This window comes from Mirounga leonina, unplaced genomic scaffold, assembly GCF_011800145.1.
Source record: "Mirounga leonina isolate KUSES-001 unplaced genomic scaffold, KU_Mleo_1.0 Mir_53, whole genome shotgun sequence".
In the NCBI taxonomy this organism is placed as follows: domain Eukaryota; kingdom Metazoa; phylum Chordata; class Mammalia; order Carnivora; family Phocidae; genus Mirounga; species Mirounga leonina.
In genome coordinates, this window is record NW_023270807.1 from 33,886,748 (window position 1) to 33,948,000 (window position 61,253).

Consider the following 61,253-nt stretch of genomic DNA (forward strand, 5'->3'; position numbering starts at 1 on the left):
GGATCGAGTCCCGCATCGGGCTCCCTGCTCGGCGGGGAGTCTGCTTCTCCCTCTGACCCTCCCCCATCTCATGCTCTCTCTCTCTCTCATTCTCTCTCTCAAATAAATAAAAATAAATAATAAAATAAAATAGATAGCACTTAAAGCATCTTTCCTTTCCTTCCCCACAGGAAATCATTGTCCTGAAGCTGGTGTGTATTATCCCATGCATGTTCTTCTACTTTTTCTAGTACATTTCTAGAGATCTTGTTTGGTAGTTGTTCTAGAATAGATAGCATATGCTGTGCAAACTATTTTGTTCTCACAATTAGCTATGGTGTGTTTGTTTTAAAAATCTTTTTAATGGAAAATTTTGATCATTTACAGAAGGCTGATAGTATTAATATCCTGAATTCCCTCATCCACGTCATCTAGGCTTCGAAGGTTATCAGATAATCTCTACAAGAGGAGATATTGACTCTAACTTCAGTGGATATTTTTATTTCTTCAATTTAATTTTAAATATATGCACACTGTAAAACAGAGGTTCTCAAGGATATAAAATAATATATGAAAGTTCTCCCTTTCAAGTATTCTCCCTCACTCTCAGTAATCTTTTCCCAATTGTATGTATTGTGAATGTCTTCTTCTAGTTTAAATGGTTTTTTTCACATTAAGGAGTCTTTTGTTAAATAAAATTTTTAATTTCAATATAGTCAAGACTTGTAAGTCTTTATAGTAAGTGCGTTCTGTGTCTTGCTTAAGAAATCCTTCTCTGGGGGCGCCTGGGTGGCTCAGTCGTTAAGCGTCTGCCTTTGGCTCAGGTCATGATCCCAGGGTCCTGGGATCAAGCCCCTTGTTGGGCTCCCTGCTCAGTGGAAAGCCTGCTCCTCCCTCTCCCACTCCCCCTGCTTGTGTTCCTGCTCTATCTCTCCCTCTCTGTCAAATAAATAAATAAAATATTAAAAAAAAGAAAGAAAGAAATCCTTCTCTGCCCTGAGGCCTAAAGACACTCCTATACTTTTTACTAAGAATTCTGAAGTTTCTAAGTATGTAAATCCTTGAACCATCTGGGGTTAATTTTTTAAACTTTGGCATAAGGGATATAATTTCATCATTTCATAAATTGATAATTTTTTCCTTCACCCATTCTCTTGAGGATGCATCCGACCTAAGGCCACTTCAAATGATCTTGAAATTTTTCAGACTCCTACATATAACATGAGTTAGCCACAAGGCTGGTTTGTAGTGATTAATTATTAGATCAAGAGAAAGGCAAGATCTAGACATGTTCCTTTGCCATTCCCATCTAGATGGCAAAGTTTATTTCTGATTTAGTTTTATTTTGGAAGTACAGCTATTAGGGGTCTTAGCTTTATGCAGAAACTCTATATTAAGTTTCGTACATCTAGCAAGCCTTGAGTTTTATTTGCTGACCTCATGCCAGCTTCAAACGGAATTTTTTGAAATTTAGCGAATCTGCCAGGATGAGTCACTCTATTACCTTCAAGGTAATTTAACTTTGACAGGGACAGGGCATGATTTGAATACTGCTCCAATATTTTCTAGCTCTGTGGCTGAGTGCAAGTTATTTAAGCTCTCTGCACCCCATAAAGTAAAAAAATACTACCCAGAAGACGTCAGCAGACCACATGCTTTTACTTTCTTTGCTTAGCCCTGGAGGAACCAGTCTGAGGAGCTTTGGGTTCAGACAATAAAGTATGTGAGTGAATTGATTCTCATTGAGAAACTTCACTCTTCATAACTTCACTTCTTGTAATCTTCAATCTTAAGAAATCTCTGTACAATGAAAAACATTACAAAGCCTAATGAAAACATAACACTGATTTTTTCCATCAAATAACATCAAAATAAGGTCACAGAGAGGAAAAATGGTTAAAATGAGGAAAATAAACTAGTAAAGAGATATTTAATAAATCACAAACAAGGAGCAATCATGCAGAAAAAGAATATAATAAAGGCCTAATAGTTCTGAATATAGGACAGTTTTCTAATGTTTAGGAGCATTTACAAACAGTAATTATACACTAGTTCCCTTGGATGGATGGATGGCTGGATAGATAAGGAGACATTATACCACACTACTAAATAATATCCAAATAAAGTAAGAAATGAAAATCATCACTGATAGGCTATTTAGAATATAAGACTAATTTACAAAGTACATTTCAAAAACATTATGGAAAATGTACATTCAGAAAAATCTAGTTTTCAATCCCCTCTTGTTAATCCTGTCTTCTCCTCCCCAACAACTTTTTTTTTTTTAAGATTTTATTTATTTATTTGACAGAGAGAGCGAGAGCGGGAACACAAGCAGGGGGAGTGGGAGAGGGAGAAGCAGGCTTCCCGCGGAGCAGGGAGCCCGATGCGGGGCTCGACCCCAGGATCCTGGGATCATGACCTGAGCCGAAGGCAGACACTTAACGACTGAGCCACCCAGGCGCCCCCCCAACAACTATTATTCATTTTTTGGATTATCCTTCCATTGCAACAAATGTAGATACAAGTATCTGGGAATTTTTGCTTTTTATTTTTTTGTAATATTACATGTATTTTATTGTACTCCTTTCCCACCAACTTTTTACTTTGAAAAAACGTATGGGAAACCTATGGGAAAGTTTTAAGAATATTAAATTTACATTCTATACTTTTCAGTTTACTAATTAACATTTTCTTTCATTTATCTTTTTTTTTTAGATTTTATTTATTTATTTGACAGACACAGCGAGAGAGGGAGCACAAGCAGGGGGAGTGGGAGAGGAGAAGCATGCTTCCCGCAGAGCAGGGAGCCTGATGCAGGACTCGATCCCAGGACCCTGGGATCATGACCTGAGCCGAAGGCAGACGCTTAACGACTGAGCCACCCAGATGCCCCCTTTCATTTTTTGTAAAGATTTTTTTTTTTTTTTTGAGAGAGCATGAGTGGGGGGAGGATCAGAGGGAGAGGGAGAAGCAGACTCCCCACTGAGCAAGGAGCCCGATGCAGGATCATGACCTGAGCCAAAGGCACTTAACCAACTGAGCCACCCAGGCACCCCATTCTCTCACTTTTGAGGGGCTGACCAGTTCAGAGAAAACTAGAGATCACTGTTTGGAAAGCCTTCCGTTGTCTTCATAATCAACTGTATTGCAAGATCTTGTTGCCTTTTTTGTTCAGGGATCATCTTGGAGATCATCTGGTGAGAGTGTGTAGAAGCACAGGACCCTTGTAGAATGTGTCAAAAGAAAATTCAGAAAACTTTACATGGGACAAATATTTTGAGTGAGAAACAAACTGTTGGAAAATAGGGAGACTTCCAAACCAAAAGTAGCTTGAAACTCGGTTTATAAAGCATGAATGAAGTACCTTGTTTTGTGTTATGATTGGCTACTAGAAACATATATTCCTTTTAGGATAGTAGTACTACATAAGCTTACCTGTTTGTACCTGATTAGCTAGGAAGCTACCAGGTTATCTGACATGAAAAAAAAGCTTAGGTTTTGTTTCAGGGAAATCAGGATAGTTTTTAAGTTTTGGTGACGTGACGATGAGTGTTTGATGTAGAGGTATATTTAAACTGTGGCCTCCTTTAACAAACACAATATATCTGCAGGGCCATTATGACAAAAACAAGAACAATTAGTGATCCCTATGAAATACTTTGGAATCAGGAATCCTAATTGTCCTACCCAGGCCAAGAGAATGGATCCTGTAGACCATGAGCTTGTCCGGATCCCTCATGCAAAATTACATGAAATGACTTTTTGCAGTTAGTGATAACCTAGGGAAGGAGGCTGTCAGGAGCTCAGCTTAGCAGGGAGCGAGAACTGAGCTGCCAGGTGACGGAGTAGCCAATTAAAGCCACAAGCCAAAAATGAAAGAGTTAAACCTTTAGTCGCTTACTGCAATTGTATGAGCAAGAGGCTAGAAGCAGAGGAAGCGCTGCCTCCCTCTGTTCCATTTTCTCTCCCGGAGTGTGGTCAGTACATAAACACGGACATAGGTGTCTCACAGTTGAGGGAAAACAAAAAGCTCTGGCAGTTTTATGGATCCCGAGGTAGTGGGGGCAGAGGAGGAGGGGAAGAAGGAAGGGCCCAGGGTGGGAAAGTACTAGCTACTGAGTCAGAGTGGGGAAAAATTTCTTCATTGTTTCCTCCTCCTTCCTCTCACTTCCCCTTCAACTCCTACTGAAAAAGATCTCTGACCAAGACCTTGGATAGAGACCTAGGAATGTAAATATTCAAAAGAGGTTGATGGGTCTGGAAGGGCCCGAGTCCTTGACTGCAACTCGCTGCAGAGACTGCAATGCATTGGCTGCACGTTCTCAGAAAGGAATCTTTTATCAGTTGACTTCTTTTGGTGGAATATATTCTCCTCTTCCTGGGAGGTAAATTTCTTGACAGTCTGCATGCCCAAAAATGTTTTAACATTCTCCATCTGTCCATAGTTTGGTTGGGTTATATTCTGAATTTTAAATAATTTTCCTTTACAATTTTTAAGGCAATTCTGCACTGTCTTCTGGCCTCTAACACTGCTAGAGAACTGAGATGCCATTTTGGTTTTCATTCCTTTTTTTAGGATTATCTTTTTGAGCAGGTTTTGGTCCACAGCAAAATTGAGCTGTGAGTTCCCATATACCACCTTCCACCTTCACACAACACAGCATCCCCACGAGCAACATCTTGCATTGTTAACATTTGTTAACCATCAGTGACCCTACAACGACGTATCACCCAAAGTCCATGGTTTACATTAGTGTTCACTCTTGTACATCCTATGGGTTTTAACAAATGTATGATATCCACCATTACAATATTACACAGAATAGGTTCCATTCTTTTTGCATGTCATTTTCTTTTCTGTCTCTGTCTATAGGTGTTTTGGACCTTTTCTTTGTCCTTTAGTGTCCTGATGAAGTGTAATATTTTCTGTGTAATTTTCTTTTATCCATTGTGTTGATCAGTCAGTGTGCCTTCTCTTTCAGTTCTGGGAAGTTTTTTGAACTTTTTTTTTTTTAAGATTTTATTTATTTGAGAGAGAGAAAGAGAGCGTGAGCAGGGGAGGCGCGGAGGGAGAGGGAGAAGCAGGCTCCCCACTGAGCAGGGAGCCCAATGCGGAGCTAAGTCCCACTACCCTGAGATCATGACCTGAGCAAAAGTCAGACACTTAACCGACTGAGCCACCCAGGCACCCCTTTTTGAACTATTTCTTTGACAATTTCCTCCTCACATTTTCTCTATTATTTCCTGAAACCTGTTAATTGATTGCTACATTTTATAATGGATCTTCTAGACTCTTCCCATATTTTTCTTACACTTTCTTTCCTATTTGACAAACCTCTTTGTCTTTGAATATTCTTTTTATAATCTGTTCTTATTTCATGAATGTAATGTCTTCTCTAATCTTTCAGATGATATTAATGCCTTTTCAAGTTTTCTTCTGTTTACTACATTGTTTCTGTTTTCAGATTTTTTTTTTTTTTAAGATTTTATTTATTTATTTGACAGAGAGAGACACAGCTAGAGAGGGAACACAAGCAAGGGGAGGAGAGGGAGAAGCAGGCTTCCCACGGAGAAGGGAGCCCGATGCGGGGCTCGATCCCAGGACCCTGGGACCATGACCCGAGCCGAAGGCAGACGCTTAATGACTGAGCCACCCAGGCGCCCCTTCAGATTTCTTTTTATCTTTTTCTCTTTCATGTTAGAGATTTTCTTGGAACATTGCTCATTATGTATGGTTGTTCCTGTTTAAAAAACCTGACTGGCAGCTTTATGATCATGGGTTTACTCAAGGGCTTCATTGTAAAATAAGCTGTCTCAATAGTTTGTAAACTTTAACTACAACAAAATCACCTAGAGGGCAAGTTAAAACACATATTACTGCCCCACCACCAACTCCTTATCTCCAGAGCGGGGTAGTTGTTCCTAAGGCTTGCTCCTCACATAGGAAACTCAGTGGGCAAGTCCTTCCTCCTCAGTATCAGGGTTTTGTGTTTGCGTTTTTTTGAACTAATCAATTTCACCTGAGAGGAGTTATCCACTTTTCTGCCTGGAAGGTGCAAACCTGTGTCCCAGGATTATGTGAGTCAAATAGGGACAGAGGAGTTGTATTAAACTCCTTATTTGCTTTTGCACCTCTTTACTCTTCTAGCATCTGTTAGAGTCCAGAACCTTTCTGGATCTATACCAATCTCAAATAGGCCTTCAATCAGTGTCGGGAACAGAATGGTAGAAGGAGGGCAATGCTTCTGCCCCTTATACAGACTTTCAACTAATTCTTCCTCCCTCATCCTCACTTTGAGAGGTACTTTGTGTCTCTCATTTCTGAGGCAGACTGAGATTCTACAGAAAAAAAACAGCCTTTTTCAAGGCTTCGTTTGAAGAAGAAGGAGGGGGAGGAATGGAGGAGGAGGAGGAAGAGGAAGAGGAAGAGGAAGGAGAAGAGAAGAAGGTTAGCTTAGTATGTGAAAGAAAGTCTGCCCTGCCAATTAGCAGGCCAAGAGGACAGGCACTGATAAAGCGAGCTGCCGAGTTAACAACAGTGTTTCTCCCAAAGACATGCTGCACACATAAATTCATAAATTGTCATAATGATCTCCCCTCCCTCCTTTGAATGACTACTGCATTCTTACTAAATCAGAAACTTTGTTTTTGGGACGCCTGGGTGGCTCGGTCACTTAGGCTTAAGCGTCTGCCTTCAGCTCAGGTCATGATCTCAGGGTCCTGGGATCGAGCCCCACATCAGGCTCCCTGCTTAGCCGGGGAGTCTGCTTCTCCCTCTGCCTGCAGCTCCCCCTGCTTGTGCTCTCTCTCTCTCTCTGACATAAATAAATAAAATCTTTAAAAAAACAAACAAAAAAGAAACTTTGTTTTCTGAGATTATAGACTATCAGAAACTTTGCCATTTGAAATCTGGTAAGTTAACAATGGAACATCCTACTCTTGCCTGGAGAAACTACTTCACTTTGACAGAGAAGCAGCCTTGATTTACAACTCAGCTGCAGAGTTTCAATCAAGGGGTTACTGGATACAACATTCTAGGTCTATCTCAATTTTGTAGTTTCCAAGGAAATAGGACTCCACAGTTAAGATCTGATGTTGACCTTACACCCACATTCCAAAGCAACGGTTTTATTTAAAGATCAGCTACACTTCATTCTTCCCCAAAATCCTACAAAAAGAAAAAAAAAATGTTTTTTTGTTGGTGAGATGCACCATGGTTTTCTGTTATGCAATGTTCCTCACAGGAATGAGTCAATAAAACTGGCTTTGTCAGACTACAGGTTTGTCCCCAACGGCCTTATACTGACTAGTATTTGGACTAGGATAATTTGGAGGGTCTGCTGAGGTTTGCCTGAGATCCTCACTGCCACAGACAGGAAACCTCCCCTCCACTCCGTAATAACGTATAACTCCAAGACCGAGGCCCTTATGTTTCACTTCCTGAGGACTCTCTTTCCCCAACTGTGTATTTGTTGTTTCTCCCTGATTCTGGACTCTTGATTATCTATTTAGCACTTCAATATCAAATTTATCTAGTGAGATTTGGGGCATCCTCCGGTGAAGTATGGCTTTCAACTTCATCTCCCTTCAATGTGCTTTACTACCATTTTGTATGTTGTCTCTCTGTATTTCTTCAGTCTTCTCTGTGCATGAGAAATTAGTTTGGGAAAGAGCTTCTGTCAGTGTTCTGCCTCCTAGAAGGATGCTGATTTCTCGGGCCAGCAGTTGGGGTGGCATACCAGAACTAAAATGAGCTATGTGAGGTGCCTAGGATGCCGAATTTAAGGAGGCAATCATCTTAGGGTCATGTAAGTGCAGTGACAATGTAGTTTTTTCCTAACTGATCAAATTTAAATTTTTCCAAGCGAGAGGAAAAGAGAGGGAGAGAAAGGAAGAGAGTAGTTTCAGATACATATGAAGTTATCATTGAAAAAGCCCAATTATCTTTTGTACTTTGTTCATCAGGAATAATCATAGTATATTTTATGATATAAATCTAAATCAAAAGGTCCTAGAGGTTTGTCAGTATCCTTTCTGTTCATAATATGTTGACTACAATCTTATAGGATTGTGTTACCATTATGATTCCGTTTCTTCCATTCTGATATCGCTGATTAACATAATGCCATTTCCCAGATGTATTTAGCCTTATTCTCATGGTAGAGATAAATCAACTACAGTCTTTTTTTTTTTTTTTAAAGGTTTTATTTATTTATTTGAGAGAGAGTGAGCAAGAGAGGAGAGAACACAAGCCAGGGGAGGGGCAGAGGGAGAGGGAGGAACAGACTCCCAGCTGAGCAAGGAGCCCAATGGGGACTGGATGGACTGGATCCCAGGACGCTGGGATCATGACCTGAGCCAAAGGCAAACACTTAACCGACTGAGCCACCCAGGTGCCCCAATCAACTACAGTCTTAAACCAACCCTGGTGGGACGTTTTAAAGACATATCCAAAGAAGTTTCTAGTGATGTCCTCCTTGCTGACAACATAATCCAGTAAAAACTGTAAAAATGAAACAGAACCTGGAGCCAAAACATCAAGACCCCTTTAAACATCTCCATATGGTTTTTACTATGCTTCCCACAGCACTAGGATTTAATGTTTAGTCATTACATGTCTATTTTTAGGACATATCAAAGCTTTTCCCAAAAAAAAAGTAGGGGTGGGTGTGTGTGTGTGTGTGTGTGTGTGTGTGTGTGTGTGTGTGTGAAGATGCTTGACTTTGTGTTTCCTGCTTAGGAAATCCTGAGTTCTATCTCCAGTGATTGAGACACTAGAATCATTATGAAGGGGCTTTGTAAGATATTACATTTTACTCATGATCTCCCTGTCCATCCCACCTTCACTCTTCAGGCATGATAGAGAAGATAAACAGAGGGGCGCCTGGGTGGCTCAGTCGTTAAGCGTCTACCTTTGGCTCAGGTCATGATCCCAGGGTCCTGGGATCGAGCCCCATATCAGGCTCCCTGCTTGGCAGGAGGCCTGCTTCTCCCTCTCCCACTCCCCCTGCTTGTGTTCCCTCTCTTGCTGTGTCTCTCTGTCAAATAAATAAATAAAAGTAAAAAAAAATACAAGTAAAAAGAAAGGATAAACAGAACCTTCAAACCTAAGCGAGGCAAACTTTCAGAAAATTCTAAATTTCTTTGGTATAAATTGTTAATGATAAGGACAACTCCCTTAGGAGCTCACTGATTTTCTCCCTATGAACTGATAACCAGGCTTTCCTTTGTGTCTGGAAAGACTGCCCCTAATCTCAGTGTTTACTGTATTTAGGCTAACATAACTAAATATTACAAGTACACATTGTGACAATAGGTACCAGAAGCATTTCTACAACATCCTCTCAAACAGCCACTTCACAATTTAAATCCTCTTCTAAAAGAGACATCAGAGATCCAAAGACCTTACCACACACCATTAACAACTACCACAACAGTAAAACTCCAGTGTTGATCCTTGAATCCATGTCTCTCAATTTAAATATATTTACCACCCTCAAATCACTGGAAGATCGGATCAGCTGGAGACATCAAACTGGGAATTCTTAGCAATCCTTCAGAAGCAGATTATGGCATATAGGTGACCCCTTTCATCTAAAAAGGCTAGATGTGGTGACACTGATTGCAATTCTTTGACACATTAGCAGTTTCTTTATGGAAACCACATGCCTGCTCATTTTATGAACATACCTGCATCCTGTGATTCAACAACTTTACTCCTAAGTCTACTACAACATGAGGAAGTTAAAGAATACTGTATGATTCCATTTATATAAAGTTCAAAAACATGCATGAGAAGGAAAGGTCCAAAGGACTCTGGTAATATTCTTTCATTTGATCTGGATGGTATTTACAGCAGTGCTACTTTGAAAATTCATTGAGCTTCAGCCTCGTGATTTATACATGTAAGTAGGTAAATTAAAGTTATTTTTTAAAAAGTTTAAGATCTAGTGATCAAGTAAAATTAGCATGTAGTCAGGGTGCTTCGGTGGCTCAGTTGTTAAGCATCTGCCTTTGGCTCAGGTCATGATCCCAGGGTCCTGGGATCGAGCCCCACATCGGGCTCCTTGCTCAGCAGGAAGCCTGCTTCTCCCTCTCCCACTCCCCCTGCTTGTGTTCCCTCTCTTGCTGTCTCTCTCTGTTAAATAAATAAATAAAATCTTTTAAAAAAATTTAAAACAGGGCACCTGGGTGGCTCAGTTGGTTAAGCGACTGCCTTCGGCTCAGGTCATGATCCTCGAGTCCCAGGATCGAGTCCCACATCAGGCTCCCTGCTCGGCAGGGAGTCTGCTTCTCCCTCTGACCCTCGCCCCTTTCATGCTCTCTCTCTCTCTCATTCTCTCTCTCAAATAAATAAATAAAATCTTTAAAAAAAAAATTTAAAACAATTAGCATGTAGTCTCAATAAATTCTGACTTATCTATAAAGTTGAAACATTATTGCACAGTTAAAACTTTATTGCACAGAGGCCACAGAACACAGAGTTAAGGGCGCCTGGGTGGCTCAGTTGGTTAAGCGACTGCCTTCCGCTCAGGTCATGATCCTGGAGTCCCTGGATTGAGTCCCGCATCGGCCTCCCTGCTCAGCAGGGAGTCTGCTTCTCCCTCTGACCCTCCCCCCTCTCATGTGCTCTCTCTCTCATTCTCTCTCTCTCAAATAAATAAATAAAATCTTAAAAAAAAAAACAACAACACAGAGTTAAGTGCCTAGAACACAAGAGATAGCAGTGATCAAAAAAAGGAGAAAAGTAGACCCAGGTTTACAAACAAGATTTGGAAATCTGCTGGATTTCAGTCTGAGTCTGAGTTCTGCCTTCAGGTATTGGACTACTTCACTCTGGGGTAAAAATAGCCTGTGGGAAGAGCTGAAGGCCAAAACCACACGTTGGCAAATCTGGCCATTGAAAATCATTAAAGAAAACGGATCTTAGGGGAGGGAGGCAAGGTTGAGAAAGTGAATTCTCACTTTGTCAAAGGGTGCAGTGGTCCAGTAAAACAGCAGAATGTACTTCGAAGAAGGCTAAGGGTGAGCATGGGCTGAGGAATTTGGGGTTGACACTGCAGACTTCTCAGTAGCCTGGGTATTCAAGGAAAGAGACAGGGCAAATAGCACCTGAGGCCAGGGAAGGTTTTGACTTTTTTAGGGGAAAAATTTTCTTTGGCCCACCACTCAAGAGATTAATGGAAAGACTTGGGTCAAGTTGATCAGAAACAGGTGGCTCGATTAGTGCTGAAGAAAACCTGGAAGGACACCTGTAATTGTGAAGTAAAAGAAACAATCTATATGAAACTATATGCCCAATACATTTCTTTTTTTTTTTTTAAGATTTTATTTATTTATTTGAGAGAGAGAGAATGAGAGAGGGGAGGGTCAGAGGGAGAAGCAGACTCCCTGCCGAGCAGGGAGCCCGATGCGGGACTCGATCCCGGGACTCCAGGATCATGACCTGAGCCGAAGGCAGTCGCTTAACCGACTGAGCCACCCAGGCGCCCAACCCCAATACATTTCTTAAGGGTGGGAATGTTAAGGGAATTGTATCAACTGCCTCTGTTTTCTTGATCAAGTAGTTTGTAAAATCACCTATGAGCTGGGGGGAGGGGCATGATCTTATTAGTGAGGAGTAAAAGTAACACAAGCTGAAGGAAGGAAGTAATAAAGATTAAGAGTGAAAAAACTATGAAATAGAAAACAGAAAAAGTCAATAAAAAGTGGGTCCCTTTGCAAAGAAAAACAAGATTGACAAAGAATAAAATTTAAATTACTAAAATCAGGTAGGGGATGGGCTAGATGGGTGATGGGTATTAAGGAGAGCACTTGTGATGAGCACTAGGTGTTGTATGTAAGTGATGATCACTGAATTCTACCCCTGAAACCAATTACACTGTATGTTAACTGGAATTTAAATAAAAATTTGAAAAGAAAAAAATATTTTTAAAAAAATTACTAAAATCAGAAATTAAAGAAGGGATGTTATCACTGACCTTACAGAAATAAAAATAATTGTAAGCGAATACTATGAACAAGTATATGCCAACAAATTAAGTGACCTGGATGAAATGGAGAAAGTCCTAGAAAACTACAAACTGCTGGGGCACCTGGCTGGCACCGTTGGTAAGAGCATGTGACTCGATCTCAGGGTCATGAGTGTGAGCCCCACATTGGGCACAGAGATTACTTAAAAATAAATAAAATACAAACTGCTGATACAGACTCAGGATAAACAAAATCTGTTTGGGTTTTTTTAAAGATTTTATTTATTTGTCAGAAAGAGAGAGAGAGAATGCACACAACCAGGGGGAGAAGCAGGCTCCCCACTGAGCAAGGAGCCCAATGCAGGACTCAAGGGATCATGACCTGAGCCAAAAGCAGACGCTCAACTGACCAACTGAGGCACCCAGGCACCCCGAAATCTGAATAAACCTATAACAAGAGACCAAATTAGTAATGGAAAAAAAATAAACTTCACACAAAGAAAAGACCACGTTTAGATTATTTTACTAGTGAATTCTACCAAATATTTAAAAGAGAATCCATACCAACTGATACTTAAGCAAACTCTTAAAAAAAAAAAAAAGATGATGAAGGAATGCTTCCCAACTCATTCTATGAGGCCAGCATTACCCTGGTACCATAATCAAAAATCTCACAAGAGGGGCGCCTAGGTGGCTCAGTCGGTTAAGCATCTGCCTTGGGCTCAGGTCATGATCCCAGGATCCTGAGATGGAGCCCCGCATCGGGCTCCCTGCTCCACAGGAGGCCTGCTTCTCCCTCTCCCACTCCCCCTGCTTGTGTTCCCTCTCTCACTGTGTCTGTCAAATAAATAAATAAAATCTTTAAAAAAAAAAAACTCACAAGAAAACTACAGACCAATATACTTCATGAATATAGATGCAAACATCTTCAACAGGAAACTAGCAAATCAAATAAATCCAGCAACACTGAAAAATTATACACCACGAGCAAGTGAGATTTACCTCAAAAGTCAATTAATGTAGGGGCAATTGGTTGACTCAGTCAGAGGAGCGTGAAGCTCCTGATCTCCAGGTCTTAAGTTCAAGCCCCACATTGGAAGTAGAGATTACTTAAATAAATAAAAACATTTTTCAAAAGTCAATTAATGTAATATACAATGTTAATAAAGAACACATGATCATCTCAACAGATGCAGAAAATGTATTTGACAAAATCCAACATCCATTCATGATAAGAATACTACTAGGAATAGAAAGGAACTTCCTCAACCTAATAAAAGCCATTATCAAAAAATCCACAGCTAGCATCATATATCATAAGTAACGGTGAAACACTGATTTTTTTTCCCCCCAAAGATCGGGAACAAGGTAATGATGGCTGCTCTGACTTTTATTTAACATTGTATTGAAAGTTCTAGCCAGTGCAATCAGGCAACAAAAAGAAAGAAAAGGGCGCCTGGGTGGCTCAGTTGGTTAAGCGACTGCCTTCGGCTCAGGTCATGATCCTGGAGTCCCGGGATCGAGTCCCGCATCGGGCTCCCTGCTCGGCAGGGAGTCTGCTTCTCCCTCTGACCCTCCTCCCTCTCATGCTCTCTGTCTCTCTCTCTGTCTCAAATAAATAAATAAATAAATAAATCTTTAAAAAAAAAAAAAGAAAGAAAGAAAAGGCATGCATACCGGAAAAGTAAGACTGTCTTTGCTCACAAACAAAAAGATTTTATATCGTAGGAAATCCTAAGGAATACACACACACACACACTACTATAAAAAATGAGTTCAATAAGGTTACAGATGCAAGATCGATATGGACGAAAGTCAATTATATTTCTATATACTAGCAACAAACCTAAAAATGAAATTAAGAAAATTCCAGTCATAAGAGCATTAAAAGATACTTAGGAATAAATTTAGTAAGTGCAGGACTTGTATACTGAAAACTACAAAACATTGCTTAAAGAAATTAAATATCTAGGGGCGCCCTGGGTGGCTCAGGTCATGATCCCAGAGTCCTGGGATCAAGCCCCATGTTGGGCTCCCTGCTTGGTGGGAAGCCTGCTTCTCCCTCTGCCTCTGCAGCTCCCCCTGCTTGTACTTGCTCTCTCTCTCTCTCTCTCAAAAAAATCTTTAAAAAAATTTAAGTATCTAAATAAATGAGGTATTTCATGCATAGATTAGAAAACTCAAAATATGAATTTAGACCCTTACCTTAACTTAAAATATACACAAAAATTAATTTGGAAAAAGCCTGCAGACTTGAATGTAAAAGCTAAAACTATAAAAACTCTTAGAAAACATAAAAGTAAACTTTCATGACATTCGTTTAGGCAAAGATTTTTTTTTTTAAGTAAGCTCTAAGCCCAACATGGGGCTCAAACTCAAAACCCTGAGATCAAGAGTTACATGCTCTACCAACTGAACCAGTCAGGCACCCCTAGGCAAAGATTTTTTTTAGACATAATACCAAAAGCAAAAGTGATAAAAAGTTGCTAAGTTGGAGTTCATCAAAATTAAACTCTGTACTTTAAAAGACACCATCAAGGGCACCTGGGTGGCTCAGTTGGTTAAGCGACGGCCTTCGGCTCAGGTCATGATCCTGGAGTCCCTGGATGGAGTCCCGCATCAGGCTCCCTGCTCGGCAGGGAGCCTGCTTCTCTCTCTGACCCTCCCCCCTCTCATGTGCTCTCTCTCTCTCATTCTCTCGGTCTCAAATAAATAAAATAACATCTTAAAAAAAAAAAAGACACCATCAACAAAGTGAAGAGACAGGCCACACATTGGGAGAAATTATTTGCAAATCATATGTTCTACAAAGGATATATACATATATATATGTATATGTGTATATATATATATATATATCTTACAACTCATTAAGACAACCAATTAGAAGTGGATACAAGAACATGGATAAACGATATTAATAGATCTTTCACCATATTAATGGTCAATAAGCACATAAAAAGATCCTCTATATCATTAGTTATTAAGGAAAAGCAAATTAAAAGCACAAAATAGCATTACAGCACCAAGAAGGTCTATAACCAAAAAGACAATTACAGTGGCACCTGGGTGGCTCAGTTAAATGTCTGCCTTACACTCAGGTCATGACTCTAGGGTCCTGGGATGGAGCCCCATGTCCTTGAGCTCCCTGCTTGGCGGGGAGCCTGCTTCTCCCTCTCCTCCGCACTCTTGCTCTCTCTCAAATAAATAAATAAAATCTTAAAAAGAAAAGACAATTACAAGTATTGAGGATGTGGAGAAACTAGAACACTCATCATACACTTCTGGTGGGAATGTCAAAAGCCATCTTGGGAACGTTTGCCTGTTTCTTCATGACCATTCCCGGATAGCCAAGAGAAATGAAAACAAAATCTTAAAAGCAAATGTTCATAGCATTTTCTCATGACATCCAAATGACAACAACCCAAATGTCCATTAATTAGTTAATGTATAAGCAAAATGTACTATATCCATATAATGAAACACTGGTTGGCAATTAAAAGGGAGGATACTGTTGAATGCCATAGCAGGGATGAACCCTGAAAACATTACACTAAATGAAAGAAGCCAGACACAGAAAGATAAGTATTATATGATATATAAAATCTTTTTTATATAAAAAATTTTTTTATATAAAATCTTTATGGAGATGGAAAAATTGCCTGTGAATAGAGCTCGGAGTGACTGCAGATGGGCAGAAAGTTTCCTTTTGGTGGTAATGGAAATGTTCTAAAATTATATTACATTATATATTTCATGAAGAACTGCAGTCCAAAATATCTGTGCTAATAAGTATGTTGGCAAAACAAGAGTTATCTTCTCACTCAGTATTAAAGAAGTGCAACTGTATTTTTGTGATTTTTTTAAAATTATTTATTTAGTTATTTATTTGACAGTACGTGTGCCAGCGTGCACAAGCAGGGGGAGCAGCAGAGGGAGAGAGAGAAGCAGACTCTCCCTACTGAGCAGGGAATCCCATGTGGGGCTGGATCCCAGGACTCTGGGATCATGACCTGAGCCAAAGGCAGAAGACACTTAACCGACTGAGCCACCCAAGCACCCCTCCCCCATTTGTGATCTTTAAAACAAGTTTCTATTAATAGCAAATGAAAGGTAACAGAATGACACCCCAAAATGACTGCAGGAGCTCAGTACGTGCCATCCCCAAATAAGCTGCTTTGATATATTTTGAGTTGTAGGTGCTTGAAAAACAGCAAATGCAGGGAGAGTCTTTCTCTGAACTCCTCTTTTCTGCCTGGAACTCAACTGGCATAAATCCCCTCTTTTCAAGGCTCCTCAACCAGGTAAGATTGATAAAAATGGACATGACACCCAGACAAACTGTCACAAATTATCGTACCTCCCATCTATTCTTCGAAGTGCCCATTCATCTTCCCTAAAAATGACTTAACTCTCCCCTAAGAGGCTTACATTCCTTCTCTTTTCCCTATTAAAATTGCACTGAACCTGAATCCTAAGGGGGGGGGCGGGGAGTGTTGCTTATTTTTCCCTGGATAGCTTTCTCTTGTTAATCTTTTATTACAGGGGTCTCAGCCAAGAACTCAGAAAGAGGAGAGGGCCAATTATCCCCACCAAAGCAGGACAGGCACATTCTGTGACAGAACTCCAAAATGATTCTAGGCCTCTTGGTGCCCACACTTGTGCACCCACACGGCCCACCCACCCTCACTTTGTGTTGAGGTGAGCATTCAGATTAAGGAAAGGCCCCGACATCCTAGAGTTTTCTCACCAGCAGCTAATATAGTGATCCTCATAGATCCCATCAGCTTCTTCTCTGCCTCTGAAAGGAAAAAAATACAACTGGATTTTCAGTAGTTCACTGGGCCGCCCACAATCCTGGAACCATCCTAAGTGGAACCAGAGGGAGCCTGCCCTGCTCTTTTTTCTTGGGGCTAAGTTGGGCATGTGTTGGGAACCCCTTGAGGTTAGGCGGGTACAGGGGATGCAGAGGGTGACACCGATTTCTCCCCCTCCATCTAACCTCGCTAAAATCTTGAGGGCCCGAAGGATTGCGATTTCTCCATAGAGTGGGCGGGACTCGGGCTCTAGAAAGCTCCCGAGGCCTTGCGGAAAGGCAAACTGCACTCCCCACCCAGGCCCGTGCCTGGATCCATCCCCACCCTGCCCTAGTACTCCGTCTCGCCCAGCCGCCCGGGACCCGCAGCGGTCCCTCCTATCCTCAGGCGACTCAAGGATGAGGAGTTGGCCTTCTTCTGCAGAGCATAATGGTTTAAACCTTTTCCTTGAGGGCGGTCGGAAGATGGAGATCCTAGCCGTAACCTTGGGGTCCAGAATTTGCGCTTGCAGCAGGAGCTCGGTCCATTGCTAGAAGTGTGGAATCTGGTGCCCGGGTTGTGCGCGCGGCGAGTTGGGGACACGGAGGGGCTAGGCCCGAGCTGGCTGAGCGATAATACCAAAGGTGGCCGGAGGAGAGGGAGAGCGCCTAAGGAGGCCTGGTGGGGGCGACCCCATCCAAGCACTCACCAAAGATCTTCTGACGCCTGCTCTAGGGGTAGGTCAAACACCACCGGCGTTGCAGGTGCTCCTCTTGAAACCAGTCGGGGAAAATGCGCAGATCGATGCGTCCGGGGCCTTACAGGTAAATCCTCCCCGTCCTCCGGGGCGAGGCCGCCGTCAGAGCCCGGAGGAAGTTGTAAGCCACAGTCCGCGGGAAGTGAGAAGCCCTGGGAGCGGCCGGGCGCGTTTCGGCGCAGTAGGCTAGGGCGGTGCTGGGGAGCCGCCCAATCCCGCAGCGGGGGGCTGCAGGCGAGATCCCGGCGCGCCCAGGGGGCCAGGATTCGCCGAGCGCGCGCCGCTGCCTCGGGTCGCGCGCTGCCGGGAGGCTTCCCAGAGGGCAGCTCAGCGCACGCGCCCGCCGCCAGGGGCGGCCCTGGGGGCCCCGACGCTGGCGGCGAGGACCCGCCCGAGCGGCCCAATCTGGTGCTCTGGAAGGCTGCGGCGGCTTTCCAACCGCTGGGTTCCCTTATGCCCACAGGCGCCGGCGGGGCGCCGCACCTTCAGCGTAAAGGAGCGTGACACAGGCAAGGCTCACAGGCTCAGTTGGGACCTCCGAAGGCAACGTGATCGAAAGAACGGTTCGATCTGCTTTTGTTTGCTCAAATTCACTGAGAATGGGGACCAAGTCTTTCTCTAGCTATTCCTAGCACAGAGTACTGCGCTTGGCACAAAATGCTTATGGAAGGAATAGAGAACTATGGATTTCAGCTCCAGCGTTGCCACTTACTGGATTTCTGGCTCTGAGCTGCTTATCGTAATTTCTTTGTCCCTCGATTGCCTCATCTGTAAAATGTGAACCAATAAAATAGTAGTACTTGTAGGATTGCTCGAGAGATTAAATTAATTGAATGCATGCAAGGAGCTCAGGACAATTTCCGGCTCATAGTATTTTCCTAATTCAATTAGCATTATACACCATGATGCACTGGCACGTTTAGACTGTCTACGACATTAGGCCGTCAACAATAACTAGTTGCTCTGAATTCGGGAACCTGCTTTATTCCCTTTCTTTTCTCCCTTTCTACACTCCCTCCTCCACCACCACTAACTAGCTGTGTGTGACCTTGGGCAAGATGTCTAACCTCTCAGTTCCTCATTTTTCATCTGTACAATGGGGATGATAATAATAGTACCTTGATCCTAGAACTGTGATGTTTAAATGAGTTAATACATATAAAGCCCTTAATTGTGCCAAGGAAGTAGAAAACACTCAATAATAAATATCAGCTGTTACTATCTGCATACATAAACTTGTTTTCACGTTATAAATATTTCCATTAAAAAAAGAACCTCAGGGAAAAAAACCTCAGATGTAGAATTCCTAGTTCAAAGATCACAAACTTTTTATTCTCCTTAGAGATTGCTTTTTTCTTTTGCAACTATATTTGTATTAAACTACAAAGAATCATAGAGAAGAAAAATATTTACTATATCCAACTCCCCACCTGACACCTGCACTGTAATAGGTATCTCTCATTTAACCTACTCCCCACATTTCCCCTTCCTTAGTATTCTCCCTTTTAGTAAAGGCCACAACCATTCACCTGGTTGACTCTTCTCTTTGTGTCACATTTTACACCTATAAACAAATCCTGTCAGCTCTACCTTCAAAATATATCTGAAATAGAACTACTTTTTATGGCCTGCACTGCTAAGAAACTAGTAGTTCAAGCCATCACTATCCCTTGCTCTATAATAGCTTCCAAATGGTCTTACAGCTGCTTAAGTTATAACTTTTCCATGAGATCAAAATATTTCCCCTTTAACATTTATTTTCCTTACAGGGGCCGGAGTGCTCTTTTGAAAATTTGAGTTCATGTCAGTCTCCTTGTCTTTGTGGAACCGAAGAGGAAGTCCAGAAATAAAACAAACATAAACATATATACAAAATGGTATGGTATATAATAAAATTATTATTTCAAAACAGTGACAGGGCACTGGGTATTTTGAAAATAAATTTGGATGGCTATCTGACATGCACATAAAAAATTTCCAGAAAGAGAATAAAAAATTTGCATTTTTAAAAAAGATTTATTTAGGGGCGCCTGGGTGGTTCAGTTGTTAAGTGTCTGCCTTTGGCTCAGGTCATGGTCCCAGGGTCCTGGGATCAAGCCCCCGCATCGGGCTCCCTGTTCGGCGGGAAGCCTGCTTCTCCCTCTCCCACTCCCCCTGCTTGTGTTCTCTCTCGCTCTCGCTGTGTCTCTCTGTGTCAAATAAATAAATAAAATCTTTAAAAAAAAAGTTTATTTGAGAGAGAGCGAGCACACGGGCACAAGTGTGGGGAGGGCCAGAGGGAGAGAATCTTTTTTTTTTTTTTTTAAGATTTTATTTATTTGACAGAGAGAGCACAAGCAGAGGGAGAGAGAGGGAGAAGCAGTCTTCCTGCCGAGCAGGGAGTCCGATGTGGGACTCGATCCCAGGACTGAAGGTAGCCTCTTAACCTACTGAGCCACCCAGGCATCCCTTTTTTTTTTTTTTTTTTTAAGATTTTATTTATTGGAGAGAGAACAAATGGGAGAGGGAGAAGCAGGGAGCCCTACTAGGGGCTTAATCCCAGGATCCTGGGATCATGACCCGAGCTGAAGGCAGACGCTTAACGACTGAGCCACCCAGGCACCTGAGGGAGAGAATCTTCAAGCAGACTCCCTTCTGAGCACGAAGCCAACCTCACTCAGACCCATGAGATCAAGACATGAGCTGCAACCAAGAGTCAGAAGCTTAACTGACTGAGCCACCCAGGTGCCCCCCCAATTTTGCATCTTTTAAAAGGCAGTGCTGTTAGAATATATAGATCAATGTTTATATAATTTGAGGGTAAATAGAACCAGATCATAGCACCGAATGCTGTCACCAGGAACAATGATAGCTTTTGCTGAATTAGAATGAAAGCTTCTTTTGATGGAAAAAAAAAAATTCCCCTATGTCTTGCCCTACCAATGTGAAATAAAAAGACAACTTATAAACAGAGAAGAACATACAGTATATAATAAAGAAATATATGTTTAACAACATAGGGAAGTGCCTATTTTATAAAATTTAAGGGTAAAAGTCAGACTACAAAACAACACATGGTAGGGGTGCCTGAGTGGCTCAGATGGTTAAGCGCCAGCCTTGGACTCAGATAATGATCCCAGCGTCCTGGGATTGAATCCAGCATCAGGCTCCTTGCTCGGTGGGGAGCCTGCTTCTCCCTCTCCCTCTGCCTGCAGCTCTGCCTGCTTGTTCTCCCTGCACCCACCCTCCCACCTCCACAGCCCCCCACCCCCCCACCCCGCTTGCTATCTCTCTCAAATAAATAAAATCTTAAACAATTTTCCCTGGGAAAAAAATTGGAAGGAATAAATTTATATCTAGGTTATATTTTCATTTTTTTGAAATCACGTGAACACATATTAATTTTATAATCATCTTGAAGCTGAAGTTAACTATACTCACTGATGGGGAAATAGTTTTTTTCTTGGTAGGGATTGCAGTTGGAACCTGAAATCCCCTTCCTCTTGGAAATGCGCCCATGGGTCCTTGAGAGGCAAACTGGTGCAGCAGAATATCCCTGGCTTTGGCATCACATCTACCTGGGTTCCCAAGCACAGTGGCTCCCTGACCTCAGTTTCTTCCTCTGTGAAATGGGGACACCCACACCACTTCACAGGAGTTTTCTAAAAATTCAATGAGAAGACGACCCTGGCTGGTTGTAGGGGTTCTACATAAGATAATGCCACCCTCCCTGACTCAGGTGACAAACCCTACAGGGTCTATTTTCCAAAATTAGGGTTCCCACTGAATTCACACCTTGATAAGTGCCTAAATTCAAGTTGAATTTGCTCAACCAGCTGCTTCCAGAGCCAAGGGAGCTGATTGCTGCCTTCTTGCGGGATGGTGGTTCCCTGCCTGGTGGGATGGGGATCATGGTACGTTCCTCAGATGACCGAGGGGGCCTCTAACCCCACCCCCACCGTGCCCCCGCCGTCGTTACAACAAAAAGAGCCACCGCCGGGTGGGGACCTGGGCGGAGGCCTCTACTGGGTCGCACTGCCGGGGAAGCGGCGCCGAAGGGAGGGCGGGCCACTGAGCGCCTTCCCCGCTTGTGGCCCGGGAGCTTCGACGCCCACCCGCAACCGCTGGCCGCGGGGAAAGGTCCGGGATCGCGTTCTGAGGCTGGCGGGGTGCAGAGGAAATAGAGCTGCGGACTGGGGCTGATTCAGCTTCCGTCTCCAGAGCGGGGGGCAGCCCCCCTCTCTGCTCCAGAGCTTGTAGGCACACCCCTCCCGGAGGTAAAGGTGGGAGCGAGTGCAAACCTTTCAGTCTAAAGAAAGAAATCGCCAGCTCGAGGGGCCCTCCAGTCAAAGTCGCACTTGAATTCCGCCTTTTTATCTTTATCCGTGCCTGGAGGGGAAAAGTAGATAGTAGGCCGGACCTGAAAGCCCCACACCATCTTGATTTTCTACTTGCTTAGAGAATGTTCTAAATTCTAGTTGGGATCTAGAGTAAAAGGTTTCACTTTTTTTTTTCCCATCGCAAAAGGCTTAATGTCACAGATTTTGGGGGACAGGGGATGCATTTTGCTCTAATTTAGGAATAATTTAAAATACAGAAAAGTACCTGTAATTACCATTTTAAAGTTGTTGTTTTTTTTAAGATTATTTATTTATTTATTTGACAGAGAGAGACACACAGAGAGAGGGACCACAAACGGGGAGTGGGAGAGGGAGAGGCAGGCTTCCCACAGAGCAGGGAGCCCGATGTGGGGCTCGATACCAGGACCCTGGGATCATGACCCGAGCTGAAGGCAGACGCTTAACGACTGAGCCACCCAGGCGCCCCTGGATAGTTATTTATTAAGTTATATCTTCGTTCTATGTACTTTCTGTATATATAATATATTTCACAATAAAAGTAGCTAAAATGAATAACATCTATGTTTAGGAATACTATGAAATACTATACAATCAATAAGAGTATAGGGTAAACAAACAAACAAAAAAAAGAAGATATACCAATTTTCTACAATCTCTTCCAGAAAATAGAAGATAAAGGAAAACTTCCTAACTCATTAACCCCATACCAAAACCAAAGACACTGCATAATTACAGACCTCTTTCTCATGGACCTAGGTGCAAAAATCCTCAACAGAATATTAGGATTAGATTAGATTGGACTAAAATAGAATAGATTGGATTAGAAATCTAATCCAACAAAATTCCTCTCTAAAGATCATTAATACTATCCATTTCAGATTAAGGATTAGAGAATGGATATTAAATACGAGACACATTTATGTTTTTATCTATATTCTGGGTGCTTTAATAGCACTGTAATCCTATTTCTCCAGAGATGATTACATTAAAAGTTACAGTTAATCCCATGTGAGTTAACCCATTCAACCTGTATGGACCAGGTTTAGTTACGTTTTTTCTCTTCCTTTTTTTCATTCCTCAGCACAACATACTAGGTAACTTCTTTGTTTGATGGGTGAGTGAACTGAGATTTGTTTAGACAATTCAGAGATCCTAATCAAAGTAGGGGCACTCCTAGCTGGCTTACATCACTGAAATATTATGTCCAGCCACAGAGCCACCGTGCAATGATGGGAGTTCTTTAAGCATTTATTAAATTTATTTCATTAGCTCGAATACTACAGCAAACATTCAGGTCAAGTGTTGTGTGAAGCATTGAAGCAACATTTTTCAGCCCAGGGATTTTTCCAGCTGTGGGTCATTTTATTTTGTGGATTACAACCAATATTTTTAAAAATGAATGTAGGTTTGGGCGCCTGGGTGGCTCAGTCGGTTGGGCGACTGCCTTCGGCTCAGGTCATGATCCTGGAGTCACTGAATCGAGGCCCGCATCGGGCTCCCTGCTCAGCGGGGGGTCTGCTTCTCCCTCTGCCCCTCCCCCCTCTCATGTGCTCTCTCTCATTCTCTCTCTCAAATAAATAAATAAAATCTTAAAAAAAAAAATGAATGTCGGTTTAAGTATATCAAGTGCTGCTCTAATTGCAATAGTAAATGCAGTTTTGCCAATCTTCTGTTTCAAATTTTTTATGTATGTACTGGGTCATGTTGTAAAAGGGACTGATGTTTATGAGTCACTGAGATGGGGGGTATTTGGGGTGGGAGTTCAGTAGGGCAAAGCACAAAGAGACTGGGGAGTCCAACACCTAAAAAAGAACTTAAAGCCGGCGCATTAACTCGTTCAAGGAGCGCTCACACGATAAAGAGAGTGGATTGGTCAAACCGTAAGGGTCCCGCCCACAACGCCTCATCCACCAATGGATGTGCGGCCAGGGCGGGGCGGGGCGGGGCGGGGAAGGGGCGGGACGAGCCTCGCGCGGGCTCCTTAAGTAGCGGCTGCGTGGATGCCCTAGTAGATTTTACGACGGCACCGTGGGGTGGTGCGGAGCCAGACGGGAGCGACGTCGGACGCGCCGGATCTTCCTCACGGAACCATGTCGAAGCAAGAAGGAGGCGCCAACGCCTCCTCATGGGTCGTTGCTTCCCGGCGAAACTCGGCGGTGTCCCGTGCTCCGGAAAGGAGGCCGACGGAGGACCCGAATCGAAGAGGTCAGGAGGCCGGTAGGGGCAGCAGAGGTGGCGGCTGGAGGAACCCCTCCGGCCTCCAGCAACCTGTGGCCGCTGGCCTCCGAGAACCGCCGCTTTGCTTTGGATTGAATAACGTGTGGATCGGCGCTGTGATCGGTGAGTGAAAGAGGATGGGTGTGCTGGTCAGGGTCGGGGCGGAGAGTGGGTGGGGCCAGGGGCGGGGCCTGGGCAAGGGCATCCGCGCCGCACTCTCCTCGCCTCCAATCCGCTGCCACCTAATGAGATTCAGGACTTTACCTGTGATATTCGTAATACCTTCTGATGCCATAATTAGTCACTTAACACACCTTTTGCTATTTCGTGGAGACGATATTTTGGGAGAACAAACTTCGATTTAGGAAATTTTTGTGATGAAAGGTCAGGTCTTTTCACAGCTTACCCCAAATGAACAACAAAGCAGTGCTGAGTACAATCTGTGTCTTTGAGCACCATTTAGAGCCTTTAAAGAAGGTGTAGGATATTTATAGGGTTGTTCAGAGCATTGACCATATCTTGCACTTAGTTTCTTTTATTGAATATAATTTTATCTGCTGAAAAACAGGATCTTTTTCTTAGTACATCTTGAGTCTTACAAATTCATTTTTGGAAAACATTTAGAAACCATAGGAATAGAGATTTGCCCCATTTGTGGCCATTTAAACTGAGGATAAATTCCAACATTTTACCTATTAGGAATGGGAGCTAAAATTTTGTTTACCCTTTTTTAAACCTATTTTGAAAAACGATGACCACGTTTTTTTAGGCAGCTACTAAATAGAACATTAGCAGACTAATTGCTAGACCAGCTAGAGATTCACTGTTCCCTCAAGAAGGCTCAGGCTCAAAGATCTGAAGAGTGATTCTCCATAAGTGAAAGCCACTAGGTTTGCTCTAAAAACCACACTCTCAACACTTAATTCAGCACCTGTGACAGTGCAGGCCCTGTGCTAGAGAGCACCCACTTAATGTTGGTCTGGAACCACTTTTCTTCCTTAGTGTGGTAAAAAAAAAAATATAAAAATTTAAGCATTATTAATTTTAGGTGTGCAGTGTGAGTACAGTACTGTTAACTATAAGAACAATGTTGTGTGACAGATCTCTAGAATGTTTTCATTTTGCATGACTGAAACTACCCGTTAAACAACTCCCCATTTCCCCCTTTCCCCATTTCCCCCTTTCCCCATCCCTGGCAAATAGCATTCTACTTTGTTTCTATGTTTGATTACATTAGACCCTCAAAGAAGGTCATGCCCTATTTGCTTGTTGTGAGTGGCTTATTTCATTTAGCCTAACGTCCTCAAGGTTCATTCATGTTGCAAATGATAGAATTTCCTTTTTAAGGCTGAAATCTTCTCTAGCATATTTATACCATGTGTCTTGGTCCAGTCATCCGTTGGTAGACATTTAGGTTGGTTCCACCTCATGACTATTGTGAATAATGCTGTAATGAACGTGGGAGTATAGATGGCTCTTTGAGATAGTGGTTTTGTTTCCTTTGGATATATATCCATAAACGGAATTGCTAAATCATATGGTAGTTGTATTTTTAGTGTTTTGGGGAACCTCCGTGCCTGCACCAATTTACATACCCACCAAGAGTGCACAAGGCTTCCCTTTTCTTCACATTCTCACCAACACTTATTTCATATATTTTTTTAAGATTATTCATCTAGGGCGCCTGGGTGGCTCAGTTGGTTAAGCGGCTGCCTTCGGCTCAGGTTATGATCCTGGAGTCCCGGGATCGAGTCCCGCATCGGGCTCCCTGCTCGGCAGGGAGCCTGCTTCTGCCTCTGACCCTCCCCCCTCTCATGTGCTCTCGCTCTCTCATTCTCTCTCTCTCAAATAAATAAATAAAATCTTTAAAAAAAAAAAAAGATTATTCATCTATTTGAGAGTGAGAGCAGAGTGAGAGAGTGTGTATGGGGGGGGAGGGGCAGAGGGAGAAGCAGACTCCCCACTGAGTAGGGAGCCAGACAAAGGGGGGCTTGATCCCAGGACCCTGAGATCATGACCTAAGCCTGAAGGCAGGCACTTAACTGACTGAGCCACCCAGGTGCCCCGCCCCTCTTTGTATTTTAGCCATTCTACTAAGTATGAAGCAATACCCAGTTGTGATTTTGATTACAACTTTTAAAAAATTTTTATTTTTAAAAATAGGTCGTGGAGGGTCAAAAATAAAAGACATCCAAATTACAACAAACACGAAAATACAGGTAAGTGGTCTGCGAACTTAAATCCTCAAAGAGCATAGTTCATTTCTAACTCTAATTTCTGTTTAGCTGTTAACATACTGTGGTAATTTAGCGAAGTCGCCAAAGCTCTTCAGACTGCTATTTTCCAGGAATGGTTACATGCTGTGGTCCATTCCAGGTCTAGGTTTTGTGACTCCTGGAGGTAAAAATCTTTATAGAGATAATCTCCACTGACAAATGAGATCTTTGGGGGAATATTCATCATGCGCTTCCCGACTCTCATCCCTCAAACCTTAACCTGCTCCTGTGTTCCCAAGTCTCAGCAGCAACATCATTCACCCAGTACCCAAGCCAGAAGTCTCAGATTACTTCTCCTTCTCCTGCAACCAGTCCGTCACTGAGTCCTTTCTATTTCCTGTATTCTTAAGGAGAATCACATCATTTGGGAGTGTTCTCCCCTAACTGTCCACTCTGCTTCCAGTCTTACCCCCTCTAACCATTCTGTATTATGACCAGGGCAATAGTTCTAAAACACAAATTTTGTTCATAATTTGTTTTCTTTTCCTGCATAAAAATCTTTCATAATATCTCAGGCTCTTAAGAAGTTCAGACTTCTTAGCATGGTCCACTTGATCTGGCTCCTTTTCCTTCACTCCCTCCCCGAACTCCTCTTGAATGTCAGCAGCTGGACTCCTGCCACACTCCCTCTTATTTTAGCTGATAGAACTCCTGTTCATAAGGGAGGTCTAAGACCTCCTGCATCCCCATTCTATGTAGGTCTCTCTTCTCCATATACTCAGCATCCGTTCCAGCCTCATTTAAGAACTTTTACAGAGTTGTCTGTAAACAGTGCAAATGGCAAGCTTTGAATCACCAGCCCAAGACAGCACGTGGTGAGCAGTTTCTAGTTTTTATTGAATCAATGTGGGTATCTGAGATTATGTACATTGAAAGATGTGACTTGTAGATTCTGTCCTCCAAATGTCGTCTCAGCCTTGTTGTAAGTTGCTTCCATTACCATATACATGGTGGAAGTAGAGCATCCCCTCAAGTTAAAAGTTCATGTAAGTAACCTGACAGCGCAATCAGCCATTATTTATATAGCACATAGATTAAGCTCTACAGTTGTGTAAGATTTGCCAAAGTACTGTTTTACAGTTAAGAGGTCAGATTAATGCCTTGATCTTCTATAACTAGTTGCTGAATTTATTCCCTAGTGGTCACGGTAGTTTTTATTTTTATTTTTTAAATTTTTTTAAGATTTTGAGAAAGTGAGGGAAAGGGTGAGGGAGGGAGAGTCTGAGCCGACTCCACACTGAGCACAGAGCCTGGCGTGGGGCTCAATCCCACAACGGTGACATCATGACCTGAGCTGAAACTGAGAGTTGGGACGTTTAACTGACGGAGCCACCCAGGCGCCCCTGTCATGGTAGTTTTTAAATGTAGATTGTCCTGCTCCTTTTCATCCAACCAGGGGCTGAATCTCAGGATAAATTTGTTGGATGTAGAATGCCCTCAAAAATTAGAACTTAAGACACTGAATGATAGCAATACTATATTTACTTTAAATTTTTATAGTGTTTGAAGTTGAGTGATTTTTGGAGGGGGGGCATGGTAAGGGGACTTCAGTCTCACCTATTTTTCCCCTGCATCTAGATAATAAAAGGTCACTCAGAAGAAGCGGAGGTCAGAATCTTTGGCAACAAGGTGATGCAGGCGAAGGCCAAAACAGTGATAGATAATCTTGTTAAAAAACAAGAAAATTACAATTCAAAACTCAGAACTGGTAAGTAATTTTTGCTTACTACAGCAATTTGAAAAATTGCATTCAGTGTTATAAGGCATTATAGTTGATGCTTTTCCTGACAACAGAGCTTCAGATTGCCATCATTAAGTCTTGTCTGTTAGGGATTTTTTTCCTTGAAATCCCAAAATACTGTTTCCTCAAATTAAAAATGCTTAATTTCTGTGATTAAGCCTAGCAGTTTCACTTTTAGCCACAGATAGGTGAAAAAAAAAAAACTTTTAAGACACTCACTATTAATGATAGAAGGATTAGTCCTGGCCTTCTGATTTTATGGTCTTCTCCCCTGGAATGTGACTGACTTTGAAAACTGTCTAATTATTTGGTATTTAAATAATCTCTGGGGTACCTGGCTTGCTCAGTCAGAGCATGAGATTCTTGATCTTCCCCAGGTCATGAGTTCAAGCCCCAGGCTGGGCATAGTTTACTTTTTAAAAATCTCAGATTTAGGGGCACCTGCGTGGCTCAGTTAAGCATCTGCCTTCGGCTCAGGTCATGATCCCAGGGTCCTGGGATCGAGTTCCGCATCGGGCTCCCTGCTCGGCGGGAAGCCTGCTTCTCCCTCTCCCACTCCCCCTGCTTGTGTTTCCTCTCGCTGTGTCTCTCTCTGTCAGATAAATAAAATCTTTAAAAAATAAAATAAATAAACCTACCCTTTAAAAAAATCTCAGTTTTAATTAAAACAACAAACCCAAAACTCAGACCTGCTTGGACTAGAGAAAAAGCCATTATTGAGGCATTTCCAGAAGCAATGTGGAAGTAAAAGCAGCATGTGGGTTCAGATGGCAGCATTACCTCTTAGTGTTTCTTGGGAAAGGAACTCTAGGAAGCCTTTAAGACTCTTCATCTGTTAACCTGGGGTGACATCTGCCTCACAGGATTATTGTAAAGGTTAACATGTGATTTATTAGCAAACACTAGGCTCATTATTTTCCTTCTCTTCAATAAATGTATTTTCCGTCTCCTAAATCTGGTAACTGACAAACCATGACTAGTATTGTCATAGCATTGTAGTACTAAAACCCACATTTTCTATTTTAAGCATTATTGTCTCTTTTACACACAAAAGAATAAAGTGGTTTGGGGGAAATTTGTACAATTAGGATTTGTTTTGAAACTAATTCTGAAAAAATATTTTAACAGATATTATTGCATTCCAACCTTCTGTTGGAAGAGATGTAAAGACAGATAGTAATGTTACAGAGAATCAACCATTGATTGATTGGGATCAAATTCGAGAAGATGCTTTGAAATGGGGGAAAAAAAAGTGGGAAGGTTAGTGCTATATTCTAACATTTACATGTGGTATTGATGTACCTCTTGAGGTGTCTTTTAACCTCTTGAGTTTTTTATTCTTTAAAATGTTTCTTATTTCTAGTAATGAAATCAATTAGAAAAATGATAGTAAAATATGTGCTGCAGTTAGTCTCTAGGGCAAGATTTGTTTCTATGTTGTCTGCTGTAATCTATGCTATAAGTGGGAAATTAAAATATTATATTTTGTCTTATTTGAGGTAACTCACAGCAGGAGTTTAATAAAATTGAAAGAAAATCGAGCATAAGGGGAAAACGAAGACAATAAACATGCCAACCATAAGTAGTTTAACATTATTGGCTATGGTTGAGCAAAAATTGATCCTGGAGTGTCCTGGCTGATAGGGGCAAAATAAAAAGGGAAAACCATTTAATAAGAAAGAAATACGTAGTTGAGAAGAGCGGGGTTTTTTCATTTGCTTTAATTTTAAATGAGAATCTCACCTGGAATTATTGCGGAGTGTAATGTTTCATGTCACATTGACTAATTTTCAGGGTAAATTCAGGTGCTAATTCTGGCTATCAAAGTGAGGCAGCAATACATTTATTAAAACAGTGATAGATATTAACAATGATTAATTCAGTGGTCATTCTATCTGCATGTTGTTACCAGTGCCACCTTGACAGTACATGTAGTGGGGAGATTTGGAATGGGGGGCCAGAAAAAGGATTTAAGTTTGGAGGAAGTATGCTAGGCATGTAAGAAAACAAAGTGGAATAAGGAATATTCTATTCCTAAACAGAAATGGGATGGACCTTCAAAGAAAAGAAAAAATCAGTCTACCGTGTTTGAGAGATTCATCAGTTGGGATGATTGTAAAGCATACTTTTCTTTTATATTAAACTTAAATTATTAAGGGTCTCTTTCTTGGGTAAAAAATGTACTCAAAAGGCAAACCAAAACAGGAGATCTCTTAGAGACTAGCATAAGCCTGACTGGCAAAGAACAACTATCTAAAATTGTAAGGTGAATTTAATAAATACTTTAGTTTGATTTCTGTTACTTTGAATAAGTTTCAATGAAATGTAAATTCTGATAATTTATCAAAGTTTTAATTTTCATCTTTGTCCCAGATTTACCACCAATTAAGAAAAACCTTTACGTGGAGTCAGAAGCAACAAGTTCAATGTCACAAGTGCAAGTAGACATTTGGAGGTGGGTATTTTATTTAAGTATTTGTATAGTTGTTACTCATTAGGGAAACATTCAAAGTGATTGCATTTGAAGACTACACCTCTGGTATTCACATGAACTTGGTTGCATCCTACATGATATTTTAGAGCATTGCTATCCAATAGGCCTTTCTGCAAAGATGGAAAAAGGGCAATATTTGTGTCTAATAGAGTAGTCACTATCTATATATAGCTATTGAATACTCAAAATATGGCTAGTATAATTGAGGAACTAAGTTTCCCATTTAAAATTTTAAAAAATAAAATAAAATTTTAAGACTCATGTGGTTAGTGCCTACTGTATTGGACAGCACTTTTAGAATTCTACAACTGTTGAAAATCATAAGTTGATTTGATGCATTTCTTATTCTTCAGTGCTTACTATCTGGAATTAAAGGTCCTAACAGCAACATTTTTTTTTCTATTGAAGTCAGTTATAAAACTAAGTATGGTAAAAAAAAAAAAAAAAAAAGTATGGTATAGCAGAAAGAACAGTTATGCCAGGGTTGGGGTAGGGCTCAGATTTTGGATAAGCAACTAATGATCACCTGTCATATGAGAATAATTCCCATTTGGCAGGATTGTTGAGGATAAGTTAAGAAAATATGTGTGGAACATTGTAGGGCTTTGTGTCAGCCAAGTCTGATTTGAATCATGAAATGTGTGATTTTCAGGCTCCATTCTTCACATTTCCATGAAATTTCATTGGCCCATTCATACAATGTAACTTTTTCCCTTTCTGATAACTATTCTGATAAAAAAAAAAGATGGGCTCACTTCTATTTCTTTGTTATTACATTTTACTGTAGATTTACAGTTACAGTTGTAGTTGGATTTCTTGATATGATGAATTAATGCTGGCAAAAATTTCTGGCTTAGGGAATAAAGTGACCAAAGCCGCTAAGATTTGTTCTATTTTTCCTTAAAGGAAAGAAAATTATAATATAATGTGTGATGACTTGAAAGAAGGGGAGAAGCGTCGTATACCCAATCCTACTTGTAAATTTGAGGATGCTTTTCAGTGTTATCCTGAGGTTATGGAAAACATTAAAAAGGCAGGCTTTCAAAAGCCAACACCAATCCAGGTATGCTTGTTTGCTTTCTTGCTTTTTTTTTTTTCTTTAATTCCAATATTTTACTGACAGTTTTTCTCCCCAAACAGTATCTGATTTTTTTAAAAGATTTTATTGAGAGAGTACAAGTGTGGGGGTTTGGGGGTGGGGAGGGCAGAGGGAGAAGCGGGAAGCCCACCATGGGGCTGCATCCCAGGACCCCAGGATCATGACCCGAGCCCAAGTCAGACCCTTCACTGAGCCATGCAGGCGCCACAAGATCTGATTATTAGAAGTTAAATCACCAGGGAGGAACTCTCCCTTGTGAGCACTCCCCTAGAGCCCCCCCCCCCCTCCCGTTCCACCAGTGCCTAGCACTCAAAATGTGTTTGTTGAAAGAAGTTTGGGCTTAGGAGAGGAGGGGGCGTTTGACTAAAAGATGCAGCTTTTAATTTTAATATTAATCTTTTCTTTTTTTAGTCGCAGTCATGGCCGATAGTTTTACAAGGTGTAGATCTTATAGGAGTAGCCCAAACTGGAACCGGGAAAACACTGTCGTACTTAATGCCCGGATTTATACACTTGGATTCACAGCCTGTGTAAGAAATTCTACAGCTGGGTTCTCTTTATAGGGGGTTAATAGATATGGATACCAAAAATGCAAATTTCTTTTTTTTTTGGTCTGTTGCATTGGTCAAAAAATAATGCCAAGCCTCAGGGAAATGCACTTGTACCATGCTGGTGAGAGTATAAATTGTCAAAGCATTTTTAGGAAGCAATAGGTAGTCTTTTTTAAAGATTTTATTTATTTGACAGAGAGAGACACAGTGAGAGAGAACACAAGCAGGGGGAGTGGCAGAGGGAGAAGCAGGCTTCCCGCGGAGCAGGGAGCCCGATGTGGGGCTCGATCCCAGGACCCTGGGACCATGACCTGAGCCAAAGGCTAAGCCGACAGCCCCCCAAGCACCCCACAATAGATAGCCTTAATAGTGAATACTAGAAATGTTTGAATTATCACGTCCATTACAATTGTGTGAGAGAATGTTGGCCGTGTTAAATGAAAAGGCTGGTATCGGCCCTTGGGATTTTTTTGTGTGCAACGCTCTTCAGTATTTTTCTGTGTTTTGTGGTGAATGCGTGTGACTTTTCACATTCATTCCTACAAATTCTGAAAGCACTGAATGAATATGCTATGTATCTGAGTCAGGTACTTTAATATTTTCTCTCTAAAGAATTAGAGGAAAAAGGAGTGGACCTGGCATGTTAGTCCTCACACCTACACGCGAGTTAGCACTTCAAGTGGAAGCTGAATGTTCCAAGTATTCATATAAAGTCCTCAAAAGGTAAGTCATTTCTTTGTCCATTCTTGCAGCAGCTATTTAATAAGTCAGTTTTATACATTCTCCCCATTATTTTTCACATACGTAGGGAATCTGAATGGCTTAGCATGGGTCAGGCATTACTCCAGTCCAAATCAATGGTAGCCAGGGCAGTGAGGTCAAGTAACAGTGATGCAAATATGGCTCTTTATAGGACACATCACTGTGGGTTGACAGGTGTGGATAGTTCTTAGAATGGAGCAAATACTACCCAGAAGGTATCTGATACTTTCTTACATACTTTGTACTCTTATTATTTTATACCCAAAATACTTTGGTTGGTTGGGATTTTGCGTTGTGATGGGACATTTCCTTGCCTGAACATGAACCTCTTTTTTTTTAAGTGTGTGTATATATGGCGGTGGAGATAGAAATGGACAAATACAAGATCTGAAGAAAGGAGTAGATATTATTATTGCAACTCCTGGAAGACTGAATGATCTACAAATGAATAACTTTGTTAACCTCAGAAATGTAACCTACTTGGTAATCATGGAATAAGGGTTTGGGATACTAGGAGGAAGAACTGAACTCTTATTAAGTTCTTTTTTATTTTTAAGTAATCTCTGCACCTAACGTGGGTTTTCAAACTTACAACCCTGAGATCAAGTGTCACATGCTCTGACTGAGCCCAGCTGGGCACTCCAGAACTGAATTCTTATTAAAATAGTCCTTTAGAATGGTTGTCCATTTTATAATGTTTTCAAATCCTAGGGATATTTTGCATTCCCTCTAGTATGTTAAAATAAGGATTTTAAGAATTCTATTTTAATGTTTTTTATAAATGTTGGAGAATATAGAGAAGTATAAAAGATTAAAATCCATGTGGTTTGTTTTTGTTTTTGTTTTTTTTTACTTTTATTAAAGATTTATTTACTTTAGAGAGCACATGCAAGCAGGGGGAGGGGAGGGGCCAAGGGAGATGATCTCAAGAAGACTCCCACACTGAGCCTAGAGCCTATCATGGGGCTCAGTCCTACAGCTCCAAGATCATGAGCTGAGCCAAAATCAAGAGTCAGATGCTCACACAACTGAGCCACCCAGGCACCCCTCCACGTGGATATTTTAGACACTTAGTTTTTCATTAGATCAATCTAGAAACTGTTAGCCAACTTAAAAAATCAAGTCACTCTGTTACAACTCTAGATCACTTTGTCCTGAAGAAACGAAAATAGTGGCTTAAATAGGGGAAATGAGAAAAAAGTTACCTTACCATAGTATTAGGTTCATAAAGAGCGTACTTCCCATATCTAATGTAGCCACTATCATTTCTGATGCAGGTTTTAGATGAAGCTGACAAGATGCTAGATATGGGATTTGAACCCCAGATAATGAAGATTTTATTAGATGTGCGCCCAGACAGGCAGACTATTATGACAAGGTAGGTGTATGCCTAACTGCTAGTTTGTAAAATAGAAATCAGTGGATTGGACTCCACCTTTTTTTTTTATTTCCCCAGAGGATTTTAGAGCATTACCTGAAGGTATCTTGAGATCCTCAGGTGAAAGACATGTCATCACTTAGTATAGCAACTCGGTGTAATTGTAACTGATTATTGGGTTTCCTAAGTTACAGATAGAGATTTTTTTTTTTGTAACAGATTTTTTAAAAAAGATTTATTTGCCAGAGAGAGAGTGAGCAAGAGAGTACAAGCAGGGGGAGCTGCAGAGGGAGAGGGAGAAGCAGGCTCCAGCTGAGCAGGGAGCCCGATGCGGGGCTCAAACCCAAGACCTTGGGATCATGCCCTGAGCTGAAGGCTTAACCGCTTAACTGACTGAGCCACCCAGGCACCCCACAGAGATTTCTATACAAACTTAAGGGGGACCTCTCCCTCGAGGGGAGATTGTGTTTGTGTTTCGTAGTGGTGGCCTCACATTTGAATGATCACCTGCCCTTAGAGATAAACCTTTGATGACTGAGTACCTTTTTGCCCAAGATAAAACTGAGAAACAATGATTGTTATTTAAATGCAGAGTGATCTATAGACTATTATCTCCTGGGCTTATATATCCTACATGTCATTAATATAAAAAAGAGTAGTATATAATTGGGGAAATAACATTAAATTTCCTCATTTGTTTTCTTTTTAATACCACCCTCATTTGTTTTTTTACTAATCTTTCCATTATTGTAATTACTGTGAAAGTGTAAAGGTAGGTGATTACTTTCATAATATATATGGATGAAGAAACACTTTCATCAGTACACTTAATATGCCTTTATTTCGCATAAGCATTTGATTTTTTGCCTGCTGACAATGCTGACCAAAAATACTAGGGATTTTTTTGGTTTTTCTTTTATGAAGGCCAAGAAAAAACTAACCCTTGAATTCATTTTAGATTAGAATTTAGGTTAGAATTTAAGGTATAGATCTCCTTCACCTTTGGTTTATAAACCTGTTTTGTTTTTATTGTTGTATTTTTAAAGATTTTATTTATTTATGGGTGCCTGGGTGGCTCAGTTGGTTAAGCAACTGCTTCGGCTCAGGTCATGAACCTGGAGTCCCTGGATCGAGTCCCGCATCGGGCTCCCTGCTCAGCAGGGAGTCTGCTTCTCCCTCTGACCCTCCCCCCTCTCATGTGCTCTCTCTCATTCTCTCTCTCTCAAATAAATAAATAAAATCTTAAAAAAAAAAATTTTTTTTTAAATTTAAAAAGGTTTTATTTATTTATTTGACAGAGAGAGACACAGAGAGAGAGGGAACACAAGCAGGGGGAGTGGGAGAGGGAGAAGCAGGCTTCCCTGCAGAGCAGGGAGCCCGATGCGGGGCTCGATCCCAGGACCCCGGGATCACAACCTGAGTCGAAGGCAGACGCTTAATGACTGAGCCACCCAGGCACCCCTAAACCTGTTTGTTAAACTTAAAGGTTTCATGTAGTAGCTTTGCTATAGTTGAGCAGTTCTTTATGAAGTACACATTTTCTGTAAAGTCTCCCTTATTTAAAAGTACTCAATTTGTCTTTCATGGGTAGTCCGATTCATAGCATTCTTAGGGAAACTTAGTAATATTTGATTTATAATAAAATTTTAACTTTTATATCATGTTTATTTCCAGTGCAACATGGCCATATGCTGTCCGTCGACTTGCACAGACTTACTTGAAAGAGCCAATGATTGTATATGTTGGTACTTTGGATCTAGTGGTAAGCTTGTTTTTTATTACTATTATAAAAAATATTCATGAAAGTTTTAATTACTTTGTTTTGGCATAGCTACTCTGCCCCCTCCTTAATTAATTAGAGAAGACCCTAGATACATATGATTTTATTCATAAATACTTCAGTATACATTAAGACTAACTTTAACATAATTACTGTACTGTTATCGCACATCTAAAATTTTAATAATCCCTTAATACCATCAAATATTCATTCCTTATTCCTATTTTCCTGATATCTCATTTTATTTAATCCTGTTAAAATCAGGTTCTTTCGGGTGCCTGGGTGGCTCAGTTGTTGGGGCATCTGCCTTCAGCTCAGGTCATGATCCCGGGGTCCTGGGATCGAGCCGAGCCCCGCATCGGGCTCCCTGCTCAGCGGGAAGCCTGCTCCTCCCTCTCCCACTCCCCCTGCTTGTGTTCCCTCTCTTGCTGTGTTTCTTTCAAATAAATAAAATCTTAAAAAAAAAATCAGGTTCTAAAAGGGCAACATAGGTGCATGTATGTAATTTTGGTGAAGTCATGATGGATCATTGGGTCCAGATGTCAGTAATTATACAACTTATGAAGGTCTCTCTTATGTATCTCCTCCATTACAAAGTTATCTGGCCTTTCACTTAATTGAAATCAACCTTTCAATTAATCATTATTGAAAAAAATGACCTTTTACTTAATCACCAGTAATAGTGATAGGTCATTGCCTAAGTTCATTTCATTAAATTTCATGAAAAGTGAGGATAGATGTCATTCTTTACTTTCATTGAATGCTATTAAAACCTTTTATCTCTGGGTTAAAAAGTTGTATCAGTGATATTATGAAATTTTTTTTATATAGATTTTTTTTTAGAGAGAATCTTTTTCTTTTTCTTTTTTCTTTTTTTTTTTAAAGATTTTATTTATTTGAGAGAGAGAGAATGAGAGACAGAGAGCACGAGAGGGAAGAGGGCAGAGGGAGAAGCAGACCCCCCGCTGAGCAGGGAGCCCGATGCGGGACTCTATTCCGGGACTCCAGGATCATGACCTGAGCCGAAGGCAGTCGCTTAACCAACTGAGCCACCCAGACGCCCTCTTTTTTTTTTTATTTTTAAGGATTTTACTTATTTATTTGAGAGAGAGAATGACAGACGGAGAGCACAGGAGGGAAGAGAGTCAGAGGGAGAAGCAGACCCTCTGCTGAGCAGGGAGCCCGATATGGGACTCGGTCCCGGGACTCCAGGATCATAACCCGAGCCGAAGGCAGTCGCTCAACCAACTGAGCCACCCAGGCGCCCGATATTATGAAAATTTGCATTAAGTTGTCAAAATCATAAATGGGAACTCTTGTGTCCTAAGCTAATCATCTTCCTTTATTGAAAGGACTGTACCCAAATTCATGATGAAATTTTGGCCTTACTTCAGTTTTCTTTTCCAACAATAGTAACCAATTACTTTTTTTTTTTTTAAAGATTTATTTATTTATTTGAGAGAGCAAGAATGAGAGAGAGTGCATGAGAGGGGGGAGGGTCAGAGGGAGAAGCAGGCTCCTCGCTGAGCAGGGAGCCCGATGCGGGACTCGATCCCAGGACTCCAGGATCATGACCTGAGCCGAAGGCAGTCGCTTAACCAACTGAGCCACCCAGGCGCCCCAGTAACCAATTACTTTTAACACACTGCCAAGCATTCGTTTCCAACTCAGCTTCGGTGAATGAGCAAGAAGTGAAAGGCTGAGCTACAAATCTTTGAGTAGAGGTCATTTTGCAAGGACCTGCCTCTTTCTTGTTAGCAGTTTGTTAAAACTTAACCAGGGATAGGAATAGATGTATTCTGAGCCAGTGTATAGGGTTTGCCTCTCAATTTTGATGTACTGTGATCTTTATTCCTTTAGGCAGTAAGTACCGTGAAACAAAACATAATTGTCACCACCGAAGAAGAGAAACGCTCTCATATCCAAACTTTTCTAGAAAGCATGTCTCCCAAAGACAAAGTCATAGTGTTTGTCAGCAGAAAAGCTGTGTAGGTATTTTTTTCTTTTACATCCTTAAATCATCAAATTGATTTGTTTAGCATTTGCTCTATTTGCATACTAATTTCAAAAGGGGTATGTATGTCTTATAGTATGTTAATTCGGTCTTTTGCTAATAGAAGTAAAACTAGTGGATTGATAGTGATATTAGAAGAAGCACTTCAGATCACTGACTTCATCTTTTGCTTCAGTGCTGACCACCTATCAAGCGACCTGATTCTGCGACATGTATCAGTGGAATCCCTTCACGGTAATAGGGAGCAGAGTGACCGAGAGAGGGCATTAGAAAACTTTAAAACAGGTACATTTATACAGGTAGTATTGGTTGCTGTTAAAGGGTACAAGGCCTGGGCATGGCTGAGTGACAACACCTTTTCATGGAGCCTATTTGTAAGATCTGTCCTCAGCTTGCAGATCCCAAAACTATGCTTGTTAGAACTCTGAATATTAATCAGATCTCCAGAACTATCCAAACTCAAAGAGCAAATATTTAGACCTGGATATCAAGGCAATTTGCAATGGGGTTATTTTCTTTAATTTACCTGAGAGGCATAGATCTTTGTGACATGGTTCAGCTGATTCAGGGATGGGTTGCTGAGCCAGGGTATATATTGTGTTGTAACCCACCAGCAGTTTAAAAGGCTAGAAATGCCCCTTTCTCATTTTCACTCTCTGAAGTGTTTTAATACTAAAAGTAATAATGGCTCACCTAGATAGTGGGGGGAAATTATACTTTTCTGCTATGTCTTGGGTTGGTTTATGCCAGAATATATTCTTTTGGTTTTATTCTTTAGGTAAAGTAAGAATATTGATTGCCACCGACTTAGCATCTCGGGGTCTTGACGTCCTTGATATCACACACGTCTATAATTATGATTTCCCCCGGAACATCGAAGAATACGTGCACAGAGTAGGGCGCACTGGAAGAGCAGGGTAAGTCAGCATAGTCTACCTCTGAAAGAAGCCAACTATCATTACTCCCTTCACAGACTGTTCTTAGCTAGAAAACGTTTTTTTTTTCCTATTGCCCATGAATTGTCTGTGCCACCCGCTTTGCTCCTTTATCCCTGTCTTAATTGGCCTGTTGCAGATTCAGCCAGACCCCTCTGATTGGCTGCAGCTGTTTCTTACTCCGCTCTGCTTTCTCTCTGCAGAGTCACACGGAGCTATACCCAGTGGTTCCTCTATTGTCCCCGCGTAAGAGGGCCTTTCTCCTCATTGAGAGCACTACTATCACATCCCCTGCAAACACGCTGTTTAAACAGCTCCAGATTATTGAGATTCTAAATAGCTGTTTGAGTGATGCTAACTTCTAATACATATTTGGGCTTAAAAGTTGAGGTTTGGCTATTTTTAGTGTTTTGCTAATGAATCATGAGTATAAATCAAAAATCAAATTAACATATGAATTCGTTCCCCCCACCCCACCCTTTTGTAGGAGAACTGGGATATCTATTACTCTTCTCACTAGAAATGACTGGAGGGTTGCTGGAGAGTTAATTAATATTCTGGAAAGAGCACGACAGGTGATTATACAACTCAGAACTCTACCTTGTATCACTTTTCTAAAGTTCAAATAATTTCATTGACTCCAAGTACCGGGGCTTACTGTGTGTCAGGGAAAACAGATGTTAAGCATGTTATGAGGGCCATAGCGTGGCAAAGACAAGGAGCTGTAATACAGAATTGGGGAACCCAATCTAATGGGGGTAAGCATCAGTGGAAATAGTACTGTGGAAGAAGCCGGTGGAGTGGAGGTTGGGAGAATTGTACAAGAACGGGATGCACGTTCCAGCTGGGGAACACATTCAGGCCCTGGGGACAGAATGCTGCAGAACGTGGCACCAGTTAAGGCATGTGCAGAGCACTGGGAAGCAACTGAAGGGCCATACATATGCGCAGGGAGTGGTAGCATCAGGGGAGTTTAAGATCAGTCTGGTTTTCGAGCTTGGAAGATTTCAGAGTTTAACACGCAAGGAGATACACTTCATTGTTGGAAAGATGTCATGGAATTGGGAAGGTTCTGTGACTGAGATTTGGAGGTATTTTAGCATATTATAGAAAAGCTGTTACTCTGAAAGAAAAATCTCATTCCTAATAACACATTTAATGTTTCAGAGTATCCCAGAGGATCTTGTGGCAATGGCCAAGAGGTACGAGGTGAATAAACTGAAAAAAGAAATGGAGAAAAAATTGGGGAAACCCCAAGGAAAACCCCAGAAGTTTTATTATTAATGCCCTTGTTGAAAAGTGGTACCAGCCTCCTGAGAGGAGGTAAATAACACTTTCAAATTTTGGACTTTCGGGGCGCCTGGGTGGCTCAATTGGTTGGGTGACTGCCTTCGGCTCAGGTCATGATCCTGGAGTCCCAGGATCAAGTCCCGCATCGGGCTCCCCGCTCAGCGGGGAGTCTGCTTCTGCCTCTGAACCTCTCTCCTCTCGTGTTCTCTCTCTCTCATTCTTTCTCTCAGATAAATAAAATCTTAAAAAAAAAAATTCAAATTTTGGACTTTCCAATGCCTGTTTTCCTTAACTACACTGTTAGTGTTTATTGCAATCGGTATTCTCTAAGAGTCATTAACATAATTTATTCAGGGTAATTCTTTACCTGTTACCTAAGTTCCAGTTAATATCTTTTTTTAATTTTAATTTTTAATTTTTAATTTTTTTAAAAAAGATTTTATTTATTTGAGAGAGAGAGTGAGAGAGAAGGAGCATGGGGAGGGGCAGAAGCAAACTCCCCGCTGAGCAGGGAGCCCGACATGGGGCTCGATCCCGGACTCGGGATCGTGACCTGAGCTGAAGGCAGACGCTTAACTGACTGAGCCACCCAGGTGCCCCTAATATCTTTTTTTAAAAGATTTTATTTATCCATTTGTCAGGGACAGAAAGAGCAAGCAGGTGGGGAGGGGCAGAGGGAAAGGGAGAAGCAGACTTCCCGCTGAGCAGGGAGCCCAATGCGGGGCTTGATCCCAGGACCCTGGGATCATGACCTGAGCCGAAGGCAGCCGCTTAACGACTGAGCCACCCAGGCGCCCCCAGTTAATATCTTCTTTAGAGTTAGACGTATTCAAGAGTTGAGAAAATAAAAAGTTGTACAGAAATCTCATTAAGCATGTGATGGAGTTGGTAGAGGTGTTAAGTTGGTAGAACCTCTGCGCAATTTGGTAATGTATCAATTATAAATACATAATTCCTTTTCAGCAATTATTTTAGGGATGTATTCTATAAATACGTATTCTGCATATGTAAAGATTTACTATAGCAATATTTGTAGTAGGAAAATACTATAACCTAAATGTCCAGTAGGGGACCATATAAATAAATTCTGGAGGAGTTTTTTTTTTTAACACTTCCATACATCACCCAGTGCTGCTCACACAAGTGTCCTCCTTAATCCCCATCACCTATTTCCCCATCCCCCCATCCACCTCCCCTCAGGTAACTATCAGTTTGTTCTCTATAGAGTCTATTTCTTGGTTTCTCTCTTCCCCCCCCCCCTTTGTTTTTGTTTCTTAAATTCCATGAGTGAAGTCATACAATATTTGTCTTTCTCTGACTTAATTTCACTTAGTGTAATACTCTAGCTTGGAGGATATATTTTTGCAAGTCATATCTGATAAGGGGCGAGTACCTATAATACAGAGAACTCCTAAAACAATAAAAATAATCTGATTAAAAAATGGGCAAAGGACTTGGATATACATTTCTCCAAAAGATATACAAATGGCCAACAAAGATGCTCAGCCTCACTAGTAATCACTGGGGAAATGCAAATCAAAACTGCAATGAGGGGGCGCCTGGGTGGCTCAGTTGTAAAGTGTCTGCCTTCGGCTCAGGTCATGGTCCCAGGGTCCTGGGATTGAGCCCCGCATCGGGCTCTCTGCTCAATGGGAAGCCTGCTTCTCCCTCTCCCAATCCCCCTGCTTGTGTTCCCTCTCTCTCTCTCTCGCTGTGTCTCTGTCAAGTAAATCTTTAAAAAAAAAACAACTGCAGGGGCGCCTGGGTGGCTCAGTCGTTAAGCCTCTGCCTTCGGCTCAGGTGTCATGGTCCCAGGGTCCTGGGATCGAGCCCCACATCGGGCTCCCTGCTCGGCGGGAAGCCTGCTTCTCCCTCCCTCACTCCTGCTTGTGTTCCTTCTCTCGCTATGTCTCTGTCAAATAAATAAATCTTTAAAAAAAAAAAAACTGCAATGAGATTGCCTCACACACATTAGGATGGCTCCTATAGAATAGCTACTATGAAACAATGGGTTTTGGCAAGGATATGGAGAAATTGGAACCCTTCTGCTTTGTTGGTGGGAATGTAGGGTGCATCTACGATGCAAAATATAGCAGTTGCTCAAAAAATTAAATATAATCCAGCCACTCCACATCTGAGTATAAATCCAAAAGAACTAAAAGCAGGGTCCTTAAGAGATATTCGTATATCCATGGTCGTGGCAGCTTTATTCATAATAGCCAACAAGTGAAGGCACACCAGGCATGAATGAATGGATAAACAGATGGGCCTATCAAGGGGAATTCTGACCCAAGGTACAACATGGGTGAACCTTAAGGCCACTATACTGAGTAAAATAAGCCCGTCAAGGACAAATACTGTGTAATTCCACTTACCTGAGGTACCTAGAGTAATCAATTCACAGAAGTAGAATGGTGGTTTTTAGGAGCCAGTGAAAGGGGGAATATGGGGAGATATTTAATGGGTATAGATTTTCAGTTTTGGAAGATGAAAAACTTCTGGAGGTTGGTTGTGGAACAATGAATATACTGGACCCAAACTATATTTAAATGGTCAGGATGGCAATTTTTTTTATTAATCACCATACATTACATCATTAGTTTTTGAAGGATGGCAAATTTTATGTGAATTTTATCACAGTTTAAAATTCAAAGGCTTGGGAACAATTTACATTTTTTTCTTTTTCAGATCTCAAGATATATGGAAGTATGGGAAACATGCTGGCACTATGAAGAAATAAGTGATTCTTAAAATAATAGTGTTTAAAAATGTAGAATTCAGGGCGCCTGGGTGGCTCAGTTGGTTAAGCGACTGCCTTCGGCTCAGGTCATGATCCTGGAGTCCCGGGATCGAGTCCCGCATCGGGCTCCCTGCTCAGCAGGGAGTCTGCTTCTCCCTCTGACCCTCCTCCCTCTCATGCTCTCTGTCTCTCATTCTCTCTGTCTCAAATAAATAAATAAAATCTTTAAAAAAAATAAATAAATAAAATAAATAAAAATAAATAAAAATGTAGAATTCAGTATTTTATACTTTAATAAAATCAAAAGTATTTAAACTTGAGTTAAATTTTTTTTCATGGATATTAAGGAATGTAGCATTTTTTCACTTTTTACTATCCTTATTTAAGAATGTAAATTTTATCTCCTGTAATGTTGTTATATTAAGGTCAGTCTTAAGAGTTGAAAGCCTGTTCAGATGTCATGGCAGTGAAAGATACCGTTAACAAATAAATGTTTTTTTATGATAAAAAGATAAGATGATCACTGTCTTTTTGATTAGCCCTTTAATTTTGTTAATAGTATTTTATTTGGGAGTACTTTTCTTAAGGGATTACGCTTCACCTACTTCTAAATGAAACAATAAAAGGATTTCATTAGACAAATAGGCAACAGCTCTTAAGTTTCAGCCCATAGGCTAAAATAAATCCTAGGAAAATAATTTCATTTTCATGAAAGCTTCTTTGACTAATCACATTCTCCAACTTCAGTTTTGAGTAGTTTTCTGTTCTATACATGATAAGTATTAACACTTAATATTTATATAGCTATTTGTATATAATTGATTAGGGCTTCACCTCATCTTACACCATAATAGCTTCCTGGCATAGGGATAGGAAGATTAATAACAGGAAAAAGGAAAAGTAGAAATGAATCAAAATGGAGTTCAGTGAAAACCAACAGCTGATTCTTAAAGCTGACTGATGAATTAAGTTTCTCGTAAGTCTGAGTGGGGAGGAGAGAACAGCTCTCCTGCTCTTTAGAGATCTAGAGGCATAAAAATTTAAAGGCCATGTATAACCCTATATCAAAAAATTCACCAGCTTGACTATATTTTCCTAAGTCACCAAAAATAACCCAAGTAGTTAAGCTGACTAGACAAACATGAATGGTAATCAAGGGCCTTCAAGAGGGTTAAATCTTGTGCAGAACATTAAAAAGGATGAGTCTTGGGGCGCCTGGGTGGCTCAGTCGTTAGGCGTCTGCCTTCGGCTCAGGTCATGATCCCAGGGTCCTGGGATCGAGTCCCGCATCAGGCTCCCTGCTTGGCAGGAAGCCTGCTTCTCCCTCTCCCACTCCCCCTGCTTGTGTTCCCTCTCCTGCTGTCTCTCTGTCAGATAAATAAAATCTTTAAAAAAAAAAAAGGATGAGTCTTCAAATCATTCTATAAAGCTAGCATAACTGATACCAAAACTGAGAAATAGCGTTATCTCAAGCCGTTCTCAATGCTGTGCATAAATCTCTAGAAAATAACTGCAATCTGAATGCTGCAATGGAATAAAATGTACATGCTAGAAAGGATGAGGCAGTTCTATGCATACAGATAGAATGATCTCAAAGTGAAAAATGTTTTATTAGACTATATGTATGCACAGAAGCATATTCTTAGAAGGATATGTAAGAAGTATTAGTAATTGCCTCTGGGAAGGCAAATGTATGTCTGAGTAATTGGACAATTGATACTTTTCATTGCTCTTAGGTACTTTTTGAGTTGTTTTTGGCATTTGCATGTATCACCTGTCAGAAAAAAACTGAATAGTAATGAAATATGTTCATAACAAATAGTGCAAACACCTATCAAAGTGTGTAAGAACTAATTTTTTAATAAAAATTATAAACAAGCATTAAAATAAGTAAAAAATGGCTAACATTAATATGGATTATAGACAGGTTTTCAGCAAAGGTGGCCTAGGCTAATAGCTAAACTGTCCTTACCAAAATGCAGGATTAAATATAAAGTCTTAAATATGGGGTTTCTTTTCGAGGTGATGAAAGTATCCTGGAATTACATAGAGGTGATTGGGTTTTTTTTGTTTTTTAAGATTTTGTCAGAGAGCACAAGTGGGGGAGCGGCAGGTAGAGGGAGAAGCAGGCTTCCCGCTGAGCAAGGAGCCTGATGCAGAGCTCGATCTCAGGACTCTGGGATCATGACCCGAGCCAAAGGTAGACGCTTAAGGACTGAGCCACCCAGGTGTCCCCATAGAGGTGATTGTTTAACACCACTTTTTGAATATACTAATAACCACTGAATTACACCTTAAACGGGTGAATTTTATGTTAGTGAATTATATTTCAAAAGAGCTCTTTATTTTTTTCAGAGTGGGAATGGAGGTGAGGGGCAGAAATTTTTTTTTTTAGGGAGTGGGGAGGGAGGAGCAGAGGGAAAGGGAAAGAAAGAATCTTTTTTTTATAATTTTTTTTTTAAGATTTTATTTATTTATTTGACAGAGAGACAGAGAGAGAGGGAACACAAGCAGGGGGAGTGAGAGAGGGAGAAGCAGGCTTCCCGCTGAGCAGGGAGCCTGATGTGGGGCTCGATCCCAGGATCCCAGGATCATGACCTGAGCCGAAGGCAGACGCTTAACGACTGAGCCACCCAGGTGCCCCTCTTTTTCTTTTTTAAAGATTTATTAGAATGTAATGAGCAGGGGTGCCTGGGTGGCTCAGTTGGTTAAGCGACTGCCTTTGGCTCAGGTTATGATCCCGGAGTCCTGGAATCGAGTCCCACATCGAGTCCCACATCGAGTCCCACATCGGGCTCCCAGCTCATCAGGGAGCCTGCTTCTCCCTCTGACCCTCTCCCCTCTCATGCTGTTTCTCTCTCTCTCTCTCTAAAAAAAAAAAAAAAAAGTGCAATGAGCACTGAACTCTACCTCTAAAACTAATAATACACTATATGTTAATTAATTGAATTTAAATTTTAAAAAGATGTAAGAGCTTTTAAAAGCAAAGCACAAAATTTTAAAAAAAGATTTATTAGAGAAAGAGAGAGTGAGTGAGTGTGGGGCAGGGTGGGGGGGAGGAGGGAAGGATGGCAGAGAGAAACCCAAGCCGACTCCGTCCTGAGTGCAGATCCTGACAAGGTCCTCAATCCCACAGCCTATGAGATCATGACCTGAGCTGAAGTCAAGAGTCAGACACTTAACCCACTGAGCCACCCAGGTGCCCATAGAGGTCTTATTTTATAAGTCTCCTTAAAAACAGAAGAGCTAGTAGGATAGTAAGGAATTTACTTTATAAGTCTCGTGAAAAGCCAAAAAGCTGGTAGGATAGTAAGGAACTCAAAAGAGCGTGAAGCAGAGCACCGGCAACTCCAAACCCCTTTTGGATTTGATGACGTTTGATGACCCTATTCTGCTAGATCAGTGGGGAGGGAGGCTCAGTGGCAACTTCTTAGGCTAAACTAAATGTACATACTCAATACCACCAACCACCCTACTTAGCATGAGACTCGCTCAGGAGCATATGTGAGGAGTCTCAGCTTGCCAGCAAAGCACTGTTTGGTGTTCATGGGAAGAGCCCTTGCAGAAGTCCATATGCCCAGCCTGGAGCTAGGATCACTGGCACTCCCAGGTGACAGTTCAGGGGCAAGAGACTAGATCCACCTTGGTGGGTCTGAGGTCCATTTACCTCTAGTAAAAACTTCACAGGCATAGATTCCTATACTGAAAAACTGAATTTTTACTTTGGTGACAAAAAATCAAGGACCAAGGTCAACTAGAGGTGAAGAATTTAAGACCCTCCTCACATTAAATGAGGACACCAGAGGGCTATTACCTTAAGTTAAGGTAAACCAAAAGGAAATCCACTTCCAGCTTTCTGCAAACAAGATGGCCTTGGCACTAGGAGAATAGGAGTCAAAATGAAAAGTAAAAAATGACATTGAGAATTGTAGCCCTGATTACACAGACGTGAAGACTAAGTTCATATCGCCTGGGTGATCTAAGAAGGCTCTAGATGTAATCTTTTTTTTTTTTTTAAGATTTTATTTATATAGAGAGAGTGTGTGTGCACGTGCCCGCATTAGCAGGGGGAGGGGCAGAAGGAGAGGGAGAGAGAGAATCTCAAGCAGACTGTGCAGCTCAACCAGTTGAGCCACCCAGGCACCCCTTTAATCAGATTTTGTAAATTAGAAACAACACGATTTTTCCTTAAACTCCACAGTCTTAGTTTTTCAGGGACAGAGAGAATTTGTAGTGATGACATCAACTCCATGTCATTTGGCTGCTCCTGACGCTACAAGGCGAAGAGGATTTCTACCTCACTAGCCAGTGAGGACAAGAATTCTTCAGCTGTGCTCCAGAAGCATCTGAGCCCCAGCAAGGGGGCTTGCTTGCAGGGTCTGACAAAGCATGACGTGTTGCACAGGTAGCCCAGGATTCCCAAGCCTTGTAAAGGCTTTCTTTTTTTTTTTTTTTTTAAAGATTTTATTTATTGGGCGCCTGGGTGGCTCAGTTGGTTAAGCGACTGCCTTCGGCTCAGGTCATGATCCTGGAGTCCCGGGATCGAGTCCCGCATCGGGCTCCCTGCTCAGCAGGGAGTCTGCTTCTCCCTCTGACCCTCCCCCCTCTCGTGCTCTCTCTATCTCATTCTCTCTCTCAAATAAATAAATAAAATCTTTAAAAAAAATTTTATTTATTTATTTGACAGAGAGAGACACAGCGAGAGAGGGAACACAAGCAGGGGGAGTGGGAGAGGGAGAAGCAGGCTTCCTGCTGAGCAGGGAGCCTGATGCGATGCTCGATCCCAGGACCCTGGGATCATGACCTGAGCTGAAGGCAGACGCTTAACGGCTGAGCCACCCAGGCGCCCCGTAAAGGCTTTCATTAGTGCCCACCAGGCCTGTGCCAGTTCATCAAGTACCCTAACCAAGCACACACTCATCTTCCCTGACTTTCTGCTACCCACTAGCCCTGCCATACTCCTCTTAGCCTACTTCCATGACCCTATAAATGTCAAAAGGTGCACCAGCCTGGGGTATGGCAGAAGTTGTAGTGGGACAGCCTTTGAGACCATATTAATGAGTATTGATAAAAGAGAGCAGAGGGGGATGGAGTTAAGACGGTGGAGGAGTTGGGGGACCCTAAGTTTGTCTTGTCCCTGGAATGCAACCAGATAGTTATCAAATCGTTCTGAACACCCGAGAAATCAATTGGAGGTCTGAGAAAACAAATACTGCAAGTCTACAGGTCGGAAAGCAACCACCTTTTGGAAGATAGGAGATGCAGAGACTTGAACCAGGTGTGATATAGCTGAGGGGATACAGCAGTGGGGAGGGAGCCTGCCTAAGGAAGCTATGGCAAAGGATTAATAAGCAGCGGAGCACAAAGTCAGAACTTTTAGAAGTCTACTACAGTGAGGGTGTGCCTGGCTTAAAGGCCCTCAGGTGGTGAAGCAGGGCAGAATCCCAGGTCTAATACCTTGATCTGAGGATCCCCTGGGTCTCAAGAAGAAGGGGTGGTGTCTAAGCAATGCAGTTACCAGGCATAAGCGTGGGGAAGCTGGCTGAGAATAGCGAGTCTAGGTGCCGGCTTTCTGTTCTGTGTTGCCATGAACTGCCAACAGCTGTGTGGTCCTGCCACCGCTCTCCTGGGATGGGTCCAGCCAAAGGTAGAAGCGTGGTGAGACTCCCTCCCCTCCGGGAGGAACAGCGGAGTCCCTAAAATTTGGAGGTTTTAACTCAGTCCCGGGCCTGAGATAAAAAAGCTCAGATGCACGCAGGGTGAGCACAAGAGTTCTGACGGAAACCGGGAAGACAAGAGTGATTGATTGCTCTTCTGTGAGGGCTCATTGAAAAGTGGGGTCCCGAATTTTCCGCTCTGGGGCTAGAGAGCCGGGCGCTGCCATATTCATCCGGTGCATCAGTACTAAAAGCCTTCAGGGAGCAAAACAGCACCACCTAGTGGAGTCCGGCGCTGCTTACACCAAGCGCAGCCTCCCTGTGCACTGGAGGCGCATTTCCACTAGGGCAAGTCCACCTGAGAATCAGTGCAAGAGACCCCTCCCCCCAGAAGACCAGCACAAACAACTCGCTCACATCAAGTTTACTGGTCACAGAGGGCTGCAAAGCTTCAGCAATAGGGGAAAATAGTATCTAGCATCTTTGTACTTTTATTCTTTAGTTTTTTATTATTTTTCAGTTACTTCCTTATTTTTTTCAATTTTTTATTCTTTTAAAATTTTTATATATACTTTATATATATTTTCTTAATTTTTTGTTTTCTTTCAATGTATTTTATTTTATATATACATATATTTTTCTTTCTTTCTTATTTTGGGATCTAGTTCATTTTAATAAGCAAACCAAAACACACCCGGGATTTAGGGTTTTTTGTTTTCTTGTTGTTGCTATTGTTTTGTTTTGTTTTTTAAAGATTTTATTTATTTATTAGACAGAGAGAGACAAAGCGAGAGAAGGAACACAAGCAGGGGGAGTGGGAGAGGGAGAAGCAGGCTTCCCGTGGAGCAGGGAGCCCGATGTGGGGTTCGATCCCAGAACCCTGGGATCATGACCTGAGCCGAAGGCAGATGCTTAACGACCTGAGCCACCCAGGCGCCCCTTGTTTTGTTTTGTTTGTTTGTTTTCCTCTTTTTTCTTTTCTGGACAAAATGACAAGATGGAAAAATTGAACCCAAAAGAAAGAACAGGAAGTAGTACTCACAGTCAGGGATTAATTGATTGATTGATTGATTGATTGAGATTTATTTTTATTTTTTACTTATTTATTTTTAAATTTGTCTTTTTTTAAAATAACGACATTATTTATTTGTCAGAGAGAGAAAGAAAGAGAGAGGCAGGCAGAGGGAGAAGCAGGCTCCCCACTGAGCAAGGAAGCTGATGTGGGGCTTGATCCCAGGACCCTAGGATGATGATCTGAGCCAAGGCAGATGCTTAATGACTGAGCCACGCAGTCGTCCCTCACAGCCAGGGATTTAATCAATATGGATATAAGTAAGATGTCTGAACTAGAATTTAAAACAATGATTATAAAGATACTAGCTGAGCTTGAAAAAGCATAGAAGACACTAGAGAATCCCTTAGTACTGAGATAAAAGAACTAAAATCTATTCAGGCTGAAATTAAAAATGCTATAACTGAGATGCAGTCCCAAGTGAGGCCATAAAAACAAGGACAAATGAAGTAGAAGAGTGAATCAGTGATATAGAACATAAAATTATGGAAAATAATGAAGCTAAAAAGAAGAGGAAAAGAAAACTATCAGATCACAAAGGTAGACTTAGGGAACTCAGCTATTCCATAAAGCAAAATAATATCCAGGTAACAGGAGTCACAGAAGAAGAAGAGCGGGAAATAGGGGCAGAAGGTTTATTTGAACAAATTATAGCTGAGAACTTCCCTAAGCTGGGGAAGGAAACAGGCATTCAAGTCCAAGAGGCACAGAGCACTCCCCTCAAAATCAACAAAAATAGGTCAACACCACGATATATTATAGTGAAACTTGCAAATTACAAAGAGAAAGAGAAAATTCTGAAAGCAGCGTGGGACAAGTGGTCCTTAACCTACAAGGGTAGACGCATAAGGCTGGCAGCAGACCTGTCCACAGAGACCTAGCAGGCCAGAAAGGATTGGCATGATGTATTCAAGGTGCTAAATGGGAAAAGTATGCAGCCAAGAATACTTTATCCAGCAAGGCTGTCATTCAGAATAGAAGGAAAGATAAAGAGGTTCCAAGAAAAAACAAAAACTAAATGAATTTGTGAACACTAAACCAGCCATGCAAGAAATATTAAAGGGGACCCTTTGAGTGGAAAGAAAGACCAAAAGTCAAAAAGACTAGAAAGGACCAGAGATAATCTACAGGAACAGCAACTTTACAGGTAATACAATGGCACTAACTGCATATCTTTCAATAATGACTCTGAATGTAAATGGATTACATGCTCCAATCAAAAGACATGGGGCATCAGAATGGATAAAAAAAAATAAGACCTATTGATATGCTGCATTTTAGCAGAGAGACTCATTTTAGACCCAAAAACACCTCCAGATTGAAAATGAGGGCGTGGAGAACCATTTATCATGCCAATGGACATCAAAAAAAAAGCTGCGATAGCAATCCTTATATCAGACAAACTAGATTTTAAACCAAGACCGTAATAAGAAATGAAGAAGGACACTATATCATAATAAAGGGGTCTATCCAACAAGAAGATCTAACAATTGTAAATATTTATGTCCCTAACTTGGGAGGAGCAAAATATATAAATCAATTAATAAAAAAACTAAAGAAACTCATTGATAATAGTACAATAATAGTAGGGGACTTTAACACCCCACTCAGCAGGAATGGACAGATCATCTAAATAGAAGATCAACAAGGAAGTAAGGGCTTTGAATGACACATTGGACTAGATGGACTTAACAGATATATTCAGAGCTTTTCATCCTAAAGCAGAATACACATTCTTGGAGTGCACATGGAACATTCTCTAGAACAGATCACATACTGGATCACAAATCAGGCCTCAACCAGTACAAAAAGACTGAGATCATACCATACATATTTTCAGACCACAATGCTATGAAACGTGAAGCCAACCATAAGAAAAAATTTGGAAGGACCACAAACACATCATGGAGGTTAAAGAACAGCCTACTGGGGTGCCTGGATGGCTCAGTTGATTAAGTGTCTGCCTTCAGCTCAGGTCATGATCCCAGCGTCCTGGGATCAAGCCCCATGTTGGACTTCCTGCTCAGTGGGGAGCCTGCTTCTCCCTCTCCCTCTGCCCCTCCTCCTGCTTGTGCTCTTTCTCTCACTCTCTCAAATAAAATCTTTTTTAAAAATTAAAAAAAAAAAAAAAAACAGCCTACTAAAGAATGAATGGGTCAACCAGGAAATTAAAGAAGAATTAAAAAAATACATGGAAGCAAAAGAAAATGAAAACATGGTAGTCCAAAACCTTCGGGATGCAGCAAAGATGGTCCTAAAAGGAAGTATATAGCAATAGAGGCCTTCCTCAAGAAGCAGGAAACAAATGACCAACAGACACATGAAAAGATGCTTAACATCATTCATCATCAGGGAAATACAAATCAAAACCACAGTGAGATACCACCTCATAGCAGTAAGAATGGCTAAAATTAACAAGTCAGGAAAGGACAGATGTTGGCGGGGATGCGGAGAAAGGGGAACCCTCTTACACTGTTGGTGGGAATGCAAGCTGGTGCAGCCACTCTGGAAAAGAGTATGGAGTTTCCTCAAAAAGTTAAAAATAGAACTACCCTATGACTCAGCAATTGCACTACTAAGTATTTATCCAAAGGAGACAAACATAGTGATCTGAAGGGGCACCTGCACCCCAGTGTTTATAGCAGCAATGTCCACAATGGCCAAACTATGGAAAGAGCCCAGATGTCCATCGACAGATGAATGGTTAAAGAAGATGTGGTATATATATATTATATATTTGTATATATATATAATATATATATATACATTGGAATATTATGCAGCCATCAAAAAACCCGAAATCTTACCATTTACAACGACATGGATGGAACTAGAGGGTATTATGCTAAGTGAAATAAGTCCATCAGAGAACGACAAACACCATACGATTTCACTCATGTGGAATTTAAAAAACAAAAGAGAGGAACATAGGGGAAGGGAAGGAAAAATAAAGGAGATAAAAAACAGAGAGGGAGACAAACCATAAGAGACTCTTAACTATAGGGAACAAACTGAAGGGTGCTGGAGGGGAGGAGGGGAGTGGGGGGATGGGGTAACTGGGTGATGGGCATGAAGGAGGGCCCTTCATGTAATGAGCATGCGTGTTATATGCAACTGATGAATCACTAAATTCTACCCCTGGAACTACTAATACACTATATGTTAACTAAATTGAATTTAAATTCTAAAAGAGGGGGAGTAGGGTTCCCCCAGAGACAATGAGACAACATCCCCTTCCCCTCTCGGCCCGCCCCGCCCACGTCTGCTCCTAGCACATCGTTAGGCAGTGTTCTCGTGTGAGCGGACCCTAGGGAAGCTAAAAGTTAAAACTGCTACCCACTCTTGCCGCTTCCTGGCAGGTGAAAAGCACCTCCTAGCATGTCACAAGTGTAGCTGCAGAACACCAGCGGGACTAGGACTAGGACTGCTCTACCCTGTTTTCCCCCCAAGAGCAGAGTAGGCTCTGTGCGCTTTATTTTGTAAGAAAGAGACGTGAGCGACAAGTGAGGCACCTCCTGCCACAGCCTCCTTCCCTGCCCCATGCAGGTGTCCAGGGTACTCTCTTTGCCCCCAAGTGGCCAGTGCTCCACCAGCCTGGCACCGAACGGAACATCTCAACAGCAGAACCGAGTTCTAAAAACACAGTTTCTCCTAGTAAACGCTTATAGTCTGAGACCCAACCAAGGCTTCCCTCCCTCCTTCAAAAGTGTCCAGCTTCTTCCTCACAGACCGAACTCTCCCCAGTCCGTGAATTCTCTCCTGGACCATCTACAGAACCTAAGAGGGAACCCAGGGCTCTTTACTGGACACTGGACAGCAGTGTGGCCAGGCCAGGCGAGACCCATTTCCTGAGCTGGCTGTTGTGGCTGCACAAGGCCTCGGAGGACAGGCCTCCCGTAGCAACAGCAGGTGTACAGGTAACAAGGCCGGGGGAGGGGACCCCAAGTGTCTTCTCCACAGGGAGGGAGCGCTATGTACAGGGTGGGGGCGGGGATAGCTAGGTACACCCCCTGCCATCTCATTTACCCAAAAGATCAAACTCAGCAGCTCCAAACTCAGCATTCATGGACGCAGCCCATTCATCTGGCTCTGATTTCAGGATCTCCGGCATCTTCTTTCGGTTCTCTTTCACGGCTGGTGGGGGAATTCCTGGGAGTTGTATCTGGGGCCCAGCGCTTCCCAGGGACCCTGGGGACTTCGGTCAACTTTGAACACACCACAGGTGAGACTCTGGCCAAGTCTTTAGACCCCAGCAGCCCCTTGAAACCAAAGCAAGACAGACCGGCAGCCTGGGGCGGAGGTGGAGACACAGCCAAGGGTCTCCAGCAGGCTGGAGGACCGCCTGCACAGAGACGGACATTTCCAAGTCTCTGGCGCCCAGGTCTTCTTCCCTGGAGTCGGACTCAACATTCAGGGGGTACAGCACAGGAGTGGTGGTGGGGGTGACGTGGATATTACATGTCTGGAAGAGATCCTCCCTAGCAGGCTCCTTGCTAGGAGGACTGGTTTCCTTCTCCAAGAAAAAAGCAATCCTGGGACTCCTTTGAGGCATGTGGACAGTATGGACCACAATCTTCAATCTGGTTTTTTTTTTTAAGTTTTATTTATTTATGTAATCTTTACATCCAACGTGGGATTAGAACTCACAGCCCCAAGATCAAGAGCCACACGCTCTTCTGACTGAGCCAGCCAGGCACCCCTTAAAACGATGGGCTTTCTAACTAGAGCCACATGGGGTGTCTTGGCCAGATTTCAGGAAGGGTACTCAATCAGGGCCTGATTTCTGCTGGGACCTCCACAGAGACTGAGTAGGAATGGGGCCCTGGCCCTGGAGCACTGGGCAGCCCCTCTGGACCACATTCACCTCTTAGACACGTAAGCCTTGGTCTCCGTCTTGGCCATCGCTGGGGCTCACACCAACCCAGAGGGCCGATGGAAACCCTACATGACTTATTTTTAGAAAGTAGTCCCCAGTTCTTTTCCCCTTTATTTTTCTTTTCTTTTTTTAAAAAAAAATATTTTATTTATTTGACAGAGAGAGACACAGCGAGAGAGGGAACACAAGCAGGGGGTAGTGAGAGAGGGAGAAGCAGGCTTCCCGCCGAGCAGGGAGCCCAATGTGGGGCTCGATCCCAGGACCCCAGGATCATGACCTGAGCCGAAGGCAGACGCTTAACGACTGAGCCACCCAGGCGCCCCTAGCCATTTCTTTTTTTAAAGATTTATTTGAGAGAGAGAGAGCAAGCCTGAGCAGGGGGAGGGGCAGAGGGAGAGAATTCTAAGCAGACTCCCTGCTAAGTGTGGAGCCTGCCCCAGGGCCCGATCTCATGGCCCTGAGACCACAACCCGAGTCAAAATCAAGAGTCCAACACTTCTTAACTGACTGAGCCACCTAGGCGCCCCTTAGCCATTTCTAAATAACATGCTTATATTGCATTTTCTTGGTTTTTCAAATGTGCTATTATCTACTCATCTCCCACTGTAAGAGAGAGAATGCAGCTCATTCATACTTGTGATGGTTATACTCTTAGGGTGGTTCCATGACTCTCACCCTCCTGGGATTTGTATCTAGGTAATAAAAACACAAACATGTAACTCAAGTTAGTAACCTAACTCAAAGAGAAGTCTTGCCTTTGCCATTGGCTTCTGGCAGGTAATCACTAGGCCCTTGGAACATGCCAGAAAGTCTAACAAAGTGATTTATGGCGGGGCTTTGGGTCATGACGCCCAGAGTGGTTGGACTCTGAGGTTAGACATGTAGGCAGTCAACCACTGAGCTCCAATAAAAATTCTGGACACAGACTCAGATGAGCTTCCCTGGTTGGCAATATGCCACGTGTATTGTTATATGTCGACGCAAGAGAATAATGCATCCATGACCCCATAGGGAAGGGAGAACAGAAGCTGTTTGGTCTCTGCTCTATGTGCTCTTCCCTTGGCTGATTTTAACCTGCATCTTTACCCTGTAATGAATTGTAACCAGTAACCAGGAGTATAACTGTTTCAGCGAGTTCTGAGTCCTTCCAGCGAATTATCAAACCTAAGAGTGCTTGTGGGAATCTCCTGAAACTGCAATTGGTGTCAGAAGTGAGGCTGCTCTTGTGGGGGTTGTTTTTCCCCTAACTGTGTAGTTGGCTAAACTGGCACAACACTCCTGAGTGAGTTCCCTCCCCTGGAATATGTGTGGGACCTGTGACTTGCTTCCAACCAATTAAATATGGTAAAGGACATGGAGGGTACACGATTATGGGCATGCAGTTATGTGAAATAAGACCGTAGCACGGCCTCGTGCTGGAGTCTCTCCCTCCCTTGAGCTCTGAAGTGACCTGCCATGTTGCGTGGGCTGCCAGTGCTGGGAGGCTGGCATGGCAAGGAACCAAAGGCAGTTCCTAGCAGCTAAGGACAACCTCTGGCTGCCAGTCAGGAAGAAACTGAAGTCCTCGGTCTTACAAACGTGTGGACCTAAATACTGCCAGCAAAGGTGGATCGTTCTCAGTCAAGCCTCAGGTGAGACTGCAGCCCCAGCTGACACCTTGATGGTAGCCTCGTGAGACCCTGTGCAGAGCCATGCCCAGGATCTTGACCCAGACACACTGAGAAAATAAATGTGTGTTGTTTGAAACCACTAAGTTTGTGGTAACTTGTTACGCAGCAATAGCAAACTATAGAATCCAACCCCCGTACCCCACTGTCACCATACAAGCACTCAGCCTGTTCCCTTATCCTCCCCAAAGAACTCATCGTAATTCTGGTAAGACTAAGAGTCAATGGTTATAGTACTTTGACTTCATACATAAATACAGCTGAGCAATATTCTCAAATCAGAACTTTTCTTGCACGCATTCATTTTCCCTCTGGAATTAAAAAGCTTGGACTTTTTTGTTTTTTGTCTAGTTTTCTATTATTTAGCATTCACTGTCCCCAAAACTCTTCTCCAAATGTCTAACTGTTCTCTTAGTATGTTTAAGTAGGTTGTTAAACAAGATGTATAAAGTGCACAAACTATGAAGAAGACCGATAAATTCAACTACATTAAAATTTTAAAACCTGGTTTACTGGGGCGCCTGGGCGGCTCAGTTGTTAAGTGTCTGCCTTCGGCTCAGGTCATGATCCCGGGGTCCTGGGATCGAGCCCCGCATCGGGCTCCCTGCTCCGCGGGAAGCCTGCTTCTCCTTCTCCCACTCCCCCTGCTTGTGTTCCCTCTTTTGCTGTGTCTCTCTGTGTCAAATAAATAAATAAAATCTTAAAAAAAAAAAACCACCCTGGTTTACTAAAACACACCAAAAATGGTAAAGACATGCCACACGTTATTCATTATGTAGGCAAGCAACAAAGCATAAATATCCAAAGTATATGAAGAACTTCTACAAAACAATGAGAAAACAATACAATAGTCAATAATAAAATGTATAAAATACACAAGTAGGAAAAAGTTAACGAACAGCAGCTGCCTCTAAGTTGAATGCTGCCTGAGCAGAGGAGAAAGGGCAATTCCATCCGTTCCTTTAAGTGTTCTATGCATGTATTGCCTTTTCAGAAATACATATAAAAGTGTTATGAGGCATAGTAGGCCCTCAATTATTTTTTGACATGAATGAATGAGGGGCTCTCCGCTGAGCAGAGAGCCAGACAGGGGGCTCAATCCCGGGACCCCAGGATCATGACCTGAGGCGAAGGCAGCCGCTTAACTGACTGAGCCACCCAGGCGCCCCTCAAACATTCCAATTATTATAAAGTCACTCTAAACTCTTGATTCTTTTTAAAAATATAATTTCAAAATTCATGAAAAATTGGAAATCCATTGTTTCTTTCATATTCAATTTGCTGTGATAGAAATTCTTTACTTATTTTGTCAATTTGGTCCCGAGAGAACAGATTGAATCCAGGAATGAAATAATGCTTGAGTTGTTCAATCCTGAGGCACTCAAGAAAGTACGTCACGCAGTTATCAAAGCAGAGCTCTAGGTTACTGGTGTGCCACTGACTGTCTTGCGGGTCCTGGGTACAGACATGAAAGAAGGCAGTTTTCACATGGTAGGAGCAGAATTTATCAAGTTCCTTTCGGTGTCCAAACTTCATTTTCAATTGTTCTAAGAGATACTTCATTAGTTTTAAGCAATCTTTCCTATTGAATAAAAAAAGAAAACCACTTATTATTTATTTTTAAAGATTTTATTATTATAAAAAGCCACCCGAGGGCGCCTGGGTGGCTCAGTTGGTTAAGCGACTGCCTTCGGCTCAGGTCATGATCCTGGAGTCCCTGGATCGAGTCCCGCATCGGGCTCCCTGCTCGGCAGGGAGTCTGCTTCTCCCTCTGACCCTCCTCCCTCTCATGCTCTCTGTCTCTCATTCTCTCTCTCGCAAATAAATAAAAATCTTAAAAAAAAAAAAAAAAGCCACCCAAATACGAAGACACATCCAATTGTTGTGGCTAGCCATGGTGAGTGTTCATATCCTCTCACCCTATCATACTTTCTACAACTATCTGATCTAGGTTCAGGAATATGCTCTCTCCTTGCCTTCTAACAACGCTATTTCCTTGGGCTCTTGGATCTGGCTTCCCTGGTTTCATGCTCATCCCCTAGATAATACTCCAGGGTCAATCCAGACACGCACTGCCCCCAGGACTCAACTCAGCAATGATCATCTTCAGGTTAGAGATATGAAATCAGTAAAGAATTAAATGTTCAGGGGCGCCTGGGTGGTTCAGTCGGTTAAACGTCTGCCTTCGGCTCAGGTCATGATCCCAGGGTCCTGGGATCAAGCCCCGTGTCAGGTTCCCTGTTCAGTGGGGAGTCGGCTTCTCCCTCTCCTTCTGCTCCTCCCCCTGCTCGTGCTCTCCCTCTCAAACAAATAAATAAAATCTTTTAAAAAAGAATTAAATGTTCCATAGACAATCTACCATTTAACAAAACAAGGAAGTTACCTGCAACATTTTACTCCATCAGTTTCACAGCACGTTTTAGAATGTCCATGACTTTTCAAAAGGTCCTTTTCAATGTGAGAGAAGGACAGCCGCCATGTTTCTTCTTAATTTCCAAAAGAAAAATAGAAAAGCACTTTACCAAAAACATTCATATATAAACAACACAATACTCTTGAAGTGATTTCCTTCATTAAAATATCACTCTGGAAGATTTCTAGGGGGAGACAGACCAAAAGAAGTGAATAGATAAATAATGTAATTACATACTGAAACAAGTGACTTGAGGGCGCCTGGGTAGCTGTTCTGTATGGATACATGTTTTTGTGATTTGTCCCGCATAACTGACCACCTGGATGTGCATCAATATAGGCAGGCTAAGGAATGTTGTTTGTGAGACTCATGCTCTGTGAATAACCTTGGGAGCCTAATTGTTTAAACTATATTATCTGGCCTCCACATCAGAACCGACCCTTCTGTTCTGGACGCCAAGACCTACAAATCTTGTCTCACATCCCCTTCTGCTCCAGGCTGGGCTGGCCCCCCCAGAATGGAATCTGGGAAGGGAAGCAGATACACGTAGCCCAGGCTCCTTGAAAATACAGAAACATGATCACATGGAAATGCAGCTCACTCCAAACCATGTAGGTGAACAAATGTTTCATTTCAAACCCTGTTATTTGCCCTGTAAATATGGCCCTTATGGGGATGGTCAGTTGGAAGTCTCACCTGAGGGGAGGATGTTCTGCCCAGGCCTCTCAATCGGGACTCCAACCTGACTGTTTCCATCGGGTTCCCTTGCTGTTGAGGTTGGATGTTGTAAGTACCCAATTTGATGTAACTTTGCCTATTCTCACTCATTGCCTACTATTACCTTCATCCATGTGTACATTCCTTTCCTCTCCTGTTTCTATTAGGTTTTATTTTGTTTTGTATAAGATTTTATTTATTTGACAGAGAGACACAGCGAGAGAGGGAACACAAGCAGGGGGAGTGGGAGAGGGAGAAGCAGGCTCCCCACGGAGCAGGGAGCCCGATGCAGGGCTCGATCCCAGGACCCTGGGATCATGACCTGAGCCGAAGGCAGACGCTTAACGACTGAGCCACCCAGGCGCCCCTCTATTAGGTTTTATAATAATAAAGTTTTCTTTCCTTTTCAGAACCAAAACACAGCAGTTGTGAATCTTCTGTGCAGAACAGTGGTTTAGTCTGTTAAGTGTCTGACTCAACGATTTCGCCTCAGGTCATGATCTCCTGGGCTGTGGGATTAAGCCCCACACGGGGCTCCACACTCAGTGGAGAGTCTGCTTGAGAGTCTCTCTCTCCTTCGGCCTCTCCCCCCACTCTCTCTCTAAAATAAATAAATAAATCTTTAAAAAAATAAAATAAAACAAGTGATCTGAAGCAGACAATGGGCTGAGATAGGAAAAAATGGTGGGGAGCGGCAGGGAGCTATTAATATAGTTAGCCATAATAAGATGTAGTACCTTTTATATATTGTTAAGTTCAGTTTTTTAAATATTTTGTTTCAATAATAATTTAAATCAATTGATTCAAATTTTTTGTTCATTGTTTTTATACCATCCTTGCAAGTTTTGGTATTCATGTAAAATGAACAAGGAAACATTTCCTTTTTTTCTATTCCTTGGGAGATTTTATATAAGAATAAAATGATTTCTGACCCTTCTCCCCAAGTTTACCCTGGCTAGCTCTTTGACATTCTGACTGTTCTATTATCTAGTTGGTTTTATACCAGAAGTATATGATTGGTTTATAATTTAAAAATCAATCAATATACTCTGTATCATTAACAGAATACAGGAGAAACATATGATCATCTCAATCAAAGCAGGAAATGCAGCTAATAAAACTTAACATTCATTCATAATTTAAATAAAAAACATCTCTCAGTAATTTAAATCTGGATGGAAACTTGATAACAAAATGTAGATTTAAAAAAACATAGCAACATAGGGGCACCTGGGTGGCTCAGTCGTTAAGCATCTGCCTTTGGCTCAGGTCATGATCCCAGGGTCCTGGGATCGAGCCCTGCATCGGGCTCCCTGCTCCGCGGGGAGCCTGATTCTCCCTCTCCCACTCCCCCTGCTTGTGTTCCAGCTCTCCCTGTCTCTCTCTCTCTGTCAAATAAATAAATAAAATCTTTAAAAAAATAAATAAAAATAAAAAAAGTAGCAACGTAATATAAGGTAAAAAGTTGAGGTTTTTCCTTTGAAATTAGGAAGGCAGAGTGTTAGTTATCCCCATTTCCATTCAACATGGCCTGGTTATGCTAACAAGCACAGTGAGGGAAGAAAAAACAGGGACATAGCATTGGAAAGGGAGAAACAAAGCTATTATTATTGATAGATGATATAATTGGGTATGTAGAAAATACAAAAGAAGCTGGGTGTCAGGTAAGTGTAAGTTCAATATATTCTTCAATCTACTTTTGGTTTAAAACTTTTCATAATAGGGAG

General features: G+C 41.9%; 2 protein-coding genes across 3 annotated transcripts in view; one reads left to right on the forward strand and one right to left on the reverse strand.

Annotated features, from left to right (window-relative positions):
• The first annotated feature begins 23,937 nt into the window (after window positions 1-23,937).
• On the forward strand, window positions 23,938-43,160 carry DDX43 (DEAD-box helicase 43). The gene is made up of 17 exons (XM_034990452.1): window positions 23,938-24,187; window positions 26,228-26,283; window positions 27,919-28,048; window positions 29,210-29,341; window positions 30,455-30,536; window positions 31,482-31,638; window positions 32,086-32,204; window positions 32,838-32,948; window positions 33,329-33,470; window positions 34,265-34,365; window positions 36,040-36,127; window positions 38,006-38,133; window positions 38,335-38,444; window positions 38,938-39,076; window positions 39,582-39,669; window positions 40,262-40,417; window positions 43,073-43,160. Exons 1-16 carry the CDS (start codon window positions 23,938-23,940, stop codon window positions 40,376-40,378), a joined length of 1,950 nt encoding a protein of 649 aa, XP_034846343.1. The 3' UTR covers window positions 40,379-40,417; window positions 43,073-43,160.
• A 13,941-nt stretch (window positions 43,161-57,101) lies between these two features.
• CGAS (cyclic GMP-AMP synthase) overlaps window positions 57,102-61,253 on the reverse strand; it is a 25,954-nt gene continuing 21,802 nt past the window's right edge. For both annotated transcript variants that reach the window (XM_034990809.1, XM_034990808.1), the window contains 2 exons: window positions 58,780-58,882; window positions 57,102-57,978 (listed from right to left, as the gene is read on the reverse strand). In XM_034990809.1, the coding sequence (XP_034846700.1) occupies window positions 57,627-57,978; window positions 58,780-58,882 (455 nt within the window). In that variant the 3' untranslated portion in view covers window positions 57,102-57,626. The remainder of the gene's footprint in view (window positions 57,979-58,779; window positions 58,883-61,253) is intronic.

Coding starts and splice junctions, on each gene's coding strand:
- DDX43 (XM_034990452.1), top strand. CDS start 23,938: ATGTCGAAGCAAGAAGGAGGCGCCAACGCCTCCTCATGGGTCGTTGCT. Junction 38,445..38,937: donor ATTAGAAAACTTTAAAACAG/GTACATTTATAC, acceptor TTTATTCTTTAG/GTAAAGTAAGAATATTGATT. Junction 39,670..40,261: donor TTCTGGAAAGAGCACGACAG/GTGATTATACAA, acceptor TTAATGTTTCAG/AGTATCCCAGAGGATCTTGT.